Here is a 55,966-nt window from a genome sequence, read left to right on the forward strand (position 1 = left end):
GAGAGAGAGAGAGAGAGAGAGAGAGAGAAATCACTTTTAGAAAATCACTTTTCATATCCAAAAATAAATGTTTTCTACCTCTCGAATCCTTTGGGCAGTGAGACTGTTATGTTGGTTGAACTTCATCGTGTAAAGATTGAACTCAATAGGCCATTATTTTACTATATGTATGATTCTCCAATTTCTGCTCTAATAAGGCGTGCATAATGCACATCTTGATTTTTGGAGGGAGAGTAATGTTTTGAAAGAAAAATAAAATGAAAAGTTTCCCTTTAATTTGCTAGCTACCATTATGAGCTTGGTCAGGCCCTATTGTCTATTAATGGTCGATCCAACCTTTGCCAAAATTATAGTTATTTCTTATTTAATGTGATGAGATGCTACATAAGTTATAACGACCTATGTGTATGTACATTTTTTTAAAAGTTATCAAAATTACTTCTTTTTAAAAATAAATAATAAAAAAAGTTATCAAAATTACTACTTAGCCATGTCCACAGTATCAATGCTTGCCTATTCCAAAACAGGAAATGGGATTTGTTATTTCCTAGAGGCCACCAAGAAAGAACCTTATCCATTCAAGATTTATAAAAATAAAATAATAAAATAATAAAAAAAGGACCACTCTCTCTCTATCTCTCTTGTCCCATTCAACTTGTTGCTCAAGGATACACACAAGTGGAAGGGATTTATTTTGATGAGATTTTTGCACCAGTAACAGGACTGGAATCTATTATGATACTTTTGGCCATAGCAAGTCATCTAAATTTCAAGTTGTATAAAATGGATATCAAGTGCTTTATTGAATGGGATGTTGCAAGAAGAGGTATATGTTAAACAACCAAAGGGTTTTGTTGATCCTCATAGACCGGATGATATCTACAAGTTGAAGAGAGCCCTTTATGGTTTGAAACAAGCTCCCAAGGCGTGGTATGATAGGTTAACTGCATATCTCACTGAGTGTGAATTCAAAAGAGGATTTGCAGATACTACTTTTTTCATACGAAAGGATAAGAATTATTTTTTAGTAGCTCAAATTTATGTTGATGATATTGTTTTTGGTGCTACTAATGATTCTCTTGCTCAATCTTTTGCAAATGAAATGAAGGCGATGTTTGAAATGAGTATGGTTTGTGAACTGACTTATTTCTTAGGATTGTAGGTGAAGCAAAGGATTCTAGAATTTACATCAACCAAGCAAAGTATGCTAGAAATCTAGTTAAGAGATTTGGACTTGACAAGGCTGCACATGCTAGAACACCAATGGCTACTAATGCAAAGTTAACCAATGATCCATCGGGTGAGTCTATTGATGTTACACTATATAGAAGCATGATTGGTTGTCTTTTGTATTTAATTGCAAGTCGTCCTGATATTGCCTTCAGTGTTAGTGTATGTTCTAGGTTTCAATCTCATCCTAAGATTTCACATTTGAATGCTGTTAAAAGAATCATAAAATATGTTAGTGGAACCTGTGATTATAGATTGTTTTATAGCAAAGAGTAATATTTGTCTCTTGCTGGATTCTCTAATTTAGATTAGGCTGACAATGCCAATAATAGAAAAAGCACCATTAGTGGGTGTTTTTATGTAGGAGCCAATCTTGTTGCTTGGATGAGTAAAAAGCAAAATTCTGTCTCACTGTCTACTGCAAAAGCAGAATATATTGCTACTAGAAGTTGTTGTTCACAGCTTCTTTGGATGAAAATCCTTTTGAGTGATTATGAAATATCACAAGACACCATGGTTGTCTATTGTGATAATTCTAGTGCTATCGACATCTCTAAGAACCCTGTTCAACACTCTAAGACAAAGCATATAGAGATTAGATATCACTTTATTAGAGATTTGGTTGAAAGAAAGATTGTGGCTCTTAAATATATCCCTACTAAACGCCAAAATGCTGATCTCTTCACCAAAACTCTTCCTAGAAGTAAGTTTGAGACACCTCATCAAGTAATTAGTGTGATTTTGTGTCCCTAGTCATCTGTAGTTCTCTTGGTCCTTGTGCTTCATCTCTCTATTCTTTGTGACCATTCTTCTTTGCTATTTTGTTTTCTTTGTTTTTTTAGGATTTGCATTGCATAACATTCATGCATTTCATGTTAGGTTGGTTTTGTTATTATTTTCAAAAATTAAAACAAAAAAAGGAAAGAAAAATGTGTTTTGCATTATTTTTCTTGGATTTGAAATCAAGGTTGGCCATATTATCTTTACATAACATGTTTATGTACCTTGTTTAGCTTGGATGGGCTTATTTTATTGCACTTTACTAATTTGAGCTTTGTAGTGCATGTTGTGTGGGAGATGTTTATAGTTTTTGATCACTTGACCTTGATCTTGAAGTCACATGCCTTTGTTTGTTGGACTTGAACTTAATGAGAAAGGTATAAATAACCATCTCACCACTATTTACTAGCCAATCATGAATACCTTAGTGCATATCATAAGATTTTGTGCTCGAGAAATTGTAGCACATGCACAAAAAGAACATAAGGTTTTGTGCTCGAGAAATTATAGCCTCGGTTTAATGCTAAAATTGGTGTGTACATTATTGGGTTATAATTAATTCACAATCAAATAAAATTGGTATGTACATTATCTTGACTATTTTAATAAGTTTCAAATCAAATAAAATTGTGATGAATTCTGTAGAAATTGTGATTAATTACTATCTACATATCACCTCTGTAAGGTTAAATTTATTCAACCATCTAATTGGCTTTATTCCGTGCCAAATTTGCTTGTAATTCAGCATTTAGTAACCCTGTATATAGGTGGGTTGATGTAAGGGTAGTGAGTGAGATAGAGTGAAGATTGCTCAAGAGTGTGCAAGAAAACAGAGACTCGCGGCTGGGCCTCGCGGGTGACTCGCGGTTTCAAGCCGCCAGACGCAGCACACGTGCCAAGCATGCTGGAAGGTGAACAGTCATGCAAGCTGGAGCACTACAGGACAAAACAGGACAACTGGCCATACGGTTATCTCGCGACTGGATCTCGCGACTTAGTCAAGCCGCGAGCCACCCCTGTTTTGTAAAACCTGACGTTTCACATTCCTCTCCCACTCCAGTATAAATACCCCTTTTACCCACGATTGTAAGAGAGCTTCCAGAGAGAATTTTGAGAGAGAAACCCTAAAGAAAAACAAGATTGATTCACCCACAATCTATACATTAGAGTCTCTTCAAATTCCTCAACTCTCTTCCTCTCCATTGTCAAATCCTTGAGAGGCATTATACCAAACCTGATTCTCACCATTATCACTACTGTGAGAGAGCTGTTTGGATTTCTGGGAAGCAGTTAGGAAGGAACCAATCTTCATTGGTTGATGCTACGGTCTAGTAGCGGAATCCGGGAAGTTAGAAAAGAAAAAGGTTCGGCGCAACCTCGATGGAGCAAGAAGCGTGGAGGGCTTAGGTGCACTGGGTAGATTAGGCTTGGAGGATCTATTGCTGTCCATGTATCCTAACTGTATTTCTAGTGGATTGTTTACTGCTTGGAGGGCGGCGGAGAGGTTTTACGCCGAGGGCTTCGGTTTCCTCTTCGATAACACATCGCGTGTTGTCTTTGTGTTTGCATCTTCCTTCCTCTCTATCTTTACCTTTTTATTATCTGCTGTGGATTGTGTTTTGTTTTGGCTTAGATAGTTTTAACCAATTCCATATTATAGCTTATGTTAAGTTTCGGCACACTTGTTGTTTGACATATTGCTTGAATTGGTTAAGTTGTAATTTGGGGGTCTAAACGTTCAAGGGTGTTTATACACGTTTTTGAACTTTCAATTGGTATCAGAGCGGGTACACTGCTATTAGTTTCATTACCATTGTGTGATCCTTGACTCCCTTTTGAGATGGATTGGTCTCAATCCCTAAATGTACCTCCATATTTTGATGGTAGTAATTATGCTTTTTGGAAGGTTCGCATGAGAGCTTTTCTGTGTTCTGTTGATGAATCTGTTTGGAATGCTGTTGAGATTGGTTGGACCAGACCTGAGGCAGCCAAATCCACATGGGATAAGGCAGCACTTGCTGCATCTAATGCTAACAGTAAAGCACTCAATGCTATTTTCTGTGGTGTGTCTCCAGATGAATTTCACAGGATTTCTCACATGACCGTTGCCAAAGAAGCATGGGAGATTTTGGAAACCACCTATGAAGGCACGAAGAAAGTGAAAGACACCAAGTTGCAAGTGCTGACCACTCGGTTTGAGGAGCTCAAAATGAGTGAGGATGAGTCTTTTGACTCTTTCTATGGGAAGCTAAATGAGGTGGTTGTCAGCAAGTTCAACTTGGAGGAGAAAACAGAGGATTCAAAAATTGTAAGAAAGATCCTTCGATCATTGCCGGAAAGTTTTCGTGCTAAAGTGACAGCGATTGAAGAGAGCAAGGACCTTGATGACATCAAAGTACAGGAGCTGGTTGGTTCTCTGCAGACTTATGAGATGTCGCTGCCCAATCAACGGAAGAGTAAATCTCTTGCTCTAAAGACCATTAATGAGAAGGTGGAAGATCAAGACTCATTGGGAGAAGATGTGGTTGACAAAGATGTTGCATACCTTGTCAAAAATTTCAGAAAGTTCTTGAAATTCAAAAATAATGGTAAATTTGATGATAAAAGAAAATTCCAAAATTCTGGAAGGGAGAAAAGGGAATTCAAAAAGAAAGATGGAAAAGAATCCCAACCTACACAAGGTGTCACTTGTTTCGAATGTAACGGGCATGGACACTTTAAGAAGGAATGTCCGAATTATTTGAAATCGAAAGGTAAAGTGTATGCCACGACATTGAGTGACTCAGATTCGTCTGACTCAGAATCTGAAGAGAGCTGTGATCGAGAGGGGAACTATTCAGCTTTTATGACCATTGCTCATGTTGAGTCTTCAGATGAGTTAAATCTGCTTGTACGAGACCTTGGAGAACATAGTGATGATGAATCACTAGGAATTGTTGAAGAATCAGATGCTGAAGAAGATGAAAGCACAGCAAATCTTCAAGAAAATTATAACTCACTCTTGGAGAAGTCAGGTGAGTACACAAGGGTGGCCAAGGCTGCTGTGAGAAAAATGAAGAAGGCAGAGGAGGACTACAAAAGTCTCCTAATCCGATATAGGGAGGCCAAATGTGAGATAGAAACACTGAATGGTGAGCTGTCCGAAGCTTACACAAAAGTGAGATTTCTTGAGAATGAGGTTGTCCAAGCAAATGCTAAAATAGAGAGGGTCACCACCAAGAAGCTAGATGATGTTATCTCATCTCAAAAGAGCTTTTCAGACAAATCCGGATTGGGATATACCGGAGGAAGTAGTTCATCTGGAAATGTCACTAAAGAAGTGAAGTTTGTAAAGGTCAAAGATCCAGTTGTAGCTGACCTTACTGATGAGAAGCTCAAGATGGAGGAGAAGAAGAATGTGGTGAACCAACGGATGCTGAATCCCCGTAGTCAATCTGTGGGCAGGTCTGAATCTCGTGCCAAGTCACGTCCACGACCACAAAGAGGTCCTAGAGCAACTTATGTGTGTCATTATTGCGGACTTCAAGGACATACTCGACCAAATTGCCAAAAGCTGAGAGCAAAGAATAGTGCAACTCCTCAAAGGTCAGGAGGACCTAGAAATGATAGAAGAAATTGGGCAGGTGATCAATCTAGAGATCAGAATGGTGATCCCGGAATGATGAACATGATGAAGATGATTGGTGCATTCACCAACTGCTTGGAAAGCTTCTCACGAAGGTTTGAAAGCCCTAACTCCCGTACCCAATCCTATAAGGAAATCACCCCAAACACAAGTGACGTGTGGGTGAAAAAGGGTACTCATGCATAAGCATTACAACATGTCTATGCATTAATACTTCCTATGCTTTGTGACGATGTTTGTTTGTTTGCTTGTTGTTTTTGCTGTTGGTTGTTTGCTTGTCTACTTGTGCATATTTTTTTCTAATTTTGTTTTAACAATCTTTTTGCTTTTAGTGTCAAAAATCCAAAAAATCACATAAAAATTAGAAAATCAAAAAGCTTGATTGACTTTGATGAGCTTTTGTCTCAAAACTTGTTTTGCCTTATACCTTTATGCTAATGGCTTTGTGCATTTTCGAGCATTGCTTGTTTTTCATGCACTCATATCACTGTGGGAAAAATCTTGAAATCTATGTGATTGTTGTAAATAGATCTTCAAACTTGTCATGAATGATTAGTGAATGGTTTTGTTGATCTTGAGACATGCATAAACTTGTGTCTACATATCTTCCCACTCTTTATTTTTGTTTTGCTAAAAAGAGCTCACCAAATTTAAATCTCCAAATGAAAAGAGATATTGAGCTGCAAAAACCTGTCGCACATTCTAGTATTCGACTAGGAAAAAGGGTAAGCGACTTTATATTAAAGAAAATGTTTATTCAAAAGGCCAAAGGCTTGTTCATTAATGGGCTATTTTTGTAACTTTGAGCATTTTGTTTTATTATGTGTTTTGTCACAGATTACCAAAGGAGGAGTTTGTTAGGTTCTAAGGATTTAGGATCTAAATGTTTTAGAACTTCAATATGTAATGTTGGCAAACCACGATCAAAACTCAGAGTCTAGATTTAGGCTGTTCAAAGTATGTTTATTGTAAAGTTGGAATCGAGTAATTGTAAAAAATTACTGTTCACATTCTACAAGACTCGATCAATCAAAAATTAGACTCGATCAATCGAACCTCGTGCAGAATGTTTTTCTGCAGAATTTTCCAACTCAGTCCAAGCCCATATGACGTGTAGGGTTTTATGTTTTGCCTTAAGTATAAAAGAAAAAACCCTAGCCACGTTTTTAGGTTGTTGTTTATGCAGTGTGTGTGAATCTCTTGTGAGATCTAGAGGTGTTTGCCTTCATACACACTTAGGGTTATCAAGATCAAGATCAATGTCGAGAGCTTAGTGATCGCTTCAGTTGCTGCATAAAGAGTTTAAAGAGAAACACAAGTGGGAGTACTTGTGGTTGATGTGGATCAAGAAAAGAAGTAGTCCAGAGGTAGCAAGTTTTCTACTCGAGGTAGCAATAGGATGTTAGTGGTCTAAGTCACTATTATAAAACTTCATTTCTTTCATAGTAGATCTGTTTTACCTTGAGAATAGCTAGGTTAAATCTTCCCTAAGTTTTTTACCGGTTTGGTTTTCCTTAGTTATCATATCGTTGTGTTCTTTATTTTCTACATTGTTTACATGATATAATCTACTTGTGTTAACCTAATTTTGAACCATTTACCTAAGTAATCACTTGGCTAAATAACTAGATTAATCAACTTGTATTTTAAGGGGTCTAAAAACATACATTCAACACATCCCTTCCATGCAAAATATTTTGCCAAGCGTAAGACCCCTTGGCAGAATCTGAGGCCTCCAAAATTAAGCAATTCAGAAAAAAATTTGCATCAAAAACCCAGTAAAAGAGTGACCAAAATGACCGAAACTTATGATATAATAAACAATTGAGGAAATCCTATCAAAAAAAAAAATATATATATATATATATATATAGTCGAGAAGATAATATCTTAGGTAGATTTCAATTAAGAAGTTAATATAATAAATATGGGTACAACTTGGTCCAAAAGCTAGGTTAATTTTATGGGTTAGAAAATAACTATGTTAACTAATCATACTATTCACACGTTATTATAATACCAAAAAAAAAAATATTAGTTTAGTTAATTGTGGGCCTAAAGGTTCAGGCCTATATTACTATTACATAAAAACCAATAAGAGATTGGTCACATCAACATTTTGTAAAAATGTTGTAAAATAGTTTATGTTTGTAGCATTACTCTTTAATATGAATAATGCTAGAGATACAAACTATTTTTCAAAAAAATTTACAACTGCTGATGTGGTGAATGATTATTAGTAAATGAAAAAGAAATATTAATCGTGGGCCTAGATAAAACCCAATGAGAGGTTGGCCACATCAACATTTTGTAAAAATATTGTAAAATAGTTTGTGCTTGTAGCATTACTCTTTAGTATGAATAATGCTAGAGATACAAACTATTTTACAAAAAAATTTACAACTGCTGATGTGATGAATAATTATTAGTAAATGAAAAAGAAATATTAATGGTGGGCCTAGATAAAAACCAATAAGAGGTTGGTCACATCAACATTTTGTAAAAATATTGTAAAATAGTTTGTACTTGTAACATTATTCTTTTAGTATTAAAAACAAAAGAAAAATAAATCAATGAGGATTAATAGTAATAATTAACCAGATAAGGCTCTAAGGAGAGATTGAGAGACACGAAAATATTGTGGTCTAATAAATAAAGCACACTGTTTCACTATTACCAAAATAAAAGACTTGAGATTGACAAAGTATTTGTAAGAGAGAAAAAGAGGAATTTGAGGGGCCACTACCTCCGTCATACTGATCTCCCACCACCATCAAGCCACCAAAACCCCCCTATAGGTAAATTTTTTTACCATGGTTTTAAATCATCTATAAGACACATGCATATGCACTGGCCCACACCATGTCTTAATGTTGCACTATGGATGAGTGGAAGGCGGTGAGAGAGTTAGGCATACTTTCATTTCATGGTATACAATATATGAACACAACACAGATTAGTTGATTTTCATATTCCTATTACTCTTTTGCATTTATTTTTGGTTTCATGATTTTTTTTTTTTTAATTCATACCTTGAGAAGGCTATAAATGTGCAATGAAGCGACTAAACTAATTTTTAATATCTCAAAATTTATATGTTTCTTTACTCAAATTTATAATATATGAACAACATTCTCCAAAACCATCTTACATAAATATCACAAAATTATTCGTGCATCGTACGGGCAACTTACTAGTTAGATTTTAATTGGATTTTCAATTTTGCGTCATGTGTCCTATTTAATTTTTTATTTTGTATCAAGTGAATTATTGAATGTAAAAATTGAAGAGTCCAAATCCAATTAGATTCCAAATTAGATTTCAATTGAAGTCCAATTTTTCGCCATGTATCCATCTAAGTTTTTGATTTTTGTGGCAAATGAATTATTTGGTGCAAAACTCAAAGAGTTTAAAACCAATATATATAATGAGAAATCATTACATATTTTAGAAATATATGTTTTTAAAAAAGTGTAAGTTAATACCTAGTATAATTTGAACATCTTCTATAAAAAAAAAATGTATAATTTTAACCGTATAATTGTAATTACTTTTAATTATACTTGTGTATATGCACAGGGCTACACACTAGTCTATATATATAATAATAGGTGAAGTTGAGAGACTCAAATTAGAATTCCAAATTAAAGTTCCAATTTTGCACCATGTGTCATAAATTATTTATTCTTAAAGAGTTTTATTTCTTAATTTTAGAATCAAACGTGGTACCACATCATAAATATTTATCCAAGTGAGTTATTAAGTACATAAACTAAAAAATATAGAATAAATGAATCGTAAAAAATAAATAAATAAATAAATTTACATTTTATACCTAATAATATCCTTACAATTTTTTTAAAGAGTTAACAAAATATAAAAATGACTATCAATAATATTTAAATTATATATATAGGAATTATATTATGCATCTTATTGTATATTTTTAAGTGTATTCATGTTATCATGTATATGCATGTGGTTACAAGCTAGTATATATTAAAAGCCAAAACTGAGAGAAAATCTAATTAGATTTCGAATTGAAATTCAATTAAACTCTAATTTTGCGCCACATATCCCATCTAATCTAAATTTTTAAATTTTTGTGCCAAGTGAGTTAATTCAGTGTAATATTTGGATTTCAATTAAAGTTTAATTTTGCGCCACGTGTCCCATCTAATCTAAGTTTTTTAATTGGGGAAATTACACTTTGCCCACCTGTGATTTTCCCTAAAAACACTTTGCCTACCTGTGATTTAAAAATTGGCACTTTACCCACCTGAAGTAAGCTCCGTTTGTTTCATGTTACCCACCTCTGTTAAAAGCAGGGGTAAATTTGTATTTTTCCTACCCTTTTATATCTCTTTCCTCTCAAAACATAAAAAACAAAAAACCAAAATGAAGGGAAAAGAAGATCTAAAAGCTAGTTTTTGTAAAAATTAAAACCTAGCTTTTAGATCTTAAACATAATATTAACCGATCACATACGGTGATTCCAAAGTTGGCTCAGTAGAAACTATACAACCCCTCCTGCAGCCAGGGTGAAGATGAACACCATTGGCAAAAAAATGTACAATTAATGCCCAAAAACAGTACTAAATCCCCCAGGCTATTCACACATGTCCAATTCCCCAACTCATCCAATTTAGAAATTTTGAAACTAAGGTTGCGTTTGGCTCTATGTAAATCGAATTCCGAGTGTAAAATGAATGCAGGGGAAAATGAATTCTCATAAGGAAAATGAAATCCGGGTATTTGGTTCTGCAATTGAAAATAGTCCGAAAAACTCTTTCCCGTGTTTGGTAACATTATGAAAATACTATTTTCCTACAAATTTTTCATATTTTCTCAGCTTCCAAACAAATTTTATAACAGAAAATTTCAAAATATACACTTTAACACAACCAAAAATCAAAATAAAAACATTGAGAAAAAGGAAGAAAGAGTGTGATCGGAGGGAGAAAGAGTGACAGATTGGGGGAAAGAGAGAGAGATCGTGAAAGAGAGAGATCGGAGTGGATGGAGGACGGCAGTGGCCAGATTGGGTGGGTTTGGGGGTGGAGTGAAGTGGGCTAGTGGTCGGGGGTGGCCAGATCAACGACGTTAAGCAAGAGGGAGAACGAGATCGGTGTCTCGAGAACGAGCTCGGTTTTAGGTGGGTCGAGAACAAGATCGGTCTTGGGTGGTGACGATCTAGATGGCGGCGCTGATGAGCTTCCGGCAATGACTATGATGACGACTCTCTCTCTCTCTCTCTCTCTCTCTCTCTCTCTCTCTCTCTCTCGTTTTTCAATCTATAAAATGTGGTTTAAGGGGAAAACAACTAATGAAATGGTTTTACGGGTGAGAAGGGGTATTTTATAGTCAAAGTGTAAAACTTTTTCAGTTTAACCATATTTTCAGTTGGTGCCAAACACAAACAAGGGTGTAAAATACTTTCCTAAACCGGTTCTCATGTGAAACAAATGCAGCCTAACTGGCCACCCATTGGGCTTAAAGCAAAGAAAGTGCCCTTCAGATCTCGAAGTACATTCAGGGCCAAGACATATTTCAACTAGAACCAACCCCCATTCTCTCAAAGAAATTAGGAATATCTCGTGCCGATCTCGAGTTTTAGTAACTATTAAAAACATGGCACCATTGAGAATCATATAGCAATTCAAATACAACGAGTGATTTAATCTAGTCCATTGTATATCTGTAGAGTTGAATGAAACCAACGTCCCACTATAACCTTCGAAAACCAATTGAAAATCCTCACTATCCCCGCTCAAACTCCTGAAAGCAACCTTTTTGAAAGCCATCGCATGTTCAAGATCACATTGTTTTAATAATTTATTTTATTAAAATATTAATTTATTTGTTGTAAGAAGATCTAAAAGCTAGGTTTTAATTTTTCCAAAACCTAGCTTTTAGATCTTCTTTTCCCTTAATTTTCTAGGTTTTCTATGTTTTAAGAGGAGAGAGACATAAAAAAGTAACAAAAAGACAAATTTACCCATGCTTTTAACAAAGGTGGGTAACGGGAGACAAACAGAACTTACCTCAAGTGAGTAAAGTGACAATTTTTAAACTGCAGGTGGGCAAAGTGTTTTTTGGGCAAACCACAAGTAGGCAAAATGTAATTTCCCCATTTTAATTTTTATGCCAAGTAAATTAATTCAGTGTAGAAAACAATGAGTTCAATATGAATAAACCAAAAAAATCGAATCATATATCTAACTATATATATATATATATATATATATTGTGGCGGCAAAAATAAGACAAGCTAGTTTTTTTTCAACTCACACAATTAATTTATAGAGATGGGATGCCAATCAACCTTTGTTACCCTTGTTTAAGTGAATTAAACTTGAAATAGAAGGATAAGTGCTAAGAATTAGTATGAGACAAGGGAATTGACTAACAATGGTCTTGAATTGCTTATATTATGTTCGTCAGAATTGGCCCGAGATACAGATTACACTTGTTCTAAAGTTATAATGGCGGTTGTCTATTTATCTCTTTCTTCAGATGTTTCATCACCTCTTCACAGAGGCCTCTCTGCCTTATATAGTCATCCAAGTTGTATCTTAGCCTTCCATTTAGAGGGTTAGGGTTCATTTCCCTTGATACTTGTCCCATCAAGGCCTCACTAGAAGGTTTTTACACCAAGCTATGAGTTGTGATGACACTGTTCAGGGGTCATTTTCTCATTAATGTGGCCAGCTAAGTGGATTTAGAGCATTGAATATAGAGGTAATGGATGCTTATCTGCATTCTTCCCTTTCTTGCTTGACAACAAATCTTCCTTCTCTTTCTCAGTTTATTCCCGATGGTCTTCAAAACTGGTCCTCGACCCTCCCGAGGACATGTCAGAGTCCTCAAGGTCCTCAGGTATTATAGTCTCCTTGTGCTTGTGGTGAGTTGTTTATATTTTCCCTGAGGACTCGCTGTCAATGCTTTCCGAGGTCCGTTATTCTGACATTGGCTTCCTGTTCTTAGATTCTCATCCTCCCACATACACACACACACACACACACACACACACACATATATATATATAATTAAAGGAAGTGAGAGTTTGAATGATTTTATATTTATGAGCCATTTTTTTGTGTAACTAAAAATAATTCAAATTTATAAGTTATTTATGTAATATACCATGAGTATGTACGCTCCATTACTAACTAGGTAATATATATATATATATATATATATATAAAACCAAAGTTTAGAGAAAATTCAATTAGAATCAAAATTGGATTTTGGATTTGTTAACTTTCCATACAAATTAAATTGTTTAAATTTTTGCTGTTATTTTTTCTCTAAACTAATGACCATATTTTTTATATTGTTTCTATTTAGAAATTTTGTATGCGAAGATCTTGAACGTAACAAACTGTAATTAAGCTGAACAATCACATTCTCCTATCCCCATTCAATTTATGAGATATTATTGGACAAATTTATTCTTTAATTTTGTGTTGTGTTTATTAGAATCTCACAAACAATGATTGTGAATTAATATTGTATATGTGCGTTTGGCATTGGTTGAAAAAGCCAGCTTTTTTTTTTACTATTTAGCTTACTTTTGCTACTATTCATGGGTCTCAATGCATTTTTTGGTATTATTCATGAGTCTCACTATACTATTTTAGCTAGCATTTAGCTTTTCATACTATACTTTCAGTAAAAAAATTTCTATTTCAGTTAAATAAGCTATTCCCAAACGGATAGTATTCAATGATGATTTTCAAAATTATATATGTAATAGTGGTGTAATGAGAAACTTAGCATAACCAATGTCATGAAAATTGCAAGGAAAAACCATTTTAGTACCTCCAAATGTCTTGGTCAAACTAATGTCTTATATATTTAATAACTCAAGCTAATATCAATAGCACCACTAGAATTCACGTACAGGTTGCATACTAGTTATTAATTATTTAAGTAATATCAATTGTAATTATATGATAAGTTTTGGTTATTATAATAATCTCCTTAAGAGAATGAGAATTTGAATAATAAGTTTGAAACTTAAAAATTTGAATTGTACCAAAAGAAATTAGAAAAATATAATGCATAACAACAATAGTTAGAAGAATATGGACAGTTTCATAAAAGAATAATATCAATCAAAAATTATAAAATTATATATTTTTAAAAATAGAGTGATGGAAATTGCTTTTTAAAATTTTTTAATTTTTAGGGAGAAAAAACTATCTACAATAAAATTTAGAGAATAAATTATACATATTCAATATGAGTTTGTTATGAATTTTGATTATCATAATAATCTCTTTTAAGAGAATGAAGAATTTGAATAGTTTATTTAAATAAAATTAATACATACATACGTACATATATATATATATATATATATGTTGCTTGAAGGTATAATCAACCTCATGCAATTCATTTAAAAGTAATGACAGTAAAACAAATGAGTAGCCGCCCTAAGAATTAGATTTATATATTCATAGCCTTAAGGTTTAGAAAGACTTTCACTTATATTTAGCTGGACTAAAGTGGACTAAAATGCTACATTACTGTGACTCAACAAAAGTATAGCAATGATAAATACAATACTTAAGATATTAGATAATGCAAGTTTGAGATTTATATTTATTTTTTAATAAATTTGGATTTAGAATAGGTACTCTCAACCTAAATATGTCTTTTCCCTCTATGTAAGCGCACAAAAATGGACTAAAGTGAACCAAAATGGACCGAAGTGGACAGAAATAGACCATATGAACAAAAGTGGACCGAATGGGAACAAGGTAGATCGAAGTGGATTGAATAGAACAGAGTGGACCAATGTAGACTGAATATGACCAAATAATAACGAATGGATATATTAGAACCAAAGTGGACATAATAGACCGAATAGGAACAGATTGGACCAAATATGACCATAGTGGACCGAATAGGAACAAGGTGGGCTGAATAGGACCAAAGTAGTCTGAAAAGGACAGAGTGGACCAATTTGGACTGAATAGGACCGAAGGGAACCTAATAAGAACAACTGGATAGATTAGGACCAAAGTGGACATAATGGACTAAATAGAATCAAATTCGACCAAAGAGGACCCAATTAGACCATATTGGACCGAAGCGGACAAAATAGACCCAATAGGACTGAGTGGATAGAATAGGAACAATGTGGACCGAATGGACCTATTAGGACCAAAGTGGACTGAAGAGGGAAAGTATGGACCGAATATGACTAAAGTGGACCGAATAGAAATTTTGAATATTTATCATTTTTATTGCATTTTTAGGCCTCATATTTCTAATTTCTAATGTCTATTTTTTTTAAAACTCAAAATTAAAGAGTTTAGCCAAATATAATAAAATTTCATACTTTTCAACCCAAAAATGATTTTTTGACCTAAACTTGAAAAGACAACCTACAAAAAGAATCAATTTAAGGACTAATTGGTCCAAAACGGACTAAAGGGGACCAAAATTGACCGAGATTGACCAAATTGGATTGAATGGGACTAAAGTAGACCTAATTGGACCAAATGGGACCGAAGTAGACCTAATTGGACCGAATAGCATCTGTTTAAGTTTTAGAGAGAAAAAATTATCTTCAACAAATTTTAGAGAACAAATTATACATTATATTACAATTACAAAATAATTATTTATTTTCACGCATCACGTGGGTCTGCGACTAGTATAACTAAATTGCAAAACTCTTTAACATATTGACTATTTATTCAAATTAATAGCACAAATGATACTATTTATTCTAAGTGGCAGCACAATTGGTTAGCTGATTGATCATGTCTAATATAGTTTATGTTATTGATTTGATCTCATTCTCCTTTTCTCTTGCGGCCAAACTTACTGATAAAATTAAATTTTATATATGTTAGTAAGGAAGTGGTGTTTTAGCCTTTGATGAGACTATTCCAATCATTTCTTATGAGATATCTTGAAAAACTATGAACCGATTAATAGTGTGATAAATGAAACTTAGAACCTTCCGGCACATCCTTCAACTCCAACACCTAGTGTCTCTAACAAAAACAAAATGCTGAGTATTCAGGAATTTATTTCAGCATTATCCAAAATCCTATTTTTGTCTAAGGTTGTGAGTTAATAACTAGCTAGCATGATGTTATAAGAAGCATATTGTGATGGGTACGAACGTACGATTAGGATAAAGAATGAGACTATTCTAGGAAGAGATTGTAACAAGCAGATATGGGTCCTCTGGTATGGGCTGCATGACCCTCAAGAAAACTCGAACCAACTTCACACTTCACAATGGTCCAGTCAATTTTGGGGTCACACTCAATGGCGGCGCCACGTTAGAGTCAGGGTGTTCCCAGGAACACCCTGACTTGAAATTTTTTTTTTTTTATATATAATAATTAAAATTTTTTTATTTGTTTATCTTTAAAAAAAAATGAGGAACACCCTTAAGAAAACAAGGAACACTCTCAAATTTAAAAAAAAAAAAAAAAAATTATTTGTTCTACTTTCAAGCCAAAAAAAAATGCCCAAAAAATTTTGAAAAAAAAAAAAAAAAATTATAACAGAGCAAGCCCACAAAAAAGCCCAACATCAATCCTAAACGTAAAGCAAACCCAATTGTAAGGACTCGATTTTGCGACGAACCTAAACAGTATTGGGTTTGTACGTACAAAGGCCCAAACAATATCATTTGTAGAGCGTGGGTTTGAAAGGCTGGGCCTTGGTCACCAGACGGTGGGTTTTTCGTGATGTTCCCACATGGTTAAGTTTTCTTCACCCCTGGAGTCTTTCTCCTGGAGGTGGGCTGGGAGGCTCCGGTTTCTGGCCATTTTTCCCAGCCTCTTCCCTAGGACACTTATTTTCCTTTTTATACTGGCCTGTGTTCGCTGTCCTTCGTCCACGTGTAGGGTCAAACTTTCCAAGATTGATACTTGTCCCATCAGCCCATACCCAAAGTCGTTGGGGGTGGTCGTAAAAGCCAAAGAATGCGGCTCTGTCAGGTGCAGAGCATTGAATGGCAGTGAGGGCAGCTTTCCCCGGATATTTTAGATTTTTCTTCCTAGTTTTAATCCTATACCGTTTTTACCCCTCTTTCTAGTGGGACTTTGGGTCTTCCGAGGACTGAACTGTCCTCGGCTGAATCCCAAGGCTATCCTGCCGAGCTTGGGCCATAGCCTTCCTCGGCTGGAGCCTCTGGCCTCCTCACGGGTAAATGGGCCCGGCCCATAAATTATTTGGGCCCCACAATAGCCCCTCAAAACCCTGCTATCCAACTTTTTAGTTAGAAATGGGGGTTTTGGTAATACCGAGCTTTTATTATGGCTCATTTAATTCGGCCCTTCACTAATGCTGGCGGTTCTCCATCTGCCCAGGAAACGCACCGGTCTGCGAGACAGTCTTTCGATTTTATTCCTGATGCGTTCTTGTCGCTTGGTTATCCAAAACGCGTTTTTAATGACCTCTATTTACGAGACTACTTTAATTCGACGGTTTTTGATGAGGTGGAGAAATGGAACCGGCATATTTGTGTTTACAGATTCCTTTGGAGATCTGAACCTATTAAATGCCTCCCGCTCCACCCTCCGTATAAGAGGGATGGTAGGAGGTTATTGTTTTAGTAAAGAGTCCCCTTTCATCCTTCTGAGATTTGAAATACTTGTCCTCCCCTAGAGTTTATTTTACCCACCAGTTTATACACTAAATCGTGATACGCTTTACCATAACAACGAGTAATGAAGGAACCATACCCCTCCCGTAAACGCCACGTTCCAATAAAGTTCGTAATGGCTCGGTCAGGACAGGGATGGCGAAGACTCAAAATCAACCTCACCTTTCTTTCAGCCAAAATCCGAAGCAGGGACTCGTCACGTCAAACTTCCGGCGTGACTGAGTCGAGGACACCCATTATCAGTACCAACCGCTCTCTCATGAGCATACCTAACATGGCACCAGTATGCTAGGAGTCAGGACTGAGGCAGGGACCAAGTGCCCCTGCTTCTTCCTCTCTTCGTTCACTGGTGTCTCCTTTTGCCTCTCAATCTTCTTCTTTCCACCACCAGGTCCATCCTGGTGCTTTTCCTTCTCCCTCTTTTGCTCCTTTTTCTTTCTTTTCATCTTTTCATTCATCTCCTCCATCTTCTTCATTCATCTCCTCCATCTTCTTCCGAAGAAGGTCCTTCTCTCAATATGGGCACTACCGAGAAGAAGGTCCTTCTCTCGATATGGGCGCTACCGAGGCAGAGTTTGGAAGGACTTCAGAGACGAGTTTAAAAAGAGACCTGACTGTTCACTTAATGTATTGCTCTTTTTTCTTTCTTTTTTTTTTTCTTTCTTTTTTTTTTATTGTCTTGGCAATCTACTTTTTGTATAGGCTTGTTTAAGCCCCTCTTTGTACGTTGTAATACATCTTTATATTAATAAAAATTGTTATCACTTTACTTCACATGTTCTTTCTCTATATTTTCGAGATAATAGCGCAATGCATAGACATACAACCTTGTGAACTCTTTTTATTCTTAAACTGTGGCCGACGTCTAGGACCAAAGTCCCAGTTAATAAAAAGATCTTGCTCTGTGTTTATAAAAACAATCCGGCTTAATAATAATACTGAATCGAACAAATGATACTTAGGGTTGAAACTCCTATTAGACAGGAAAAGAAAGAACATTATGATGGGCTTATTGGGTTGGCCTAGCATAATACCGCCGACCTTAGAGTACAGTACTTGGGGGCCCTAATCCTTTATCAAAGAGAAGGGCACTATTATGAATTTGCAAGTGTTGTTCGGCACAATAATATAGCATTTGAATCAATGACACTTAGGGCCAAAATGTTTGTTAAAAAAGATATCACCATAACCTTAATAAAGTTGTTTGGCACAACAATGCCGACCTGTGAAAAACGATACTTACCCCAAAACTAGCCGAGATGATAGCTCAATGCCCGGTGCAGTGTAGGAAGTAACCATCCGAGAACATATCACCCGCAAAATGAACTGCCCCCCTATGCTACTGAATAGTGGGGTGTTTCTCCATCTTCTTAACACTCCCATTGGCATTAGCCTTTTACAGTTTCTGAGCCGAGGACTGAACAACTTAGAATTGTTATTAAGTAGCCAACCTTACAAAAACTCAATCTTTTTCTCATCCAAGAAATTGGTTGCCTAAGTAGTTGGTTTCCCCATAGGCTTGAGTCCGAGGACCATGCAATGCCTTGGTTCTGTCCAAAACCTAGTTTTCCTCATCCAGGTAGTTGGTTTCCCCATAGGCTTGAGTCCGAGGACCATGCAATGCCTTGCTTCTGTCCAAAACCTAGTTTTCCTCATCCAAGTAGTTGGTTTCCCCATAGGCTTGAGTCCGAGGACTATGCAATGCCTTGGTTCTGTCCAAAACATAGTTTTCCTCATCCAAGTAGTTGGTTTCCCCATAGGCTTGAGTCCGAGGACCATACAATGCCTTGGTTCTGTCCAAAACCTAGTTTTCCTCATCCAAGTAGTTGGTTTCCCCATAGGCTTGAGTCCGAGGACCATGCAATGCCATGGTTCTGTCCAAAACCTAGTTTTCCTCATCCAAGTAGTTGGTTTCCCCATAGGCTTGAGTCCGAAGACTATGCAATGCCTTGGTTCTGTCCAAAACCTAGTTTTCCTCATCCAAGTAGTTGGTTTCCCCATAGGCTTGAGTCCGAGGACTATGCAATGCCTTGGTTTTGTCCAAAACCTAGTTTTCCTCATCCAAGTAGTTGGTTTCCCCATAGGCTTGAGTCCGAGGACCATGCAATGCCTTGGTTCTGTCCAAAACCTAGTTTTCCTCATCCAAGTAGTTGGTTTCCCCATAGGCTTGAGTCCGAGGACTATGCAATGCCTTGGTTCTGTCCAAAACCTAGTTTTTGGCATGGGACCTTGGCTTTAGGGGAGTTAGCTCCTCAGCCAATCCCCTAGAGTTATCTAAGCGATTGACGCTAGCAAACGTAGCCCCTAGTCAAGAATCATAGCCCCTAGCGGAACTTTACAGTAGAACTCTATAACCAACGGTTAGAAACGGCAGCGGAACTTTCTCAACCTACCGTCTATGCCAACACACAAGCCTTCCCATAGACGGCGCCAATTGTAAGGACTCGATTTTGCGATGAACCTAAACAGTATTGGGTTCGTATGTACAAAGGCCCAAACAATATCATTTGTAGAGCGTGGGTTTGAAAGGCTAGGCCTTGGTCACCAGACGGTGGGTTTTTCGTGATGTTCCCACATGGTTAAGTTTTCTTCACCCCTGGAGTCTTTCTCCTGGAGGTGGGCTGGGAGGCTCCGGTTTCTGGCCATTTTTCCCAGCCCCTTCCCTAGGACACTTATTTTCCTTTTTATACTGGCCTGTGTTCGCTGTCCTTCGTCCACGTGTAGGGTCAAACTTTCCAAGACTGATACTTGTCCCATCAGCCCATACCCAAAGTCGTTGGGGGTGGTCGTAAAAGCCAAAGAATGCGGCTCTGTCAGGTGCAGAGCATTGAATGGCAGTGAGGGCAGCTTTCCCCGGATATTTTAGATTTTTCTTCCTAGTTTTAATCCTATACCGTTTTTACCCCTCTTTCTAGTGGGACTTTGGGTCTGCCGAGGACTGAACTGTCCTCGGCTGAATCCCAAGGCTATCCTGCCGAGCTTGGGCCATAGCCTTCCTCGGCTTGGGCCTCTGGCCTCCTCACGGGTAAATGGGCCCGGCCCATAAATTATTTGGGCCCCACACCAATCTAAACCAAAAAAAAAAAAAAAAACCCAACAGAGGGTAAACAGTAAAGCAAACCCACAGATTCTCAAAAAAAAAAAAATCCAAAACCCAATATACACAAATCACTCAACCAGAAACCTCAGATCACTAATCAGATATCACTAAAGCAAACCTAGAGACAGAAACGTCAACACAACTCGAGCTTCAGTCCAGAGCACATCGCGTCAAGATTCGGGCATCGGAGATCGGCATCACTCACTGGATCGGATCGGAGATCGCCGATCAGTCACGTCGGTTGTCGCTTGGCTCGGTCACGTCGATCGTCGCTCGGCTTGTTCATGTCGCTTGCTCCGTCGCCCATCGCTTGGCTTGCTCCGGTGCTCCTTCAAGTATTTCATAATTTCTTTCTCTCTTTTTTTTCTCTCTAACTCTCTCAGTCTCTCTCTCTCTTTATCTAAAAAATTAAAATGAATTGAAATCTGAAATGAAATAATGAGGCTCTCTTTATTCTTTTAAGACTTTAATAGTTAACGTTAATAATTTATCTTATTTTTTTGAATAATTGTGATTGGCTATTAATATTTTGACTCTGTTCTTGACTCTTTTTTTTTTTTTTTTTGGGCTTCATCCGTTGGTTTTGGTGCGTGTTGGTGTTGGTGAGACTTGGTGAGATACAATTAATTATTTTATTGTGATTTGTAATTGTGAAATTTTCTGATTTGTAGGTGGCTCTTGTGATGGAGTTTGTCTCATTGTCTATTGAGTGGGGTGGGTGTGGATGGACACATCATTTGGGGTGGGTGAGGAATTTAAATTGGGGGAAGTAAATGCACATGGTGCAACTAATAAATAATAATTTAATTAATCAATAATTAATTAAGGAAAACAACTAATAAACAATAATTAATAACAATAATTAATTGTGGGGCCTAAATAATTTATGTGCCGGGCCCGTTTACCCGTGAGGAGGCCAGAGGCCTAAGCCGAAGAAGGCTATGGCCCAAGCTCGGCAGGATAACCTTGGGATTCAGCCGAGGACAGTTCAGTCCTCGGCAGACCCAAAGTCCCACCAGAAAGAGGGGTAAAAACGGTATAGGATTAAAATTAGGAAGAAAAATCTAAAATATTCGAGGAAAGCTACCCTCACTGCCATTCAATGCTCTGCACCTGACAGAGCCGCATTCTTTGGCTTTTACGACCACCCCCAACGACTTTGGGTATGGGCTGATGGGACAAGTATCAGTCTTGGAAAGTTTGGCACTACACGTGGACGAAGGACAGCGAACACAGGCCAGTATAAAAAGGAAAATAAGTGTCCTAGGGAAGAGGCTGGGAAAAATGGACAGAAACCGGAGCCTCCCAGCCCACCTCCAGGAGAAAGACTCCAGGGGTGAAGAAAACTTAACCATGTGGGAACATCACGAAAAACCCACCGTCTGGTGACCAAGGCCTAGCCTTTCAAACCCACGCTCTACAAATGATATTGTTTGGGCCTTTGTACGCACGAACCCAATACTGTTTAGGTTCGTCGCGAAATCAAGTCCTTACAATTGGCGCCGTTTGTGGGGAGGCTTGTGTGTTGGCATAGACGGTAGGTTGAGAGTTCTGCTGTCGTTTCTAACCGTTGGTTATAGAGTTCTAGTGTAAAGTTCCGCTAGGGTCTATGATTCTTGACTAGGGGCTACGTTTGCTAGCGTCAATCGCTTAGATAACTCTAGGGGCTTGGCTGAGGAGCTAACTCCCTTAAAGCCAAGGTCCCACGCCAAAAACTAGGTTTTGGACAGAACCAAGGCATTGCATAGTCCTCGGACTCAAGCCTATGGGGAAACCAACTACCTGGATGAGAAAACTAGTTTTTGGACAGAACCAAGGCATTGCATGGTCCTCGGACTCAAGCCTATGGGGAAACCAACTACTTGGATGAGGAAAACTAAGTTTTGGACAGAACCAAGGCATTGCATGGTCCTCAGACTCAAGCCTATGGGGAAACTAACTACCTGGATGAGGAAAACTAGGTTTTGGACAGAACCAAGGCATTGCATAGTCCTCGGACTCAAGCCTATGGGGAAACCAACTACTTGGATGAGGAAAACTAGATTTTGGACAGAACCAAGGCATTGCATAGTCCTCGGACTCAAGCCTATGGGGAAACCAACTACTTGGATGAGGAAAACTAGGTTTTGGACAGAACCAAGGCATTGCATAGTCTTCAGACTCAAGCCTATGGGGAAACCAACTACTTGGATGAGGAAAACTAGGTTTTGGACAGAACCAAGGCATTGCATGGTCCTCGAACTCAAGCCTATGGGGAAACCAACTACTTGGATGAGGAAAACTAGGTTTTGGATAGAACCAAGGCATTGCATAGTCCTCGGAGTCAAGCCTATGGGGAAACCAACTACTTGGATGAAGAAAACTAGGTTTTGGACAGAACCAAGGCATTGCATGGTCCTCGGACTCAAGCCTATGGGGAAACCAACTACTTGGATGAGGAAAACTAGGTTTTGGACAGAACCAAGGCATTGCATAGTCCTCGGACTCAAGCCTATGGGGAAACCAACTACTTGGATGAGGAAAACTAGGTTTTGGACAGAACCAAGGCATTGCATAGTCCTCGAACTCAAGCCTATGGGGAAACCAACTACTTGGATGAGGAAAACTAGGTTTTGGACAGAACCAAGGCATTGCATGGTCCTCGAACTCAAGCCTATGGGGAAACCAACTACCTGGATGAGGAAAACTAGGTTTTGGACAGAACCAAGGCATTGCATAGTCCTCGGACTCAAGCCTATGGGGAAACCAACTACTTGGATGAGGAAAACTAGGTTTGGACAGAACCAAGGCATTGCATGGTCCTCGGACTCAAGCCTATGGGGAAACCAACTACCTGGATGAGAAAACTAGGTTTTGGACAGAACCAAGGCATTGCATGGTCCTCGGACTCAAGCCTATGAGGAAACCAACTACTTAGGCAACCAATTTCTTAGATGAGAAGAAGATTGAGTTTTTGTAAGGTTGGCTACTTAATAACAATTCTAAGTTGTTCAATTCTCGGCTCAGAAACTGTAAAAGGCTAATGCCAATGGGAGTGTTAAGAAGATGGAGAAACACCCCCACTATTCAGTAGCATAGGGGGGCAGTTCATTTTGCGGGTGATATGTTCTCGGATGGTTACTTCCTACACTGCACCGGGCATTGAGCTATCATCTCGGCTAGTTTTGGGGTAAGTATAGTTTTTCACAGGTCGACATTGTTGTGCCAAACAACTCTATTAAGGTTATGGTGATATCATTTTTAACAAGCATTTTGGCCCTAAGTGTCATTGATTCAAATGCTATATTATTGTGCCGAACAACACTTGCAAATTCATAATAGTGCCCTTCTCTTTGATAAAGGATTAGGGCCCCCAAGTATTGTACTCTAAGGTCGGCGGTATTATGCTAGGCCAACCCAATAAGCCCATCATAATGTCCTTTCTTTTCCTGTCTAGTAGGAGTTTCAGCCCTAAGTATCATTTGTTCGATTCAGTATTATTATTAAGCCGGATTGTTTTTATAAACACAGAGCAAGATCTTTTTATTAACTGGGACTTTGGTCCTATACGTCGGCCACGGTTTAAGAATAAAAAGAGTTCACAAGGTTGTATGTCTATGCATTGCGCTATTATCTCGAAAATATAGAGAAAGAACATGTGAAGTAAAGTGATAACAATTTTTATTAATATAAAGATGTATTACAACGTACAAAGAGGGGCTTAAACAAGCCTATACAAAAAGTAGATTGCCAAAACAATAAAAAAATAAAAAAAAAATAAAAAAAAAAGAGCAATACATTAAGTGAACAGTCAGATCTCTTTTTAAACTCGTCTCTGAAGTCCTTCCAAACTCTGCCTCGGTAGCGCCCATATCGAGAGAAGGACCTTCTTCTCGGTAGCGCCCATATTGAGAGAAGGACCTTCTTCGGAAGAAGATGGAGGAGATGAATGAAGAAGATGGAGGAGATGAATGAAGAAGATGGAGGAGAAGAAGAGAGAAGAGATGAAAAGAAAGAAAAAGGAACAAAAGAGGGAGAAGGAAAAGCACCAGGATGGACCTGGTGGTGGAAAGAAGAAGAAAGAGAGGCAAAAGGAGACACCAGTGAACGAAGAGAGGAAGAAGCAGGGACACTTGATCCCTGCCTCAGTCCTGACTCCTAGCACACTGGTGTCATGTTAGATATGCTCATGAGAGAGCGGTTGGTACTAATAATGGGTGTCCTCGACTCAGTCACGCCGGAAGTTTGACGTGACGAGTCCCTGCTTCGGATTTTGGCTGAAAGAAAGGTGAGGTTGATTTTGAGTCTTCGCCATCCCTGTCCTGACCGAGCCATTACGAGCTTTATTGGAACGTGGTGTTTACGGGAGGGGTATGATTCCTTCATTACTCGTTGTTATGGTAAAGCGTATCACGATTTAGTGTATAAACTGGTGGGTAAAATAAACTCTAGGGGAGGCCAAGTATTTCAAATCTCAGAAAGATGAAAGGGGACTCTTTACAAAAACAATAACCTCCTACCATCCCTCTTATACGGAGGGTGGAGCGGGAGGCATTTAATAGGTTCAGATCTCCAAAGGAATCTGCAAACACAAATATGCCGGTTCCACTTCTCCACCTCATCAAAAACCGTCGAATTAAAGTAGTCTCGTAAATAGAGGTCATTAAAAACGCGTTTTGGATAACCAAGCGACAAGAACGCATCAGGAATAAAATCGAAAGACTGTCTCGCAGACCGGTGCGTTTCCTGGGCAGATGGAGAACCTCCAGCATTAGTGAAGGGCCGAATTAAATGAGCCATAATAAAAGCTCGGTATTACCAAAACCTCCCTTTCCAACTAAAAAGTTGGATAGTAGGGTTTTGAGGGGCTATTGTGGGGCCCAAATAATTTATGAGCCGGGCCCGTTTACCCGTGAGGAGGTCAGAGGCCTAAGCCGAGGAAGGCTATGGCCCAAGCTCGGCAGGATAGCCTTGGGATTCAGCCGAGAACAGTTCAGTCCTCGGCAGACCCAAAGTCCCACCAGAAAGAGGAGTAAAAACGGTATAGGATTAAAACTAGGAAGAAAAATCTAAAATATCCGGGGAAAGCTGCCCTCACTACCATTCAATGCTCTGCACCTGACAGAGCCGCATTCTTTGGCTTTTACGACCACCCCCAACGACTTTGGGTATGGGCTGATGGGACAAGTATCAGTCTTGGAAAGTTTGGCCCTACACGTGGACGAAGGACAGCGAACACAGGCCAGTATAAAAAGGAAAATAAGTGTCCTAGGGAAGAGGCTGGGAAAAATGGCCAGAAACCGGAACCTCCCAGCCCACCTCCAGGAGAAAGACTCCAGGGGTGAAGAAAACTTAACCATGTGGGAACATCACGAAAAACCCACCGTCTGGTGACCAAGGCCTAGCATTTCAAACCCACGCTCTACAAATGATATTGTTTGGGCCTTTGTACGCACGAACCCAATATTGTTTAGGTTCGTCGCGAAATCGAGTCCTTACATTAATAATTTAATTAATCAATATATTATAAAAGATAAACAAATTAAATTATGTTAGGCTAAATAATAGTTAATAATTTTATAATTAATGAAACAACAATATAACAAATTATAGTTTATAAAAGACAAACAAATTAATAAAACAACTAAACAATAATAATTAATAATTTTATTAATATTTCAAATCAACTTATAGTTTATTGTTTATTCTTTTGCTAGAATTATGAACAAATATTTGATAAAAAAACTATGTACCCAAGATTCATCTACTTGATGATGGCTTTGGCCTTTGGATCTTTCAACTAAAAAAAAAAAAAAAAAATTAGGAACACCCTGGGAAAAATTTCTAGAGTCGCCACTGGTCACACTTCACATGCATATTTTTTTAACGTGAATTGGGCCCCCAAATCAGGCTTTCCCGAAAGCTCTGAGGCCTCTCACATTAAATATTTGGATGGGAGACACTCTACTGCAATTCTAGCAATAAATTTAGTACTTCTCTTTCTTTCTTTTTTTCTTTCTTTTTTTTTTTAAGAAACAAACACACACAGAGGTGAGAGAGAAAGGGGTTCGAGACAAAATCATAAGTATTCATGACATGAGGACCATACCATAGATATAGAGTTGGTTATTGAAAGTTGGGATCTAATTCTTGGAATAATGACCACCCCCTTTTTCAAATCTAAATATTCATCTAAGAAAGTGTGAAAGTTATTGCACACTTACTTTCACACATGATATTCATCTGAGAAGTGTGTAATTACATTCCTCATCTTTTTTTTCTTCTTTTTTGAGAAAAAATAACATTCCTCAATATGTTGATTGAATGCTTTTTTGAAGCTATGCATTTCTTGCAATCCAAAACATAGGCGGAGAGAGTCAAATGGCAATAAAATTAGATACAATCAAAGCTTGCGACATAGTAGAATGGGCTTCTCTAAATAATACTATTATTGTGGATATAGGCTTCAGACACAGATGGATTTGCTTGAGCCAATACTACAAAATGATTACCATATTCCAATCATTTATATTTTTATTTATTTTCATTATATTCCTTCAATAAATCTTTAAAATAATTGTAAAAATTGAAGCCGTGGTTAAGGGCCTCCATTTTTGAAGCTACTAGATTTCATTATATATATACACACACATATCATGAATCCACTTAAAAAACCCAGAATACAACCACACAAGCAGAGGCGCATAAAGAACAGCTTATAATCATATAAGAAATTCATTATGATTATTCACCATGTTAGAGATATATATTAGACATATTAGCCCAATGTAATAGGCCCAAGCTCAGTCCTGCTTGTACTAGTAGTCTAGGGTTTAGTCGCCTATATATACTCATGTTATGGCTCATTGTAACACAAGTTATTGTACTACACTCTTAAATAATAAAGATATAGCCCTTAAGGGATTCCTCCGTGGATGTAGGCCATCAAGGTTGAACCACGTAACTCTCGTGTTCTCAGTGTCCTACTCTATGCTTCCCCTTCTGCATCCACTCTAGCATATACAATATGGTATAACACATTGCGTTGCTAATAACATATATTTTAACACACCAAAAAAAAAAAAAAAAAAACACAATACAATTCATATATTAGTAAATATTCATCACCTCAAAGAAAAGTAAGAAAAATTAGATAATCCAAAAGAAAACATCATCTTAAACAAAAAGCCACATATTATTTGGACTTCCGTAGAGAAAGTCTGCTTCTCAAATGCAAGATTAGCTTTCCTTTTTATGCAAATTCTGGACTTCACTTAGCACTTGCGAGCTGAGTGCGGAGGAATTTGGCGGCAGCAACCATGTTGCTAAGAGCAGGCTTAACCTCAGAATATTTACGTGTCTTGAGACCACAATCAGGGTTGACGCAGAGAATTTTGCTCTCCAAGACTGCAAGCATCTTGTTGATTCGGTCGGCTATTTCTTCAGTGGATGGGATCCTAGGTGAGTGGATGTCATACACACCAGGACCAATGCCAGCACCATATTTCACTCCATCACGGAAGACTGAGAGAAGCTTCTCATCTGATCTGGAGTTCTCAATGGTGATAACATCGGCATCCATGTCTACGATCGAGTGAATAATGTCATTGAAATGTGAGTAGCACATGTGGGTATGGATCTGTCCAAGACAAAAGAATGTTACAGTTCCACCCAATCTTATCTTAATAATAGGAGTCAATATCGTACCGGAGGTTGTACCGGTTTGGTCAGCGATACGATATATTTCGGATACCGATCAATATTGGTGTACCCTTTCGGGTTTACCGCTATTTTTTATATTTATAAATATATATATATATATATATATGTATGTGTGTGTATATATATTATAATAAATATAAAAGTTTACCATAAAACATTTCTTCAATTCAGAACTAATTATTCATGGTTTTAAACTTTAGTATCAATTAAAAAAAAAAAAACAATATAAAAAATAGAAAACTTAAAAGTTACCATTGCATACTAAGAAAACAAATAATACTAATAAGTTAATGCAAATAAGTTATCATTCTGCCTTAACAAAAATTCAAAAAAAAAAAAAAAAACATTTTTCAATACCGACCAGTATTGCCCGAAATTAGCCAATACATGGCCGGTACGGCCGGTATTTAAACTAGTACGAAACGTTGATGTTTCGATACCAGTATACATACCGATACGGTATTGACTTCCTTGATCTTAATATGCAGTTAAAATTCAATTTTTTTACAATGTTTAAATTCTACATTTCAACATTAATAAGAAATACTATTACCTTTTAATTGGTTGTTGTTTTTGTATTATATTTAATTATAAAAATATTTTATAATCTCACATTTAAATTATGTAGTATTTATTAAATTAAACAAATATCATTAAAAAATGATAAATTTATATATAATTTTGAATAGCATATGAATACTACTAATTTTAAGCTCTACTGGACAATTAGAGTACTAATTATATTCCTAGTAATACAGATTTTATACTAGTACTTATTTTTATTCTACTCTATTTTAACTCAGCATACCAAATTTGCCCACCATGACAAATATTTCTCACTTATTATGTATCTAAGACTAGTTTAAGACAAAAGGAAGTTAGAAAAGTGAGATGAACCTGTGTTGTGTCATGAACGCCACAGTTGGTGATCCTGAAGGAGTGAACAGCCCAGTTTAGATAGAAAGCCTGATCAGACTTCCTAAGAGGCAAACCTTCCCTCAGAGCAGCCTCGTCAATCTGGATGACAGTAATTCCAGCTTTCTCAAGATCCTCAACTTCATCCTTGATGGCCAAAGCAATCTGATAGCAGGTCTCAAATCTAGAGACAGGGTGATTATAGAATTAACCCCATGACACACAACAGATGTACAAAATAAGAAGGCATGGTTGTTTCAAATTCGTTTACCTGTGCTGATCATTTCTCACAAATGACCAGTTCAAAATGGTAAAAGTGCCAGTCAGCATTCCCTTCATGGGCCGTTTGGTAAAACTATGAGCTATTGAAGACCAAAAGAAGGTCATGGGCTTGGGGCGGCTCACATCACCATAGATAATTGGTGGCTGCACACAATGGGATCCATAAGATTGGACCCACCCATTAACAGCGAAGGCAAATCCAGACAGTGAAGGCAACTTGGCCCATTTACTCTACATTGGCCCTATTCAGTCCATGTCAGGCATATCCTGTCCACTTCGGTCCTATTCAGTCCATTCTGTCCACTTTGGTCCTATTTGGTCCATTCCGTCTACTTTAGTTGGTCCTATTTAGTCCAAATTGGTCTTATTTTGTTCATTTTGTCCACTTTGATCCACTTCAGTCTTATTTGGGCTATTCCGCCGGCTTTAGTTCATTTCAGTCCAATTTGGTTCTATCTGGTCCATTCTGTCTACTTTGGTCCTATTCAGTCTACATTAGTCATATTCGGTCTAGTCTGTCCACTCCGGTCCTATTCAGTCCAATTTGGTCACTTTCAGTCCATTCTATCCATTTCAGTCCACCTTGTTCTTATTCGGTCCTGTTCTGTCCATTTGGTCCATTCAAATCACTTCGGTTCATTTTGATCCATTGCGATCTATTTTTGTGCAATTACATAATTGGGAAAAGACATGTTTGGATTGAAAGCACATAATCGAAATCCAAATTTATTAAAAAATATATAAATTTCAAACTCATAATATTTAAAATCTTAAGCATAATATTTAATGTTACTACACTTTTGTTAAGCCACATTAATATAGTATTTCAATCTTTTTTGGTACGACTAAATTTAAGTGAAAGCCTTTCTAAATATGAAGGTTATGAATATACAAATGTAATTTTCAGGGCATTTATTCATTTGCTTTAACATCGTTATTTTTGAATGAATACATGAGGTTGATTATACATTTAAGCAAAATAAATAAATATATACATACATATATGTATGTATGTATAATTTTTATTTAAATAAATTATTCAAATTATTCATTCTCTTCAAAGAGATTATCATGATAATTAAAACTTATACAAACTTACACTAAATATGTATAATTTATTATATAAATTTTATTGTAGAGAGAGAGACTACTTGTGATGGGGAACTAAAGAATACAACACCAAAAAAGATAAACCCAAAATAGAGTTTTAAAAATCACAATAATTCATCAATATAAAGTGAAGTTGCAAGAAAGAATAAAAAATCAAGAGAAAGTGAATAATCACTTTTTCAATAGAGAATGTGAAAGAGAATAATAAGAAATTTATAGAAAATAATATGAGAAGAAAAAAGTAAAAATAAAAAATATAGTAATAAACACCAAATTATCCAAGTCATGTTATGTAATTAAAAAAAAAAAAACATTATATTCTTATATACTATCTTTATAATGCAATATGATAACATCTATGAAATCAAAGAGAATAAAAAGATAATAACTTAAAAGCACAAAACTTAATCACATCAACCCAAAGTAGAGTTCCAAATAATACAAAAATTCATCAACCTAAAGTAAAAATGCAAGAAACATATAAATAAATAAATAAATCCACCAAAAATGAAAAAAAAAAAAAAAATGAGAGGGAGAGAGAGAAAGAGAAAGAGAAAGAGAAATAAATTTTTGTGTGTGGAAAAACTATGAATATAATGGAAAAGAAAATTGTAAATTTATAGTAAGAAGAAGAGAATAAGAAAAGCAAAAAATAAAGAAAGATAAAGGGTTCAAGAAAAAGTGATATATAAAGGGTTAGAGAAAAAGTGATATTAATGTAGATAATAGTGGGAGATGAAAAGTTAAAAAAGATGGGAAAAGTTAGAGAAAATATAACAATAAGTTGAGAAATTAATAAGAAAAAAAAAATTTAATAATAAGAGAGAGAGTGTTGAAAATGGATGGATGATATGGCCTTGATGTGGTTCAATAGGAACGTAGCATTTAGTGTGTAGCAACAATAAAAGCTACACTTCAACTTTTAGATATATATATATATATATATATATACACACACATACACATATATACAAATATATAGATGATTATTCTGTCCCTACAATGAGTAGCACTGTAGCAGGTTGCTTGTAGGCAGACTTGACAAACTAATCCAGTTGATTGGATCCGGGTTCAATTTGTTCAGGTTCGAGTTAGAGTCGAGTTAGAGACAAGTCAATGGGTTGCAAAACCTATAATACTTACCCAATTTTTTGATGGTCAAGTCAATTCAGTCTTTATTGTCCTTGCAGTACAAACAAGAGAACAAATAAAGAAAGAATAGTCAAAAATAAAATGTTAAGTAACACATAAATTTGTGATTTTTTTTTTTTGCCAAAATTTTATGTTTTCAGAAAAAATATATATATTTTTCAGCCCAAACACATTTCGTTATTTACCAAACTTGATTTCCAAGTATTATGGCAACAAAAAAGTTGCAATATAACTAAAAAAGTTCCAAGGTAAGTCAAACTCAAGTTTAGTAAACTCGAGCTTCACTTGGAACTTGAGTTTTAAAAATATGCTACATAACTAAATAAGTTTGAGTGGAAGTTTTTTAGTCATTTTTTTTCTTTTCAAAAACATAATAATTGGCAAAAAAAAAGCCCATAAATTGTTATGTTTGCACAAGGTTCACTAAATTGAAACCTTCAAGTCTTGTGAAGAAAAGAGTAAGAAGTGAATGTGAAAAAAATTTACACAATCAAAAAAACCACTCAAAAAAAAGGGAGGGGGGGCGGGGTGGGGGTTGGGAATTTCCCTTTCAAAAAAGGGTTGTCTCGATACAACAACTAGTTATGTACAAGTTGACCCATTTTTTATGAGTGTAAAAATCCTTACCCATTCCATAATTTTTCCTTTAGGTTAGGGTCCATTATCTCTATATGAAACAGTAATTCTAAATTTCTAATCTTGCTAAATCTTTTTAGATTTAAACTTAGGACTGCTTAAAATAACTTGAACAGAAAAAGTATGTTGAAGATTGTGGTTTGAATTGGGTTTGGAGTCTAGTAAGTTAGTGACAAACAATTCTTATATCTGCCCCTTGTTGATGTCACATAATTTTGTGAGATATAAGTATTGGGAAAGCAATACAATGGGTACTGGCTTTCAGTTTCTTTTCAACCAATTGCTACATCTACCTCTATGGAAAGAAATGGGACTCTACTGGACCTCATATCAAGAAACCCGATTTGAACAACATATATCTATCAGAGAGGAACTTTAGATTATGATGAAGTTTTCAGGCAACACATTTACCCCAAGGTCAATTGCACAAGTGCTGGAGGGTGGAGTCTGGTGTGGTCAATTATATCTAACATTTATTTAGATATATGCCAGGGCTTTCAACAATACTGTGGTGTAGAACCTTGTGGACTCAATAGCTATTGCACACTTGGTGATGACCAGAGACCAATCTGCAAACTGTATACCAGGTTATGTTTATCTGGATTTAGATAACAAGGTAAAAGGATGCAGACAGAACTTTGCTCCAAAAGCTTGTGATTAAGGTTTGGAGGTGCTTAACATAATAACATGGATTGTTCATCCAATGACTATGATTATCAAATAGTTGCTGAGTATGCATTGCAGAAATTCTTGATTAAGTGATTTTTTTTCGGGCCCTTGCTGTGTTCAGATATGGGCAATGCTGGAAGTAAAAAACAACCTCTCCCAAATGGTTTTGTTAACCTCAGCACCGGATGGAAAGATCTAATCAAATTGAGGAATACAACTGTGTGGCCGTCTAAGTACAAATTTGGCAAAAAGGATCACTCAATAATGTCCCGTAATGGAGCAATGCTATTTGGAAGTTCAGTATTGATGAATTTCACGCTACTGCTAGCAATTATTATGGCCATTTCACTCTTGATGCAAAAAAAGTTGCAAAATCTTCAACCGGCTCAGTCATGGGCGCTTCTGCAACGGTATACAAAGGTGTCCTAGCAGTTGATGATGAAAATTTCATTGCAATCAATTGCTTAGACAAGATTGTGAGGGAAAGTGAGCTAGAGTTCAAGACAGATGTGAGTGCAATTGGCTGCAAAAATAATGAGAATCTAGTCAAGTTGCTCGGATTTTGCAATGAGGGCCAACATTGACTTCTAGTTTATGAGTTCATGAGTAACAGCTCCCTATCAAGCTTCCTCTTTAGATCTTCAAGACCAACTGGTCCCAAAGAGTGCAAATTGCAATGGGAATTGCAAAGGGGCTCATTACTTGCATGAAGAGTGCAGCACTTAGATTGTACATTGCGACATCAAGCCTGAAAATATACTTTTGGATGGCTCATATACAACAAGGATTTATGATTTTGGATTCGCTAAGCTTAGGAAGATATACCAGTCTTGAACTATAACTTTGATAAGGGGAACCAAAGGTTATGTGGCCCCTGAGTGATTCAGGAACGGACCTATCACACCAAAGGTGGACATTTACAGTATTGGTGTCTTATTGCTTGAGATTTTCTGTGGCAGGAAGAATGTCAAACTGAGCGTAGAGGATGAAAATCAAATAAGACTGGCTGATGGGGCATATGATAAGTACAAAGAAGGGAGATTGGATCTGCTAGTAAAAAATGATGAGGAGGCAATCAATGGCATGAAAAGGGTGGAGATGTTTGTGATGACTGCTAGCTGGTGTATTCAGGCTGATCCATTGCTAAGACCTTCCATGAAGAACGTTCTGCAAGTGTCGGAAGGTGCCATGGAAGTTTCAGTGCCCCCATATACTTTTCCAACTACTTCAGTATAATCAATTACCAAAAGGTATGCATGTTCCTCCTTAGTACTTGAACCGTTTTTGGTTGTACGATTTTAGTCTAGTACTTGAAGCATGCTTGGTTGTACTGTTTTACATACCAGGTTGTTTGTTTCAATGTAGAGAGTATGTTGACATGAAATCTCTTCTCAATTCAGTATTTTCTTAATACAGTTGCATGAAAATTTGAGTCCTACTTTTGGTTCAAATCAGAGTTTTCAGTCTCAATTCTGTTCTTGTTTTATTTGGAATAACATGTATAGAACATAAGAAAAAAACATCCCTCGAAGAAAAATATATATCAATTGATAGCTTCTACTAATACATATGCATAAAAGATGTCACTTTGGCAGTCAATGAGTTTAGTCTCAAGAGGAAGGAGGGGAAGATTCAAACTAGTGATCTCCATTTTATAAGGCGTAATCTCATGCAAATTGCACTATGTCTCGGTGTTGCACCTTTTTTCCTTTTTTGGTCCATAAAGAGAAAGAAAGATGCTATCACAGCTAGTATTACTCTTCATATCATAATACAAAACAAAATACTATTTACTAATATAAAGGATGAATTGAAAAGAAGACTCAGATCAGGATTCCTATACCCCATCTAAGGATCCTTACAATGCAGTGATGAATTCTCCTAAATGTCCATATCATCTCTGTTTGACATTTCGTCATAACACAATTTAAAGAAGGTGTAGGAACGTAGTCTAGACTGCACAGCAAAATATTACGAATATTGTGGCTCCAATTAGTTCTAGATTCTTGTAGCCACTACTTATTATCCTGATGGAGTTTCCTAATATTGGTAGAGGGAGGCATAGTCTTAAACAACCAGAATAGTACTTTATGTTAAAGGATTTAAATTGAACTGATAAATGAAGATGGACCTGGAGGAACTGAGACTTCAACAGCTCCTTCCATCATTTGTACCACTTTCTTCATTGTTGGCCTTAGTGATGGATCATCCTGAATGCACCATATTGCAATCATCACATATTTCTGCACTCTCTTCATGTCATTTTTTGCCTCCTCGTCATTCTCCACTAACAGTTCCAGTTTCCCGTCTTTATAGCAATCATATGCCCAGTCAACTAGTATTGTCTGATCCTCATCCTTTGCCCCTGCTTCAAAACTCTTTCTGCAGCAAATGAGCTCTAGCAACAAAATGCCAAAGCTGTAAACATCAACCTTGATTGTAACAGGCATGTTTCTGAACCATTCGGGTGCAACATACCCTTTAGTTCCCCTAATTCCAGTAGTAGTACGAGTCTGGTCCGTTTTCAAAAGCTTAGCTAATCCAAAGTCTGAAATTCTAGCTGTGAAAGAATCATCCAGGAGGATGTTCTGTGGCTTGATATCACAATGTATGATCTGGTTGCTGCATTCTTCATGCAAGTAAAAGAGCCCTCTTGCAGTTTCTAATGCAATTTGGATTCTTTGGTACCAATATGGCCGTGAAACCCCAAATAGAAAGCTTGCCAGCGAACCATTGCTCATGAATTCATATACAAGAAGACGGTGCTGCTCCTCGTTGCAGAATCCTAGCAGTTGGACCAAATTTCTGTGGTTTGTTCTGCCAATAGCACTCACTTCAGCTTTGAACTCCAGATCGACTTCTTTCACCATATCATTCATCCTTTTAACTGCAACTAGTTTTCTTTCCTCATATTGGAACCCCTTTATAAACTTTTGCAAAAGCACCCCTCCCAAGCTCTTCCCTGAACCCATTTGTAGCTTCTGTTAGTTCCTCATAAGTGTAACTTCGCAAATTCATGCCTGGCATGACTGGGTATTGCTTAATGGCCTTTGATTTCCAATTTTTGAAACGGAAAACAAGCAGAAAGACAGCCAACACGAAGAGTAAGTTCAGAAATACTGAGCTACTAAGGAGCACTGACACAATGATTATCACAGTTGATTGATCTTTCTTCTTCAAATCTGCACCTGAAGGCTTAGAAGTAGAATTTTGCTTTCTTATTTTAATTAGAGCTTTTACGTCATAGCTATAATCCACCCTCCCATTAGAGAAAGGAGCTCTCTTCTTCCAACACTCACCATTTCTGTAAACGGCAACACCACAGTAACAATCACTCCAGCAAGCTGTCCTGCATGAATCCTCATTTTGGCCGTTCAAGTATTCATAATCAGACCTGCCGGGCCAATCTGCATTCGGCATTGATTTAAAATAAAAAAGATCTGATTCTGGCAAAGCTTCATCACAACTCTCTGAAAGAAAGTTCTGTCTGCAACCTTTCATAACATCTTCTGGATCAATGTAGGTGTATCCTTCTGGGCATAGGCATTTTGGTCTTTGACTGAGGTCACCGGGCACGCAGTAGCTGTTATACCCACAAGCTCCACTACCCTGTGTTGCCACAAATTTGCATATATTTGAAGGTATGAAGGTTGACAAAGAAGACCAGTTCATAGGCCAACTCCCGGACATTAAGCTGCTTTTTGGGTAGACATAATGCCTTAAAACACCATCATATTCCATGATTGCCCTTTGATAGAAGCCCTGCGTAGAACCAGGAATTGATGATATATTCTTAACTATGCTTCCATTCATTGCTGTAAAGGTTATAGAGCCAGACTGGTTGAAGACCACCTTAAAGCCGCTGCCTATAGGTTCTTCTGGCCAATAATCAGCATAAGAATAATCCCTGGGGTAAGCTCTAGTTTGAAGCACAAGACTTCCTGTCATTTGTAGTTGGAACTGGAACCTTCCTTTAGAGTAATTCATTTCTGATAAACGAGCAACAAGCTTGCTGCCCAGATTCATTGTCTGTGAAGGTAACATTGTGTCAGTTGGATGATCAAAACTCTGCCATAAAAGGCTAGAATTCTGGCTTGCCAGCACGAAGTTTCCGGTGTCAAGCACGGCTGCATAGGCAACTCCTGGACCAGCTAAGTCAGCTTTCCATGTCTCATTGCCTGTTGGGTCATTGACTACAAATTTGCCATCTTTGGTAAGCTCAACCTTGGATCCTCCTGGCACAAGATTATCTCCATTGGCTGACCAGACAATGGTTTTTTCAGGTAATCTGTTGAACCAGATGGCTAGTAGATATCCTCCCTTTCCAATTTGTTGGAAACCAAAAGCAAAGTCACCAGAAGGCGATGCCCAATAAGAGTCTTTTTCCTGTGCAGTAAGGGATGAGCCCAGAGATTGGTTGCTGGAAGTTTGAGCAGTAGTGGAATATGGCAGCAACAGAATAAGAAGCAACAAGGAGAGAAGAGATGACAGTTGTAAAGCCATACTAGTATGAGGAGTCTATAAGTGATACACTTTGTAGTATAAATGAAAAAACTGTATCATGACATTGACAAATATACTGGTAGAGGAAGCTCTGCATGTGGAACGTTTTATCGAAGTAAAGATGAACATGAGTCATTTTTTATGTTTTCTTGACTCTGAAGAATGACTTCTCATTTTTTAGAAAAAGCATGAGTCATTTTTTATGTTTTCTGGACTCTGAAGAATGACTTCTCATTTTTCTCATTTTTTAGAAAAAGCATGACATAGTTGGTAAGAAAGAATTGGACAAATTTGCCGTCTTAATGTGGGACACGGCTGGCACTAGCAAGGGTATTTTTTTCTTTGGACAAAATTGCCCTCTTAACAACTTTTCTCTCCTTTTCACTTTTTATTTTTCACCTAATCTTATTTTATCAATATTTTACTATCCACTTTCTTTCACTTTACCAATATCAAACTCAATTTCTTTCCCTTTATCAATATCAAAGAGAAGAAGAGATGAAGAAATGTTAATAAAGATTGAGGAATAATTAAACAATGTACCACTATTGTATATTATTTGGTTCATAGTTATTTTTAAAAAAATAGGTTAAAATTAATATGTTGTTAATTTTTATTTTTGATACATGTATATTGCAGCATTAATGGATGGGGATATAGTTGCAAAATGAACCACTTCAAGAAGCTTAATTGGAGATTTCACATGGAAAGTAATGCTATGTGGGCTAAGGTGCTTAAGCTGAAATACGGGACTAGACAGCGTATAAATGCCAGAGATGAATCTAAGCTGCCTAGATCTCCAATTTGGAGGGGTTTGAAGAAAGGCGAACAAGTGTTCAAAGAGGGCATGAAATGGATTCCTGGTCATGACAGTCAGCTTGATTTTTGGAGGGATAGCTAGTCGGATTTGGGTCCCTTAAGGTCCATTCTCCATGGGCCACTCCCCCTTGAAGCCTCCAACCTCAAGGTGAAAGATGTCATTTCCCCCCACGGCTGGTTATGGTCAGCCATCCCTTTTGTTTTACCCCCTGAGATCAAAGAAAGTATCCAAGCTGTCCCGTTCCCAATTGCAGCTAGAAATGTTGATAAACTAGCTTGGAAAGGGTCCCCTAAATGTGTGTTTAGCTCAAAAGGCGCCTATAGGCTTGCTACTCAGCCTTCAAAAGCTAATGTTTTTCCGGGAGTGTGGATTTGGAAAATTTGCACTCTTCCTAAGATCCAAATGTTTATTTGGAAATGCATGCATAATAGTGTGGGGGTGAGGGCTTGCTTGGTCGAAAGAGGGCTTCACATCCCTCTTGACTGCCCTTTATGTCACACTGAGCCTGAAACAATCAGCCATGCTCTTCGTGACTGCAAGTTCGTCAAGCCTATATGGCAGCAACTGGGGCAGATAAGGGGGAACCAAGGTTTTTACTCCCAAGGCATCAAAGATTGGCTTGCTTCGAATGCTAAGGCCAAGGCTTCCTGCATTGCTGATGGAGTTCCTTGGAATATTGTTTTCCCTTTTGCTTTATGGTTAATATGGAATCAACGCAACCAAGTGGTTTTTAATCAAAAGAGTCCCAACCCATGCCTTACCAAGCTGATTAAGATGCAAGCAACTGAATTCTTTCTCTGTATTAACTGTCCAAAAGGTAATCGTCGCATGGTCATAAGGCAGATCAGGTGGGAAAAACCAGCCTCAGGTTGGTTGAAATTAAACACCGATGGGTCCTTTGATGATTTATTGGGAAATGCTGGAGGGAGTGGGCTGATCAGAAATGAGCAAGAAGATTGGGTGGCGGGTTACACCAGGAAAGTGGGTAAAGCCAATAGTTTTGTAGCGGAAGCTTGGGCTCTCAGGGATGGTTTAATGCTGTGCAACCAGATGAACCTGTCAAATGTTATTGTGGAGTTAGATGCAAAAGCTCTTGTTGATGCCTTGAATAACCCAGATTTTAATAACTCTGTGATTTCACCCCTCTTTGATGACTGCAAACAGTTGGCTGCCCAAATTCCCCAGATTGTTTTTAGACACATTTATCATGAAGCAAACTCGTGCGCCAATCAGTTAGCAAATGTTGGTCGCCTGCAAAGTCTTGATTTTATTTTGTATACCGTTCCGCCTGTGGACCTGGTTCCTTTTATAGTGGCTGACAGCCAGGGATTGTATTCAGAAAGGCTTTGCCTTGACTCTTTGTCTTCTTGTTAGTTTTATGCTAATTCCCCTTTTACCAAAAAAAATAATAATTTTATTTTATCTGTGGTTTACATTTCATTTATCATAGAATATTTTTAAACTCATGTTCTTATATAGCACCAAAATTAATATGATATTAATTTTTATTTCTAATACATGTATTATAGCATCAATGGATGAGAATGTAGTTGCAAGTGAGAGTCACCTTTACTCCAAAAAATTGTTTTGACTTAAATGAACCCCTTCAAGAAGGTATTATAATTTTTTATTTTATTTGTAAATTTACATTTCATTTATCATAGAATATGATGTTTATATTTTAAACTCTTGTTTTAATATAGCACCAATGGATGACAATGTAGATGCAAGTGAGACTCATCAATTTGTTCTAATGGATTGTTTTGACTTAAATGAATTGTCTCAAGAAGGTATTATTATTTTCATTTCATTTGTAATATGTCATTCATATATCATGTAATATGAATGATATATGGGATCAACAGAATAAGAAGCAACAAAGAGAGAAGATATGATAGTAGTTGTAAAGCCATACTAGTATGAGGAGTTTATAAGTGATACGCTTAGTATAAATGAAAAAACTGTATCATGACAAATATACTGGTAGAGGAAGCTCTGCATGTGGAACATTTTGTCGAAGTAAAGATGAACTTGAGCCCTTTATACTCTGAAGAATGACTTCTCATTTCTGGGAAATTATTAATTTATTACGTAGTCTGGGACTACACCCAACCATTTAGATGCTGAAGAAAGAGAAAAACAAAAGAAATAAAGACAAATGAAAGGCCGACCTACCGGTCAGGGGCGGTGCTACAGCCTGGTCTAAAAAAATTATGTATAAAAGTTTTTAAAATTTTTTTTTTTTTTTTGACCCCTAAAATAAATTTTGAATGACCCTAAATTTTGTTTAAACCCAATTGAAATAAACTTCAATAAGATGATCCAACAAAATTATGAAATTAAATTATACATAATCTAACAAAAAGAAAATTACATATATTGACAACAAAAACAAAAACAAAAAAAAACATGCAAATACCTCAAATTTTACAATTTCCTTCTACGAGTTTTCTTAGTTTGAAATTGTTACATAATAGTCTCATTATCAATGCTACAAACTACATCGCTTTCAAAATTTTAGTTCAATAAATTTTTTTCTTGGGCTTTTACTTTTTGTTTGTAAGTGTCTAAAATAAATTAGGAAAATATAATGCATAATAACAATAGTTAGAAGAATATGGACCATTTCATAAAAGAATAATATCAATAAAAACATCAAAAATGATAAAATTATATATTTGTAAAAATAGAGTGATGGAAATTGCTTTTTAAAATTGTTTAATTTTTAGAGAGAAAAAATTATCTACAATAAAATTTAAAGAAGAAGTTATACATATTCAATAAAAGTTTGTTATGAATTTTGATTATCATAATTGTAGGGCCTCGTTTTGGGGCCCAGGCCCAACAGGTAGGTGGTTCTGGCCCAATGAGCCTTAGACAATGAATTTGTAAAGAGCGGGTTACAAAACTAGGTCCTAACGAAGTGAGTGTTAGTTAACTTTGGACCATACAACAATTGAACATAAGAAAATCTCCTTCATGTCCACTGGATATTCGGTCCGAGGAGACGTATGGGTGCACCTCTGTTCCTGATCAAAGGCTATGGTCTTTCTCTCTTTCTCCTGCTCTTCCTTCCTCTTTTTCCCGATCCTCTTCTTCAGGGGGATTCCCTTCTCTTATATAGCCCCCTTAAAGTTATCAGAACCTTACACTTGTTGATCATCTGGACCTTCACTTGAGTGTCCGTCCCATCGGACATCTCCCCTATCTTTCTGTGAGTTGTAGTGGCCAAGGTAACATTTTTCGCCTGTCCTCTCCACATTAATGTGGTCAGAAAAGTAGTTGCCCTGCATTTAATGTGGCAACTGTAGTCTCTCCCTTGACATCCTATACTCTTTTCCCTCTTCCGGACTTGTGGGATTCATCCCTGCTACTAATACTCGTTGGAGTGATTCTTCATTGCTGGTATGGTGCATGTTTGAGCCATACTTGGCACGTCCGAGGAAACATTCCTCCTCGGACCGCCTCTTAAATAAGTTTGGGCCCATAAGAATTGGACCTGGAGCCCTTTTGGCACCCACACTTTCTCCTCAGACATGGATGAATTCTATATGGGGCCCAAGGCCCATTGTTTGATTTGGGAACTTTACCCCTACAATAATAATCTATTTTAAGATAATGAAGAATTTGAATAATTTATTTAAATAAATAAATATATATATATATATATATATATATATTGCTTGAAGATATATCAACCTCATTCAATTCATTTAAAAGTAATGACATTAAAGCTCCGTTTGGGTAGTGAGTGTTTGCGTTTGCGTTTAGAGTAGTTGCGTTTTTTGGGCTTTTTTTTTTTTTTTTTAAAAGTCCAGCGCCTGTTGCACTATTCATGGGACATGAACAATGCAAACAGGCCAATAAACAGTAAATTCATTAATGAACATTAACCAAAATATATTTTTTTATTGTTTTCAGTTTTCAGCTTTTAGTTTTCAGCAAAATAAGCAGTATCTAAATGCATTCTAAAACAAATGAGTAATCGTCCTAAAGATTGGATTTGTACATTCATAGCCTTAAGGTTTAGAAATACTTTTACTTAAATTTAATCGAACTGAAGTGAATTGAAAAGCTACATTAACGTGGCTCAACAAAAATATAGTAACAATAAATACTATACTTAAAATTTTAGATATCACAAGTTTGAGATTTATATATATATAAATATATATATATATATATATATATTTTAAATTTGGATTTAGAATATGTATTTTCCCTATATGTAAGTGCACAAAAATGGACCAAAGTGAACCAAAATAAACCGAAGTGGACACAAATGGACCAAATGAACAGAAGTGGACCAAATGGGAACAAGGTGGATCGAATAAGACCAAAATGGACTGAATAGGATAGAGTGGACTAAAATGGACCGAATAAGAACAAATGCACAAATTAGGACGAAAGTGGACATAATGGACCGAATAGAAACATATTAGATCAAATATGACCATAGTGGACCAAATAGGACTAAAGTAGTCTAAATAAAACAAAGTGGACTAATTTAGACCGAATAAGAACAAAGGGGACTGAATTGGACTAAATAAGAACAAATGGACAGATTAGGACCAAAGTGGACATAATAGACCGAATAGAAACAAATTCTACCAAACAAGATCAATTTGGACCATATTGGACTGGATTCAAATCTTCTAGATTTCCTAAGGTACTCTACAAAATAAATCTCCTTAAATCTTAATCATTCTTTAATGACTTAATGGTCTAGATTCTACCATGTCAACATTCCACTAACAATAATCTTAATTATTTTATTTGCAACATTATTTTATTATTTTAAGAATATTTTTAGTGGAATGTTGATATGGAAAAATCTAGATCATTAAATCATTAAAGAGTGGTTAGGATTTAAGAAAATCTATTAGTAGAGTACCCTAGGAAATCTAGAGAATCTGAATCCTATTGGACCGAGTAGGACCGAAGCAAACAGAAGGGACTGAATAGGACTAAAGTTGATAGAATAGGACCAATCTAGACCGAATGGATCAAATAGGACTAAAGTGGACCGAAAAGAGCAGTATGGACCGAATATGACCAAAGTGGACCAAATAGAACTTTTGAATATTTATCATTTTTATTGCATTTTTAGGCCTCATATTTCTAATTTCTAATGTCTATTTTTTTTATTAAAAAAAATCAAAATTAAAGAGTTTAACCCAAATATAATAAAATTTCATACTTTTCAACCCAAAAATGATTTTTTGAGCTAACATGAAAAGAGAACCTACAAAAAGAATCAATATAAAGACCAATTAGTCCAAAACAGACTAAAGGGGACCAAAATTGACTGAGATTGACCAAATTGGATTGAATGAGACTAAAGTAGACTTAATTGGACCAAATGGGATAGAAGTAGACCTAAATGGACCGAATAGTAATTGTTTAATTTTTACGGAGAAAAAAATATCTTCAACAAATTTTAGAGAACAAATTATACATTATATTACAATTGCAAAATAATTATTTATTTCCACGCATTACATGAGTTTGCAACTAGTATAACTAAATTACAAAACTCTTAACATATTAACTATTTATTCTAAGTGGCAGCATAATTGGTTAGATGATAATACAGTTTATGTTATTGATTTGATCTCATTTTCCTGGCCAAATTTACTGATAAAATTAAATTTTATATATATATTAGTAAGGAAGTAGTGTCTTAGCCTTTGACCAAACTATTCCAATCATTTCACCAATTGATAGTGTGATAAATGAAACTTAGAACCTTCCTGCACATCCTTCAAGTCCACCACCTAGTGTTTCTAACAAAAACATAATGCCGAGTATTCAGGAATTTATTTCAGCATTATCCAAATTCTATTTTTGTCTAAGGTTGTGAGTTAATAACTAGCTAGCATGATGTTATAAGAAGCATATTGTGATGGATACGAATGTACGATTGGGATGAAAAATGAGAGTCTACTCTAGGAAGAGATTGTGACAAGCAGATATGGGTCCTCTGGTATGGGCCGCATGACCTGCAAGAGAACTCAAAACAACTTCACACTTCACAATGGTCCAGTCAATTTTGGGGCCTGTCACACTTCACATGCATACTTTTTTAGCGTGAATTGGGCCCCCAAATCAGGCTTTCCCAGAAGCTTTGAGGCTTCTCACATTAAATATTTGGATGTGAGACACTCCTACACCGCAATTCTAGCAATAAATTTAGTACTTGTCTGTCTTGAAAATGTGGTCGGTTCGAGACAAAATCATAGGTATTCATGACATGAGGACCATAGATATAGAGTTGGTTATTGGAAGTTGGGATCTAATTCTTGGAATAATGACCACTCCCTTTTTTAAATCTAAATATTCATCTAAGAAGGGGTAAAGGTTGTTGCACACTTACTTTCACACATGATCATTCACACATGCACAACACAAATGCAATCGTGTCTTTATGTGCGTGTACGGTCATGTGTGAAAGTGTAATTAACATTCCTCAATTTTTTTTTTTTTTTTTTTTTTGAGAAAGTTACATTCCTCAATATGTTGATTGATTGCTTTTTTGAAGTTATGCATTTCTTGCAATCCAAAACATGGGTAGAGAGAGTCAAATGGCAATAAAATTAGACACGAGGGCCTTTCTCTAAATGAGTAAACATTCGGTTAGGCTTTCGCGTAAAACACTAGCCAATAGGAGACTGTCACGTCATCTCCTTTTAAAATATTATTATTTTAATAAAAATATCTCATCATTCTCTCTTTCTTCACGGTCATTCTCTCCCTCTCTTTCTTCTCACTTCTTCCTTTTCTCTTCTTTCTCTCTCATTCTCACTTTTTCCTTTTCTCTGCCGTTTGTCTCCACCACCACCACCTTGAAGGCAACAGTAGCCGTTGGTCATGAATCACTGTTGACTGGGTTTCATCAACTCTCTCTCAAAAAGCTCGAACTTCTCTCTCTAAAAACTCAAACCTCTCTCATCAAATCAAGGCTCTCTCTGCCAATCTCTCTCGATGGTGGCGACGCTGTGCTGGTGGCTTGGTCGTGGCAGTGGTGGCATGAGGGTTGTGGGCTGTGGGTTTTGTGGCATGGGTTTTTGCTGGGTTGTAGGGTGGTCTGATGGTTGTGGCGCGGTGGTGGAGTGGTCACGGGCCATGGTAGCATATGGGTTGTGGGTTGTGGGCTAGGGATCGACATCGACGGCGCGTGGTGTGTGGCTGGGAATAGCAGCCTCTCTCTCTTCTTTCACTCTCTGATTCTCTCTCTTCTCCCTTCTCTATTTCTCTCACTTCAATTCTGTCTCTCAAATTGGGTTTTGGTTTTAGTTTGATTTGGAGAGGGATTTATGTGACTCATTAAAAGCAAGCCAGTGTAGAGTAAAGCATAATCTTTTATTGAGAATAAAAGAAAAAGAGGTGATGGCGGTGGAGACAAACGGCAGAGAAAAGGAAAAAGTGAGAATGAGAGAGAGAAGAGAAAAGGAAGAAGTGAGAATAGAGAGAGTGACTGTGAAGAGAGAGAGAACGATGAGATATTCTTATTAAAATAATAATATTTTAAAAGAAGATGGCGTGACAATCTTCTATTGGCCGGCATAAGCCGGCATAAAACACTAATTTTATGCCACAACCTGACCGAATGTTTACTCTTCCTAAATAATACTATTATTGTGGATATATAGGCTTCAGTCAGATGGATTTGCTTGAGCCAATATTCCAGTCATTTATATTTTTATTATTTTCATTATATTCCTTCAATAAATCTATTGAAGCCGTGGTTAAGGGCCTTCATTTTATATATATATATATATATATATATATATAAACATATCATAAATCTACTTAAGAAAAACACCCAGAATATAACCACACAAGCAAAGGCGCATAAAGAACAGCTTATGATTATATAAGAAATTCATTATGATTATTCATCAAAAAAAAAAAAACCATTACAATTCATATATTAGTAAATATTCATCACCTCCAAGAAAAGTATGAAAATTAGATAAAGCAAAAGAAAACATCTTAAACAAAAAGCCACATATTATTTGGACTTCCGTAGAGAAGTATGCTTCTCAAATGCAAGATTAGCTTTCTTTTTTATGCAAATTCTGGACTCATTTAGCACTTGCAAGCTGAGTGCGGAGGAGTTTGGCGGCAGCAACCATGTTGCTAAGAGCAGGCTTAACTTCAGAATATTTACGTGTCTTGAGGCCACAATCAGGGTTCACCCAGAGAATGTTGCTCTCCAAGACTGCAAGCATCTTGTTGATTCGGTCGGCTATTTCTTCAGTGGATGGGATCCTAGGTGAGTGGATGTCATACACACCAGGACCAATGCCAGCACCATATTTCACTCCATCACGGAAGACTGAGAGAAGCTTCTCATCTGATCTGGAGTTCTCAATGGTGATAACATCGGCATCCATGTCTATGATCGAGTGAATAATGTCATTGAAATGTGAGTAGCACATGTGGGTATGGATCTGTCCAAGACAAAAGAATGTTACAGTTCCACCCAATCTTTTCTTAATATGCAGTCAAAATTCAATTTTTTTTTTTTTTTTTACTTTCTCAAAAAAAAAAAAAAATCAATTTTTTTAGAGTGTTTGAAACATTTCAACATCAATAAGAAATACTATTACCTTTTAATTGGTTGTTGTTTTTGTATTATATTTAATTATAAAAATATTTTATAACCTCACATTTAAATTATGTAGTATTTATTAAATTAAACAAATATCATTAAAAAATTATAAGTTTATATATAATTTTGAATAGCAAATGAGTACTAATAATTTTAAGCTCTACTGGACAATTAGAGTACTAATTTTATTCCTAGTAATACAGATTTTATACTAGTACTTATTTTTATTCTGCTCTATTTTAACTCAGCATTCCAAATTTGCCCACCATGACAAATATTTCTCACTTATTATGTATCTAAGACTAGTTTAAGACAAAAGGAAGTTAGAAAAGTGAGATGAACCTGTGTTGTGTCATGAACGCCACAGTTGGTGATCCTGAAGGAGTGAACAGCCCAGTTTAGATAGAAAGCCTGATCAGACTTCCTAAGAGGCAAACCTTCCCTCAGAGCAGCCTCGTCAATCTGGATGACAGTAATTCCAGCTTTCTCAAGATCCTCAACTTCATCCTTGATGGCCAAAGCAATCTGATAGCAGGTCTCAAATCTAGAGACAGGGTGATATATAGCATTAACTCCATGAAACACAACAGATGTACAAAATAAGAAGGCAAGGTTGTTTCAAATTCGTTTACCTGGGCTGATCATTTCTCACAAATGACCAGTTCAGAATGGTAACAGGGCCAGTCAGCATTCCCTTCATGGGCCGTTTGGTAAAACTTTGAGCTATTGAAGACCAAAAGACAGTCATGGGCTTGGGGCGGCTCACATCACCATAGATAATTGGTGGCTTCACACAACGGGACCCATAAGATTGGACCCACCCATTAACAGTGAAGGCAAATCCAGACAACTGCTCTCCAAAGTACTCAACCATGTCGTTCCTCTGAATTTGCAAGATATATTGACAACAAAAATAAGATTTTGACAACAAAAAAAAAACTAATAAAAACAAGCAGTCTAGTAAAACCACCAAGGTGTTCAATTTAAATGCTAACTCACCTCTGGTTCTCCATGTACCAAAACATCAATGTCAAGCTCTTCCTGCAGCTTGACCACTTTGTTAATTTCCTCCTTGATAGCCTTCACATATTCTTCCTCGGAGACCCTAAAAAAATTGCAGGAAGACTGATTTAGATAAGAAACCTAATAGAATTAAAATCAGAAGGGGAGACTAACACATTTTATACAGGCAGAATGCTCACTTCTTAGCCTTGTACTCACGGCGGACTCTTCTAAGTTCCAATGTCTGTGGGAAAGATCCAATTGTTGTTGTAGGAAGACTTGGAAGATTCAGCTTCTTCTGCTGAGCGTCCAGCCTGGCGCTCACATTTGTTGCCCGGCGGTGTTCAGAACTCTTCAAAGCAGCAGCCTAATCAAGAGAGAAGAGCAGTCAGAGCTAAGAATATGCTGACACTGCATGAAATTCTAGACATCCATTTTGGAAAAGTTTTTATGAGAAATTAAAAAAGCTGTCAAAACAGTGAATTACTTTTTCGATTTTCCATAAAAAAGTTTCCTAAAATAGATTACTAATATATGCCCTAAGGGCACACGTTAGTAAATCCCCTATATCTATATCTATATTTATATCTATATCTATATATTACTAAAAGCTGAAGCGTAGTGTTTAATGCTGCTGCTCTCACGTTGCGCCACATCAGCTGCCACATCATTTTTTTTTTTTCTTTTCTTTTTTAAAATATAATTTGTCCTACAATTTTAAAATGGTTTTTACAATTTTCAGCTCTATATACAGCACACTACTTATTTATTTACTTCCACTATCACCCTATAATAAATCCAACCTACTACTTATTTATTTACTTCCACTATCACCCTATAATAAATCTGTATAATTAATCCAGTCCATCTCTTATTTATTTACTTCCACTATCAAGTCCAACCCAAAACATTTTCAGTTCAGCTTTAGGGTTTTGTGTGAGCCTTTTCAACTTAAAAAAAAAAAAAAAAAAAAAAAAAACATTGAAGCCTTTCAAGTTTTTTTTTTTTTTCCTTTTCTTATAATTGTTTTTAACATTTATTTTTTTAATATTTACACTTCTCTAACCTTTCTCTCTTCCTTACCATTTCAACTCCACACTACTTCTTCAATCTTTCTCCCTCCCTTATCTTTTCATCTTCCCACTACCCTTTACATTAATATCATTCCTCCTCTTTCCCTTCATCTTCCTTTATTTTTGTCTTTTCTTATTCACACCCTCTTACTATAAATTTGTCACTATCTCTTCTATCTCTTCTATTCTATGCATAGTTTTCCCTCACAAAAAAAAAAAAGAGGTTCCCTCTCTCTCTCCCTCTCTATCTCTCTCTAAATTTTTTGGTGAATTTTTTATTTTTCTTACGTATCTGCTTTAGGTTGATAATTTTTTGTATTATTTAAAACTCTACTTTGGGTTAATGCGATTTAGTTTTGTTTTTTATTTTTTTATATTTGTTCCCTTTGATTGTTAAATGTTATCCTATTGCATTATAAAGAATTAAATATTGCATATAAAAAGATAATATTATTCTATTTCATAGCATGATTTAGATAATTTGGTATTTATTGTAAATTGATATTTCTTCTCTTACATAGCATGATTTTTTATAATGCTCAATTTAGATATTAAGCTATGAGACTTTACTAATTTTTGTTTATTCTTTAATTCTATGTGATGGACAAAGTACTCTTAATAGTTGTATTAAAAGTACACTAAAATTTCATTTATTTATATAAAAGCAAAGGTTAACCAAACGAAATAATCGGATGAGTGACAAATTTTAGCTATTACAATTTTATTTTAATTATTATTATTATTATTATATTATAACAATGAATATATAGAAATTTAATTCTTAGATTTTGCTAATAATTGTTTATTTGATAATATGTTTTGGGTGAATGAAATTACAATAAATTGTTTTCCTAATTGGTCCAATTAATTATTGTTAAGTTTTATTAATTTTCTTAGTTACATTTTTCGGTGTTTTGGATTGTAAGAAAAAAAAAAGTTTGAGAAAGTTAGTTTAAAACTAAAAGAATAATTTCCAAATTTTATATTTATTAAAAAATGAATATTTTCGTTAGCTTGCTTTTTGAATTTCTAAGGAAAAATTGTATTGTATTCATTTTGGTACGACAAAATTTATATTTATGATTTATGATTGTTCCTATATTATATTTATGATTGTTCCTATAATAAATAAAAATATGATTACAAAATACATTACTCTTTATTAAATTAGTTTAAATTGTAAAAAAAAAAATTAATAAAACCACCATAAAATAATTATCATGCACAACACGTGTGTTCGCGGCTAGTTAAGGATAAAATTGCACACAAGCACTTACAGCCTTTTGGACAGCCTCATTTGTAACCCTTGGGGAGGATTTTCTCGAAGCCTGAGCCACAGCATTAGCAGAGAAGAATTCCTGGAGATATAAAGGAAATGAGAAGTTAAAAAGTACTCCAACTGTCTGTAATAGACTATCCACTAAAATTCATCAACAAAATATACTTAAGAGAAAGCAAGCCATATCAGTAAATTTAAAAAATTGACAAGGAAGCTTTCCAAAAACACAGATTACATTTTAGGGGAAAATAAACATCCCCCACCCCCCCCCCCCCCCACCCAAAAAAAAAAACCCCACACATTTGTGTGTATCTATTTAACTTCCCAATAAACAAAAAAGAGTGTATGCATATAATTATGTACATGTGTTTGCTGTCTGTGTGTGTATGCACACCTCAAAAGGTGAGAATGTGGAGGAGATCAATTGCAATTATATTGCAGCACCATAGAGTGAGAGTCTGGAATTCATTTTTCAATTGGAAGCCAATTTCTTTTCTTATTCTTTTGGCTCATTAAAATCCTATTCCTTTAGTTCTTGATGAGCTTAAAATATTATTGCAAAACCATACATATAATTCATCCAATAAAAGAAGGGATGATATACAATGCTCAAATATGATCACCTATCTAAATGGAATTAGATTAGAAAATAAATTTAAAAGAAAAACTTTCATAAAAAAAGACAAACAAATTTTCCAAATCAAGAAGCCACAACTTCTTGAAATTCTTGTTATAATTAAGTGGTAGAACCAAAAGACAGTCCAGACAATGAGCAGGAAAGAGTACCTCATCCTTGTGTCCAGACAATGCCTTGGCCAAGGCATTTACTTCAACAATTTTCTGTGCCGCAAATGCAAGCCATGACTTAATCTCTTTATCCAACTTAGTCTCATTCACTAAATCAACCGCAGTGTGAAGAAGAGAGCAGGACGTTGAGACCACAATCTTGTCTGTAGAACATTATAGATTACATAAATTTACTTGCAGCAGATTAACTATGTTTTGGAATCATTAAGTAACACACTCAATGATGAATACCTTTACCAACAATGCCCTCAAGAGCCTTCAGGGTACTGAGGGAAGCTGCAAGATCGTTGGCCCATATATTCCTTCCATCAACAACTCCAGCAAAGAGATATTTTCCCAAAGGAAATCCACCCTTGATCAAATCAAGTGTTTGTGTTCCACGAACCAGGTCAAAACCATACCCAGCTACACCCTTCAATGAGGTGAGAGTCTTGTATGCAGCAACAGGAATATCAGCAAAGTATGTCTCGATCACAACATTTAATCCAGCTAAAGATGACTCTAGTGCAGAATAGGCATGAGTAAAGGCTTCTAATTGATGAGCATCAAGATCCAAAACAAGGGTGGGCTCATCAAACTGGATCCAAGTAGCACCAGCTGCCTTTAATTCAGCCACAACCTCCCTGCATAATGAAAATCATTAATACAGGGGACATATGAAAACAAACCAATGTCACTGAAATGATAAATACATACTTGTAGACTGGAAGAATCTTGTCAATTAGGGAGAGAAGAGAAAAGGATTTCTCCACACCCTTTGCTGGTTTCGATAGCAACAAGTAGGAGACAGGGCCTACAAGGACTGGAACGGTATCAACTCCAAGCTGCATAGACAGAAGAACATTGGTGAACCAAGAACAGTATCGATTTCAAGCTGCATAATCTTTGATTCAAAGACCATGAATGAATTCAGTAAGTTGATGAGAAGTGGCAATCAACACACACACACACAAAAAAAAAAATCAAAATTAACAAATAGTTGGAAACATCTTATCAGCTTTTGAGCTCCCCTTTAACATTTAAACATAAGGATACAGTAGTCAGAGTACTTATTATTGGCTATTCTGTGGCAGGATTCAAACAGGAAAAATACATTATTCACTTACAAAGGTAATATGATAAAAGACTGATCATCAAGTTGGGAAAGATATGTATAACATCCCATGTTAGTAAGTTTGAAAATTTTATAAATTGCTCCCATAATTATATAACACGCCTCATATACCCTCAACCTTGTTAAGTCAGAGCAAATATATCCTAAAATGTCAACTTGTGATATCATTATTATAATTCAGTTGGAGGATGGGGCAATCACTCTTCCACTGTGTATCACATATATAATGTGATAAGCTCACCTCACACTCATAGAGTTTGCAACAAGCAATTCTACTGCAGCAATTTGATTTTAAAGATTGCATCAAGTACCTTTTTAGTTGTAAACAACATCTATGGCAATGCTGATGCAGCCACCCTCTATCCTTAGGACTGACAACCAGCCAGCCAACCTTTCTGGCCTCTTAGGACTGCCAGCAGCCCCTTATTTTGACTTCTCATATCTTGCCATGTACCCCTCCTCTACCATTAGGACTGACAACCAGCCAGCCAACCTTTCTGACCTCTTAGGACTGCCAGCAGCCCCTTATTTTGACTTCTCATATCTGCTATGTATCCTCATTAATTACAGCTTTGACTTATGTAACTATTAGCTACTTTATTTCCTAATAGTTAAAGATTATAAATAGGCTAGCTATGTAAGAGTAAAATCAGTTTTTGATGTGAATATAATTCAGTTTCAGACCTGGACAGAAACTTGTTTCTCCAGTTTCTCTGTAATTCCAGCTTTAATTATTAATTTTAATGCAATTCTAGTTCAAGTTCTCAATCAATTGATCTTGATTTCCATCAAATGCAGTCATTCCAACTTTATAAACACTAGTCTTTTATGAATATACGAAGTACAGCAGTATCTAAAAACTCACAGCTTTAGCCTCCTTGAATTCTTCTACGGCCTTGTGAGATGCGTAAGAAAACTTAACCTCTGGGCCCAATTCAGGGACAATGTAATGGCTGCACCAATAAACATATATCCATTACACCATTGACAATTATATGTTCTTCAAACTTACCAACATTCTTGAGAGTTGAAACATAGATAATGATATATTACTTACTAGTTGGTGTCAAACCACTTGGTCATTTCCATGGCAGGTACAGAGGCATTCCCTCTAGCCATGGAGAAATAGACATCAAAGCCAATCTCACCACCGCTCCAACCATATCTAGGGGGAACCGCCCCAAGCATGGCTGTAGTGTCTAAAACTTGATCATAGTATGAGAATGTGTTGCTAGGAATGTGCTTGATTCCAGCATCAGCCATCTGCTTCCAGATGGAAGCCCTAAGATCCGCAGCCACTTTTTTTAAATCCTCGGCACTGCTCTTTTTGTCCCAAAAGGATTCCAAGGCAAACTTGAGCTCTCTTTTGGGTCCCATACGGGGATAACCGACAATGTGGGATGCCATAGCTCTGTTCCACCATATTCCAAAAATGCAAACTTTAGATTTACTTGTATGCTTATCCACTAATGTTATACCATCACATTTGCAAACAAACCCATAATAGTTCTTTCAAAGAATTAACATATAAGTACAGTAAAAAAACAAATGCATAATTGATTTTAGAGAACATATTCAATGGTTTATATTTAAAGACAAATACACCACAATGTTAATTACAAATAAAGACAAATGTATCACCAAGTCTATACCAAATTGAAAAAACATGCATTCAACCCATGTACTATAAAGAAAAAAATAAGTATAACGTAAACCCGCCAAGAACAACAAACAAAACAAAAGGGCATATTGATTAGAGATAAATCTCCATTTTTTTTACATTACTGAATGCACATAAAATATGTGCTCCTATTCATGGTGGAACCCACCATTCATGTAAAAGGAGGAATACTCCGATAGTTCCTAATAATTTTCCAAAACATGTAGCTTTTAGCATAAACAGAAAGGAATAACGTAAATAAAGCCAAATCAATTTTTTTGAGTTTCTAAGTTCATGATAGCAAATAGCAATAAAAGATGCAACTTAAATAATAATCATTTCATAGCCAAATCACTGAATCCAATTAAAACCCATTACTACAAACTCTCAGAAAGTTCAAATCCAATCCATGAATCACCCACTTCTAGCAATCTTAAGGAAAGAAAAATGAAAAAAGAAATGATTTTTATTATACTAAAATCCAATCTAAACTGTTCAAAAACAGAGATCTGAATGAACATAAATCCAAAACCCCAGATTTAAACACTTGAAGATCAAATTCACTGATTTGGGTTCCATGTAACCATTAAAAAAAAAGTATAAAAACCAAAACTTTAAGGGAAGATCCAAAAAAACCAGATCACTGATTCATGTATTTCCTCCAATTTTCTCGAGAACCAAACGGTAAACATACACAGCAAGAGAACACAACAAGAAGAAGAGGAAGAGATGGGAAGAATGGAAATGGAGAAAATGAATGCAGAGCTTTACCTAGCGAGGAGAGAGAAACGAAGGATTGAGGGACGTTTGGCAGAGAAAGAGAACGGTAGAGAAAGAGAAGGCTTAGAGATAAATCTGAGAGATATGAGGGGCGCAACTCTGTGTGGAGAGACTTGGTTGAGTTGGTTCATTTATACTACTACTAAACTCACCAACCCCATTTGCAGTTGTTCTCTTTGGATCTTTTTTTTTTTTTTTGGCTATTCTTATCTTGTCTTTCTTTTATAAAAGGTATACTTTATTTCTCATTTTAGTTCCTTTTTATTTTATTTTTTTTATAAATAGAATAGAAAATATATTTATAGCATTATAATTACTTTTTATAACCACACTCGGATATCAACTGATTTTTTTTTTGCCCACGGAGTTTGAATTTTATATTAAGTGATACTGGTGTCACAATTCTATGCATAACTTTAATTTTGTGCACAACTCACATGCACAAAATTGTGTCATCAAAATTTTCTTTTTATATTATACCTCTTGTTTAATGATTAGAGACTTTATTAATTAAACTAATTTGAATTAACTACTTTTTTTTCTTTGAAAAATGTAATGTTCACAATAGTTTTATAACTGATCATACATGATAAGTTGTTATAAATTATTATTTATAAATAAAAAGTAACTTTAGTGGTATATTTAAATTAAAATTAATAACAACTAATCACCTATAATTTATTGTGAAAATATTCTAAAAATGTTATCGACGTAAAATTTTCTCTTTTTTTTGCTTTTTAAGTTTTTTTTTCTTTTTTTAAGATACAATTTAATTTGATTTGATTTGATTTAATTTATTGGGTTTTAAGATAATAATTGCTTTTAATTATCAGTTGCCGACAAATTAGTGTAAAGTAGCTTTTAAATATGTATTTTAATTTTCCTAAAAAAATATGTATTTTAATATTTTTGTTTGTGTACGGTAAAGTTTAATCAAATTATTTAATGTTAGTGGAGTCAAAGAACGTGTCAAGGTATCTAACCTTTTATCCCAAAAAATAATAATAATAATATAAAAAGAAAGGTGTCATGGCTTTATCCAGTGACATTTTACTAACCTATATTGAAAGTTGTTATGGTATGGAACTGGTTTTTTCATTGAAAATTTTTCGATCCCACTCTGATGTATACTTCCCCTGGGCCCATCACAAAATAGATGACCAAAGAGGTGTGAGAAATTTTTGGTAAATTGCATAATTGACCGTCAATTTCCTCTATCATTATAACAATAAATCAATTTGAACTAAGTTCTTTTATGGAGAGAAGTGAATATTAAGTTACAACTTACAAGACAATGAAAAATGGAAAGTTTATCTCCAAAAAAAGAAAAGGAAAGGTTTATTGTGTAAATTCTAGGTGGTACAAAAGGTAGAATCATAGTTGACCAATTTTTAGTTCAAGTGTTTGCGGAGAGATAATAATAACACCAAAATATCATAAAAGCTATCACGAAAAAGACGATATTGG

At 36.0% G+C, this 55,966-nt stretch overlaps 2 protein-coding genes and 1 pseudogene across 2 annotated transcripts; all 3 read right to left on the reverse strand.

Annotated features, from left to right (window-relative positions):
• Positions 1 to 27,432: 27,432 nt before the first annotated feature.
• On the reverse strand, positions 27,433 to 29,889 carry LOC115994441 (5-methyltetrahydropteroyltriglutamate--homocysteine methyltransferase-like). Its single transcript, XM_031118602.1, has 4 exons — positions 29,860 to 29,889; positions 29,267 to 29,508; positions 28,978 to 29,179; positions 27,433 to 27,997 (listed from the first exon to the last, which is right to left on the reverse strand). The coding sequence occupies exons 1-4, from the start codon at positions 29,887 to 29,889 to the stop codon at positions 27,629 to 27,631; spliced, it is 843 nt and encodes a 280-aa protein (XP_030974462.1). The 3' UTR covers positions 27,433 to 27,628.
• A 5,057-nt stretch (positions 29,890 to 34,946) lies between these two features.
• Positions 34,947 to 37,347, reverse strand: LOC115994448 (annotated as a pseudogene).
• An 8,692-nt stretch (positions 37,348 to 46,039) lies between these two features.
• Positions 46,040 to 54,668, reverse strand: LOC115976596 (5-methyltetrahydropteroyltriglutamate--homocysteine methyltransferase-like). Its single transcript, XM_031097975.1, has 12 exons — positions 54,491 to 54,668; positions 53,117 to 53,470; positions 52,925 to 53,012; positions 51,642 to 51,769; positions 51,177 to 51,568; positions 50,925 to 51,088; positions 50,137 to 50,217; positions 47,987 to 48,153; positions 47,784 to 47,889; positions 47,417 to 47,667; positions 47,127 to 47,328; positions 46,040 to 46,623 (listed from the first exon to the last, which is right to left on the reverse strand). The coding sequence occupies exons 1-12, from the start codon at positions 54,628 to 54,630 to the stop codon at positions 46,255 to 46,257; spliced, it is 2,442 nt and encodes an 813-aa protein (XP_030953835.1). The 5' UTR covers positions 54,631 to 54,668; the 3' UTR covers positions 46,040 to 46,254.
• Between the last annotated feature and the right edge of the window lie 1,298 nt (positions 54,669 to 55,966).

This window comes from Quercus lobata, chromosome 1, assembly GCF_001633185.2.
Source record: "Quercus lobata isolate SW786 chromosome 1, ValleyOak3.0 Primary Assembly, whole genome shotgun sequence".
Taxonomy (NCBI): Eukaryota; Viridiplantae; Streptophyta; class Magnoliopsida; order Fagales; family Fagaceae; genus Quercus; species Quercus lobata.

Excerpts from the sequence above, each read along its gene's own strand:
- LOC115994441 (XM_031118602.1), bottom strand. The coding sequence starts at position 29,889 with ATGGACAGAACAGGACCGAATAAGAACAAG. Across the intron at positions 29,509-29,859 it reads CAGGACCGAATAAGAACAAG|AGTAAATGGGCCAAGTTGCC; the intron begins GTGGACTGAAAT and ends GGGCCAATGTAG. Across the intron at positions 29,180-29,266 it reads GTGAGAAATGATCAGCACAG|ATTTGAGACCTGCTATCAGA; the intron begins GTAAACGAATTT and ends CCCTGTCTCTAG.
- LOC115976596 (XM_031097975.1), bottom strand. The coding sequence starts at position 54,630 with ATGAACCAACTCAACCAAGTCTCTCCACACAGAGTTGCGCCCCTCATA. Across the intron at positions 51,569-51,641 it reads AAGATTCTTCCAGTCTACAA|GGAGGTTGTGGCTGAATTAA; the intron begins GTATGTATTTAT and ends TTCATTATGCAG. Across the intron at positions 51,089-51,176 it reads TGAGGGCATTGTTGGTAAAG|ACAAGATTGTGGTCTCAACG; the intron begins GTATTCATCATT and ends AATGTTCTACAG.